The following is a 69303-nucleotide window of genomic DNA, read 5'->3' as shown; positions in this document are numbered from 1 at the left end:
GGCTGGGCTCGGCTCCCTTCGGCTGGGCTCGGCTCCCCTCGGCCGGGCTGGGCTCGGCTCCCCTCGGCCGGGCTGGGCTCGGCTCCCCTCGGCTGGGCTGGGCTCGGCTCCCTTCGGCCGGGCTCGGCTCGGCTCATCTCGGCTGGGCTCGGCTCATCTCGGCTGGGCTCGGCTCGGCTCCCTTCGGCTGGGCTGGGCTCGGCTCATCTCGGCTGGGCTGGGCTGGGCTCGGCTCATCTCGGCTGGGCTCGGCTCCCTTCGGCTGGGGTGGGCTCGGCTCATCTCGGCTGGGCTCGGCTCCCTTCGGCTGGGCTGGGCTGGGCTCGGCTTCCCTCGGCTCGGTTCGTCTCGTGTCGTTGCGGCGGCGCTCGCCTCCCCTCGGCTCCGCTCGGCTCGGTTCGGCTCATCTCGTTTGGGCTCGGCTGCCCTCGGCTCCGCTCCGGCCGCAGCCCCGGCCCGGCCCCGCCTGAGGCAAGGGCGGGCGGCGGGCGCGGCGGGGCCGGTGGCCGTGGCGGGGGCTCCTCCCCGTCCGTGGAGCGGTGGGCTGCCCGGCGGTCGCCAGCGCCGGGGCTGCCCGGGGGCCTCGCAGGCCGGCAGCGGGGCTGAGGCGGCGGCGGCGGTGGCGGCATCTCCCCTCGCGGCAGGCCGGGGCGCCGGGACCCGGCCTTCCCCCCGCAGGCCCGGCCAGCCCCGGCCCCTCCCTGCCGCCCCCGGGGCTGCGGGGGCAGCAGGGGACTGCCTGCCGCTGGTGGCTGTCCGGCGGAGGCCGGCGGGCACCGCGGAGACGTGCGGCTGTGGAGAGAAAGGGGTTTCTGCCGGCTGTCCCCGCGGGGACCCGCAGCCGGCGGGGGTGTCCGTCCCTCCCTCACAGCCTGGCGTCGGTGGCGGGCTGCGACGCAGTCCTGCCCGGGCGTTCTTGGCAGCCCCCGGGGCAAGAGGCCTGTCAAGCTTCAGGGAGGTCGGCAGCGGCGTTTCCAGAGCAGTCGCGTCCCGTTGGCTCTCCTGCTTCCTTCCCTAGGCCGGGAGAAAGGAGGACGTCCTCGAAAGCAGGTACCTGTCGGTCGCCTGAAACCAGGTTTCTTCATGCAGGCAGGCGTGTGTACGGACTTAAAATCGGCAGGTGAGCGTGTTGAAGCTACAGCCTGCGGTTTGGTGCCTGCCGGTAGCAGTGAGTTCCTAGGAGACCCTAAATTCGGACGGGGGGGGCTGCTCTTTTCCTGCCTTCTTTCACTGACCGTGAAAGCGGTCACTTCCGAGGGGCTACTGCGCTTGCACGGGCTGAGCATCGAGTAATGGGAGCTGTAAAAAGCGCTCCTGTTTCACTGCCGCGCGTGGATTTCATGCTTCAGTGGGAAAAGAGGCTGGTTTTACTGACGGTGGTTTGAAATTTTGCTTCAAGCGTTCAGCTGAGAAGCTCTAGAGCCTTTGTGTGTGAAGCCAGGACTGGTTTTCCCCACGTGCGCCACTTTGTACCTCTCTGCCATTTTATTGCTCCACGACCGAGTCTTGTAAGACCTTTCTATGGTTCTTTGCTACCTGCCCTTCTCCCTGTGTCAGTAATCTTGTAGGATTTGCAAGCTTTCTCACCTTGCTGCTCATGCCCCTTTCCCTGTCACGTCACGCTGTTTTTCTCTTTAACTGCTTGTTGGGCTTCCTAGAAAAGCAGAAAGCCTAATACTGGAGTGAGTGCCTATTGTCATTTTTTAGATGAGACTTTGAAACGTGAGTACAAATACAGATTAAGGGTACCTGTCTTGTTGGCTTAGAGGGAGGTACTAAAACCCTGCTTTCTAATGAAATACTTGAGCAGCCATTTACAAGATTGCTTCCTTTTTGTGACTTTTGGTAAACTCAGTTCTTACCCGTTTGACTTATTTTCAGAACTGGAGCCGAGCGCGTTTGCCATACGAGTAAAGCAAAGCATGGATTTGAAACGATAAGCTACAGAATATTCAGAGACAACAGCATCTGTTTAGTCCTAGGTTCTTAAAGTGGCAAGCATAAAAATGCCTTCAGGTAACTTTTTTTCCCTTTTCACCTGCATCACCTGCATGGAGACATTTGTGATTCCTGCTCATCAAACTTAGCCACGGGATGAGTTTTACCGGGAACCAACACAGGCTTTTCTGACTGTGAAGCTACAAGCTCTAGGGGTGAACTTAGCCTCTCGCAGCTGAACCTGAAGGTTGCCCTGCCTTGTCCTCAAGAGACTCCAGTCCTCTTTTACCTCACATGCTCCTTTGTGCAGAACTCCATGAAGGGCCAACAGTGGGTGCTGACAGCTTGACGCTGGCTTCGGTGCGAGTACTTGCCACTCCTCAGCAGTGTCCTTTCTCTGTGCAGATGGCCTTGCAGGCATCTCCCTCTTCTTGAAACAGTGTCATGTTTTTTTCTCGCTATGTCCTCAGAAGGCAGATTTACGACAGGATTGTCCCAGAGGGATTGGCAGTTGCTTTCTAAACCCACTGTTCTCCAGAGACCTTGTCAGGAGGGCAAGATTCTTTCTCTTGTAGCCCACAAGCTAAAAGGCTGCTCTGACAGAGCTGCTGTTAGGCACACCCTTTAGGTAAGAGGGTCTTCCCTCACCCCCCTGTTCTCCTCCTCTTGGCTGTTGCCCATCCTCCCAGTGCATTTCATCCATTTTCTGGATCCTGATAGCCATTCTGCATTTAATTCAAACCCCTGCCACACTATTGCCTTCCTGGCCACCTTACCTCTCCAGCTCTTTGGAGAGAGTCTTCTCAAAGGAGGCAAACTCATTCCTCTTGGGGTTGTCCACAAAGGAAGTTGCCTGGTGGTATAAAAGGAACAGCTTCTTCTCCCACTGTTCCTTGGGAGGGGAAGAGTTGCATCAGATGCCCAGGTTTCTGCGTGTTTCTGCATGATGACGTGCTGCCCCCATTTCAGAAACCTTTTGGACCTCTCCACAACTGGCTGAGCCTTTACGCAAATATCGTCTGTGGGCTTGGTGCCTGCTGGCCAGGGCATGCTGCCTGCTTGCTGCTGTAGGACTAGTTTCAAAGGGCCAATCTTTGGGGCATAATTGCTCTGCAGGGATCCCCTGCATGTACAGTGGCCTGCAATTTCAGGTGCTGCTAGCTGCATGGTTACCTTCAGCCTGCCCAGGTAAACTCCTGTATTGAAAGAGCCCTCACCTTGTTGTAAGCCCAAAACTTTCTTTCAGAAGAGGGGTTTTTGACAGGTTTGTTGGATTTTCAAGATAGGAAGGAGACTGTCTGGTAACTCCTCAGGAGCCTTCAGTACAGAACTTCTCTAAAACAAGTAGGCTGATTTGTCTCCAAAACCTGTATCCCTTTTTTTCCCTTCAGCTTACCTTTGCAGGATTAGCGACAGGTCTCTCTACGCGTGCCCTTTCTGGCTTCTTTCCTCAGGTGCTCCAAACACTCTGTTGGTGGGATAAGGGTCATCCTCTGAAAGATGCTTTTTTTATTCCCCGCTTTGCCATAACTGCTGTCCCCAGAATGCCTCCGCTCCTTGTACAGTGGCTGAATTTCCCAAACATTAGGGTCCTTGGAAGCTGGAGCTCCGGGTTAGCATGTTGGACCCTGAGAAATGATGTGGTAGGTGGCAGACATCACCGTAACCTCCTGTTATGTTAACTGATGTGGGAGGACATGTCCTGAGCTCTTTCCAGGTAATCTGGAACTATGATGAGTGAATCATCAAGTCGGCAAATACCAGTTCAGGTGAGAAGAACCTTCTCCAGAAGAGATGCTTGTGCCACCATGACTCGTACCTGCAATTTGCAGTAGTCAGGGCACTGTTACACTGAGAGGGAGCTCCAGACACAAACTGGTGTCTTTATGAATACCAGACCAGATGTCAGGAGCACCGCATGGAATCCTGAGCAGATGACCTCTCCCTCGTGTGCTTTCTTAGGAGATCAGGGCCAGGTGCTTCTGTGACACGCCTTCCGTTTGGTTTGCTTTCCATTTGTTTTCTTTTGGTATTCAGGATGAGAAGAAAGATCAGGTTTAGGAAAAACCATCTCAGTAGCGCCTGTGCTTTCTCAGGATTCTTCTGGTCATTCCTCCAGGGCTCTTGTTCAGTTTATGAGCAGTGTATGACTTTGGATCCAAATCCAGCTGGTGTTTTAGAGTGCATCTCGAAAAGGGAAGGCTCTCGTTAAAACATGAAGGAAATCTGTCTGCTTAGTACGCGTAGGACTGACTTTACAGCATCGGCAGTCGATTCAGAAGGAGGAGCGTGGGAGTGCTGCAGTTGCATGGCTTTTAAACAGATTGCGTTTTCAGCTCTCATCCCAATGCCTTCCAGGCCTGTGATTTTGACAGGAGGCTGTCTGGTCAGGGTGACTGGAGTTGAGCCTGTGCATCTTTCTGCTTACCAAGAGCACCAGTAGAAGTCCAAGGAAGAAAGAACTGGGAGACGCTCAGCCTGTCACTGCAGATAATTTTCCTACCTTAGTTAATGCTCTGAGACTAAACTGCAAAGATCTCTGGCCATCTAAAGTCTGGAATTTCAGGTGAACCTGAGCTTAGTGCAAGAGAAGCACCATCAGGGAGGGATCTATTCTTTGCTTATCTTATCTCTGTGACAGAGTTGTTTCACTTTCTCCTAAAGAAGCTTACGGGGTGGTTTTGTTGTTTGTGGTCCTTTGTATTGCTGACAGCCTTGTGAATGGGTATTCCTGGCTCACCTCTTGCTTCTGGCACTTTTCACTTTTGTCCCTGCCCTGTTACTCTGCTTCCTATGAGTGTGTCTTAGCAGGGCTGATGTCTAGGGGCCTGTATTGTCCAGCGGCTTTTATTTCCCACAGCACCTCTGTCGATGTTTTTTAAAATGTCTGTCTGTGCCGTAGCTGGTGTCCCGCTTTCACTATCTGCTATATTAAAGTCTAGTCAATGAATTCCAGCTTTATGTTAGGCCTGGGAACGTCCTGAGGAGGGAGGGGCAGAAAGATATTGGTGAAGAAGGTCCTCATAGTAGCAGGAAAGAAAATACAGTCACAGAACAAGAGAGCAGACCCTGCCTTTTAGTTCTTCAAGCAAGCAAGCAAAGAAACAAAGATCTCCTGTAGAATAGAATTTTACATGGTGTGAAAGTTCTTGGGTTCCTTTTCCTTTCAGAATTCCTCCAAAGAAGATGAGCGTGAGTTTAGTCCAGCATCCCTTACTGTGGGCTGTAACCGGGTGAGTTTGTGTAAGTAAGGAATTCCTGGCTTGTTTCATTCGAATTGGTCATATGAAGTCAAAAGCCGCAAGGATGACATTGGTAATAGTTTTCCTTTAAAAGTGGTGTTTGGTATTTTCCAGCACGTGAGACTAGGAATTAGAACCACCAAAGAGCAGTAGGTCAGCAATGATTTTGGCTGTAAGCAATTCCCACCCACAGAGCCAGGCTACGTAGCTCTTTCAGAGCCGGGCTGTGAGATGGGAGCCTACCTCCAACCAGTCTGCACTGTGATTGCTTTGAAAGCTCCCAGGCGTGATGTCAGTCAGAGTCTGGACCGACCTCTCGGTTTCAGGGTCTGCCGTTGGGTGTGCAGGGAGTGTGGAGAGAGCGAGCTTGTGTTTTTGTTCTTGCTGCTGTTTCTGACAGGGGCGCCTGTGGGATCGAACCTTGAACAAAGAACAGGAACCGGTCAGGCTGAGGGTGCGGTGCAGCTACTGCAGCAACTGGACCAAACGGTAAACAAAGGAAACGTGGAGTCAGAAGGAAGGGGTCTGTCCAGGTTCTGGAGAAGGTACGAATACTGCAGCTACGAGCAGATGCAGTCCTGGCTCTGTCCGAGGCTGTGCCTGATTCTGGCAGTTCAGGTGATTCTACGTTCTCTTGAAGAGTGGGTCCCTCTTTTCTGTGGTTAAACAAAAAAGTCTGCCAAGGCAAAGGAGCATTCAGGGGTGTCCTTTTGTCTTGTGGTAAGGTGCAGCATTCCCAGGAAACGTTCCTCTTCTGGGCTGTCTTTGGGGAAAAAACTCCTCATGGGGGGTTGGGGTTGGGGAGATGGGGGGGTGTTACTGACCTCAGTCACAGCCCTCATAGGATGTGGCTTTTATCAGCTGCGGAGTGCCGTCTCCAGCCCGGTTTCTAAAGGACTTTTACACACTGCCCCTTCTCGAGGGGCCTTCCTGGGAGGGACCTTCAGTCCCCTTAAGGCAAGTATGGCCTTTATTTGCCCGCTTAGCAACTGTGGCCTTTGTAACTGACTCCCAAAGACACCATTTTAAACTGAAATGAAAGTAGCCCCGCCAGCAGTTGCTGGGCATTGCTGACTAAAGGAGTGCTCTAAAGCTGTCGAAACAAGAGTGGTCTGTTCACTGCACAGCCCGTGTTGAACGTTGGCAGTAACTGTTTGATAGGTGGGTTGGTTTTGGAAGGAATAAAACTCCTTGTTAATCATAATGTATGCCAGTCCCCTTAACTATTGAGACTAGACCGTTATGGCACAGGTTGTTCTCTATGTTTCCTCTACTTTTTTGGTCTTCCTCTGTATTATTTTGTGCTGGGGATGTGTCTTTCTGGTGGACAGAAATTACCTTGTTGTTACAATTCTCAGAGAAGTATTTTAGGTACAGCGTGGGGGGGGTTTGTTGTTGTTGTTTCCCCAGCATAATCTTCTCGCCACTACAGCATCTCTTTGTTGGAAAGAACTGACCTGGAAGTACTACTGGTTGTGGAAAGGTAAACTTGTAGCATGAATGTCGGGTTGTATTGTTTCTTTTGTAATTCAGCTTTACACATGGCTTGTCTCCGCTATTAAATGCTTTAAAATGAAATTCTACTTTGTTTACGTTTTCAAATTAACATACTGAAGATGTTGGGTTAGAATGTCTTTTTCTTCACAACCTAGAGGTTTTGGAAAAAAGAGCGACAAGCTTTACGATGTTGATCCTTGAGTGTCATAAATGGGGAATTTTACATTTGAAAATCATTGTATGAGACTCTAATAAAACAAGCATCGGCTTGGCACTGTGTGTTACTTTAATCAGTCTTACCCTGGCAGAAAGCACTCCTTCCCTCCAAGAAGAAGAAGTAGAGGTTTCTCGTCTTGGATGGACTGCTGCCCTATGCTTCACAGCATTAAAAAGGTCAAAATTGGTGAAAATGTTTTGGATTAGCTTTTACCACTCTGCTACAAGTTGTGTAATTATTTATGCCTTTGATAGGTAGTGGGATGAGGCTGGGAGTTAAGATTTCAGACGCGCCTAGGGCATGCTGAGGCAGCTTTTTGCCATCACGCTAGCGCATTTGCAATAAACCGTCATTCTTCAGCCCTCTCCCGAGCTGAGGCACCGTCAGCACCTACACGCACAATGCTGGTCTAACACATAACACCGTGTTACTGGTGGTTACTTTAGCAGTAGCGACGTGTGGCCGTCTGATGGGGTAACGTGTCTGGCAGAATGAGGCGATGTTCTAAAAGAGTCAGATGATAACGCAACACAGGGTCTGTTTGGCTTGTTCCCACCATGATGCACGGATTATCCACCCTATATGCCTCTGTATTCATTCCCGGGCTCCCATCAGCAGTGAAAGAATGCTTTCCCTCCAAGAAGAAATGGGGTTGAGAAACTGGTTCCATTTACGGCGTTCTCCTCAGTCCTGTCCCACAAACCGTGGTACAGGCGGAGTGCACCAGGTTTCGGTCCCTTCTGCTGGGGGGCTGTACAATGAGATGGACAGCGGTGAGGACCAGGGAATGGCTAGAGAGTTGACCAGATGGAGAACAAGCCATAAATAAGGGAAGATATCCATGAGTTGATCTTCTTTAGCACTGGTTCTGTCAGGAGCAGGAGGATGTCCCACTTCCCTGATCTTAGATGCAGCTGCATAAGAAAGGGCCTTTACCCTGCAAGAGCTGGGCTGGCTGAGGCTACAACCTACACACAAAGACATTTTGATGTCTCAGTCCGGAAAATGCCATTACAGAATTACGGGCAAGATGCGCATCCCTTTTGGAAAATCATTTTAGACGATAAAGAACATGGGTTAATGAAATCTAAACAAAGATGGTTTTTATTTTAACTGGGATAGGCATTCTTTTAACTTTGAGAAAGCACCTTGTTCTTTAAAGCAGTGGCCGCCTTCTAAAAGGAAAGGGAAAGGTACTTAAAGAAGAACAAGCAGAAACAAGCAAGCTCTTCCCTCTCTTCCCCTTGGCATCCCATAAACCCTGGAAAAAGCCACACGCTTGCTTCTGTTGTCCTAAAAGCGGATTTGGTACACGGTGTGCAAGAGAGCAATCTCACACAGGCGGAAGAGATACTGTTTTATTCTGCGCAGGGTGCTCCGTGGACTTTGCACAAATCAAGCAGGGCGGATTCATCAGTTGTGTCCCTTTTATACGGTAACAATTGCATCTAATTTATTAAACTACTCCTACCTAATACATATTCAAACTATCTGGTGCATGTGCCTAGCATTGTGTAACCCTGACGCATCAGACGCCCTCTCCGCACGCGCGGGGGTCTCGGCTGGCCTTCGGTGGTCTTTTGAGGAGGTGTCCCCTCCTCGCTTTGACCGCTCAGTCGCTCTGTATCGGGTCAGCGGTCCGTTTTCCTGCCAAGAGGGACGCGCCATCCATGAGGAAGAGCAGAAGGGATCGGCACTGGTGCTCCAGGTGAGGCACCGTTAAACAGGAAGACTAGAACCGATCGGACTGGTCTTGGCTAACTGACTGAATTTAAACCAGGACTTTCTCACCTACCACAGGGTTTTCTGTATTTGACATCACTTCCAGCGGTACCTGGGCTGGTGGCACCGGTCCCGTATTGCTGGCACTGGTGACTGTGGACCTTGATGCTCCTAGCTGCTGAAGTCAGCGTGATCAGGCCGGAGAGCTCGTGGGTGAGGAGGGAAGTCGGAACTGGGAAAGGCTTCTCCGTTTTTCCTCCTCCCGCAGGACATTTTTGTGCTACTTACCCGCTCCCTGCCCAAAAGGGGGATCTCCTCTGCCCCGGTGCTGCTTGTCCTGCTGCTGGCTTTGCTTTATTAGCGATTTACTTTCTTGGGGAGGATAAGTTTGTATGAAAATACTACACAGACACCCGGTGCTCCTCCGATTGATGGTTGCTGTTACGGCTTGTTGGCAATTACAGTTGCACTAGAGAGAGGGCGAGAGCCACCTCGCTAGATGCACAGTGTCCGTGTCCCTCCCGGACCCCCCCCAACCCCCCCCTCCCCAGGCAATCCGTGGCAGAGCGGAGCGGTGCAGGGGAGGAAGCCCCCATGGCCGTGTGTCGCAGGGGAGGCGAGGGACCCCCCTTTGTCTGCCGCCTCGCCCCCCCCCCCCGCCGGGGCAGCTCCCCAGGGCTTTGTGCAGCGTGACGCCGCTGTCAGTCAGTCCCCCCCCGCTGTGAGGGCAGCGCTGTCAGTCAGTCCCGGGGCGGACCAAAGGGGGTCCTCCCGTGCCCCCGCCACAGGGGGGTCGCCGCCAGGACAGAGCCGGCCCCGGCCCCGGCCCCGGCCCCGGCCCCGGCCCCGGCCCAGCCCTGGGGCTCTCCCGCTGCCCTTCCCGGGCACCAGCGCAGCCTGCCGGGACAAGGGGACCCGAGGACGGACGGACGGACGGACGGACGGAGCGGCGGGTGGCTCCCGGCGGAGAGAGCTTCCTCCAGAGGAGAGCCCTCGTCTCCGGGAGCTTCCTTGGAGCAGCCTGGGGCCGCTGCCCGGCTGTCACTGCGGCTGGCAGTCGGTCGCCGAGGCGAGCTGCCCCGGAGCCGGCCCGGCCCGCAGCGGAGCGGAGCGGCAGGTCTCGGCCCGGGGGCCGCGCTGTTGCCGAAATCCGGAATAAAACTCCTTGACGGCAATGAGAAGTTAAGAAGCAGGCACTCCTTTATTGCAGCGCTGGGCACACAGGGGATCACTGCACCTCGTGTGTGCACCTGTCTGGTTTGACCATGCAGGTTAAATACACACCTGTTATACATATTCGCTAGATGCCTGGGAAATGTCATACATAATCATCAACTGTCCGACAAATCATTAGCATATGTAAACGTCCTTTTACGCAGGCGTGGTGAAGTCTCTGGTGGTCTTCAGGAGCCCTCTGGTGGTCTTCCGTAGTCGTCTTCACTTTGTCCGAGAGTTGACCTCTCTTATGGGATTCTGCGCAGTACGATTTTCGCCATCATGTATTAGATTGACATAAAAAGGACATTCAATGTTAATTCTTGACTTTAACGTTTCTAGTGATTGGCCCTCAGTCACACCACCTTATCAATATTCTTATACTAAAACATTCATTGGTTAATCTTACTTAATGCCACTAACTGGAACCTTGATCAAAGTGGGGCTTCTAAGCAACAGAACTAAGGTCCACAACGATCTCTCTTAGTTTCTTAGGACAAAACACTACAAACTAACCAATCGGTCGAAGTTTCTATGGTTAACCAATCTTAGACACTACTTATTTCTTATGACTGTATACAGCACATTTTGTACGTTCCTAAGTTTCGACGACTACATTGCGAGCTTCAAACCCCTGTATTCTACAGTCTTCACCTTTTGATCGAACCCACTTTATATAAAATTTTAACTTACCAGATTATTTGTAACAGCGCCACCCCCACCCCTTTCCGAAGCGGCCTGGGGAGCGCCGCGGCCAGAGCGGGCAAAGAGAGCTGGGGGCGGCAGTTGGCGGGGAAGGGCGGCGTGCCCTGCCCGCTCCAGAGGGGAGTTCGGCCGGGGGAAGGAGCCAGGCGACGGTAGCAGAAAGCCACGTCCTCTGCGCTCGCCAGCAGGGATGTGGCGACCCAGAGAGAGCTCCCACGCAGCCTCAGGGTGTGCCAGAGCCTGGCCCTGGGAAGGGCTGGCAGGAGCGGGACCAGCCCTGAGAGGTGGGACCGAGGGGACGACCTGCTCAGCTCAGCTCAGCTCAGCTCAGCCCAGCTCAGCCCAGCTCAGCTCAGCTCAGCTCAGCTCAGCCCAGCTCAGCTCAGCTCAGCCCAGCCCGCCGGCAGAGCTCCGGGAGGCAGCAGGAAGGGGAAGGCGCACCCGGGACTCTGAGAGCCTCTGGCTGCTGGAACCGTGCTCTGCCCTCCCCGAGGCAGAAACGGGCGCCAGAAAGCACCCGAGAGCCGGGGGACCGGGAAAGGGAAAGGGAAAAAAGGGAAAAGGAAAGGGAAAAAAGGGAAAAGGAAAGGAAAGGAAAAAAGAAAAAGGAAAAAGAAAAAGGAGGCCAGGCTGGGGGCAGCAGGCAAACCCCCTCCTCACCTTCCCAGGTGCCTCTCAACAAGAGCTGTGAGGCTCCGGAGGTGGAAGGCCAGTCCAGGGAGGATGTGGAGCTCGGGCCAGCTGCGCCAGAGGTGTTGCCACGGTCAGAAAGGCCTACCCCCGTATCACGACTGCCTCCCCGAGGAAGCCAAGACAGCTTAGGGGTGTGGGTGACTCCCTTCTGAGGGGAACAGAGGGGCCGAGATGCCGGACAGAGCCTCCTCTTAGGGAAGCCTGCTGCCTCCCTGGGGCCCAGGTTCAGGGCAGCACTGGGAAACTTCCCAGCCTGGGACAGCCCACGGGCTATTGCCCACTACTGCTCTTCTGCCTGGGTGGCGACGAAGCTGCAATGCGTGGTCCAAGGGCGATCGAAAGAGACTTCGGGGCCTTGGGATGGTTGGGAGGGGAATCTGGAACACGGCTTATTTTTCCCTCTCTCCTTCCAGCTGCGGGCAGCAACACTGGAAGAAAGAGACCGACCCGGTCTGTTAATACGTGGGTCGCGGCTGGTGTCACTGCCAGAGTTTTGGGTTTTTCAATAATGGGGTGGCCGGCACGGCCCCAGGCCTGCTGGTGTCAGATGGGATTCGCCTTTCTCAAAGGGGGAAGGGGGTCTTGGCTCACGAGCTAACGGGGCTCATTGGCAGAGCTTTAACCTACACTCGAAGGGATGTTATGGAGGCACACACAGTCAAATCCAACAGGTGTTAAAGCTCAGCTTTATTCTTTCGTAAAAAGTTAGTTAGAACTCCAGTAACATTTTGTAAACCACAGGCTCAGTGATGTAAGGGGAATTAATACTACACAGCCGACTTAAGAATTTAAAATGATGACTCAAAATGCGCGTATCACTCACCTAAAAGTTGAGGGCTCTCTACCTTGAGGAGTTACCTCGGGCGGCGTCCCGACCCAAGGGGGAGTCCCTGACTGCAGATCCGCTGCTCTTGGGAGGACTGATTCCAAAATGTCCTCCGGCGGGACCCTCTTTACACCCTTGTTGAATCTGATCTGTGATCTCCGGTACTGAAAGCAGAGGTCAAAAGACTGGGAGATGCCTGGGAGTCACAGGTGGATCCCGGAGGGGAGAGCTTCCTCCAAAAAAGAAAAAAACCTCAAGGGTAGCTTACTTGGAGGATTCTGGGGCTGATACCAGAGATCTTAGGTAGGTAAAGCAGAGGACAAAAGCCTCTGGGAGATGACTGGGAGGAGGCTCAGGCAGCTGCCGGAGTTGATGTGTATCTAAAGGAGAAAAAAAATACCTGGAGTAACGTACTTGGAGGAGTCTGGGGCTGCTACCTGGGATCTCTGGTCCTGAAAGCAGAGGTCAAAAGACTCTGGGAGATACCTGGGAGAAGTCTCAGGTGGCTGGCAGAGTTGAGAGATTTATCTAAAGGAGAAAAAAATATTTCGAGTAACTTACTTGGAGGAGTCTGAGGCAGGTAGCTGCAATCTCCGGTACCGAAAGCAGAGGTCGGAAGACTCTGAGAGATAACTGGGAGGAGTCTTGGGCTGATCCCAGAGGAGACAGTTTCCTGCAAAAGAGAAACATCATCTTGTGTACCTGCCTTGGAGAATCCAGGGCTGCTACCTGGGATCTGAGGTCCCTATAAGAAAAGGCCAAAAGACTCTGGGAGATGCCTCCGGGGAGGCTCAGGTGGACCCTGGAGGAAAGAGCTTCCTCCAAAGGAGAAAAATCATCTTGGGTGGGTGCCTTGGGGAAGTCTGGGGCTGCTACCCGGGATCTCAGGTGCCTAAAAGGGAGGTTAAAAGCCTCTCGTGGTTGCTGGGAGGAGTCACAGGTGGATCCTGGAGGGGAGAGCTTCCTCCGAAAAAGAAAAAAAAATCTCAAGGATATCTTCCTTGGAGGAGGCTGCGGCTGCTACCTAGGATCTGATGTCCCTGTAAGAAAAGGAGACGGGTGAATGTTAAATTTCCCTGAGCAGAACTAGCACAACAGTTTAGGGGGAAAAAAAAAAATATCAAAACTGGGACTATAATGGTGTAGGAGACTGAGCTGTTTGTCAGACAGGGCTCTGAAATTTAATAGAAGCCATTAGGGCATGTGGAGAACTAGGGGTAAATTGGTAAACTGAACTAAAAGTACAAGAATGCAGGCAGAGACCTGATGAGTGTCCCAGTGATTTTGGGGGACTCAGACAAGCTCTGCTAACAAAATTTTAATGATGCACTTGCAATTAGTGTCCTTGTGGGTCAAATGGCCCCTGATAGCAGAAACAAAACAAACAAACAAACAAAAAAAAAAACAAAAAAAAAAGAAAAAGAAAGAGAGAAAAAAGAAGAGGAGCAAAGCAACAAGAGGCTGATTTATTGGCAGTCGCTTTTGCAAAGAGTTTACAAGTGAGATAAGGATTAGGAAGAAAGATGATCAGGTGCAGGGTCTGAACTAAGACCTAGAAAAAGAGAAGGAGAATGTGAAGGAACACTAGAAGAAAATGTTACTCTTGTGGAAATCTGGGATATGTGCACCAATAAAAATATTTTTCTAAACATGTCCCTGAATGACCAGGGAAGTTAATGGATGAGGTAGTGTGTTTGGCTACAGTGGTCAAGAAGAGGAAAGGGTTAAGGAAGAGGGATGTTAAAGGAAAGAGGAATCAAGTGTATTTGTGGCTGTGCTGAGAGAAGCCTTTGGAGTAAGCAGGGGGAGAGGACTGATGGGGACCAGAGCAACCTCTCCCAGCAGAACCTCTGGTTAAAGCAAAGCTGGGAGATGAGGAAACAGAATTTTTAGTCAACACTGGGGCTACGTATTCAGTCTTAAATACACTAGAAGGAAATTTAAGTAACAAAAGCATAAATGTCATTGGTGCGACAGGGACTCGTGAGACCTGGCCATTTTTCAAATCCCTGAAATTTAAACTTGGAAAACAACGGGTTACTCACCGGTTTTATATTTGCCAAATTCTCTGAAAACTTTACTGGGTAGAGATTTACTTGAAAAGGTAGAAGCTGAAATCAGATTCAAGGATGGGGAAGTTGAAATTTTAATCCCAGAATCTAAATATGTCGAAGCCATAGCCTTGTTGTTACAGGATACAAACCCCAAAAGGGACAAGATACCTTGAGAAATAGAAGATGCAGCGATCCCCATCGTTTGGGCAGGAGAAGTTCCAAGAAGGTCTAAGAGAGCATAACCAGTAAAAATTGATCTAAATCTAGGATCGTCACCTAAGAAGAATTAAACAATACCCTTTAAAATTAGAAGCGAGAACTGGCTTGGTACCAATAGTTCAAAAATTCTGAAAATATAAGTTGCTAACAGAATGTGAGTCAAAATATAATACACCTATCTCACCAGTAAAGAAAGCTAACGGAAAAGATTACCGTTTAGTCCAGGATCTTAGAGCAATAAATCAGAGAGTACAAGATATACATCCAGTTGTTGCAAACCTGTGTACGTTACTAACTACCCTCACCAGTGAACAAAACTTTTTGCTTTTGAGTGGGAAAATCCTGAACCAGGGCAAAAGACACAATATACTTGGACAGTTCTACCACAAGGCTTCAAGAATAGCCCAACTATTTTTGGAAATCAGCTGGTGAATGAATTAGAGATTTGGAGAAAAGAAAATGGACAGGGAACTGTATTACAATATGTAGATGACATCTTAATTGCAGCGGAATCTCGGGAAATTACTGTGTGTGTACCACATACGGTAGTCACAGTTTCGGAACAAAAAGGGGGGCATTGGTTGTCCCTCAGCCGTACACTGAAATACCAAGTAGTACTACTAGAACAAGATGACATCGATCTGAAGACCACTTCAGTTACAAATCCTGCAGTGTTCCTCTCCACTGATTGAGCGGAGAGTTCACCAGAACACAATTGCTTACAAACTGTAGAGGAAATATATGCTAGCCGTCCGGATCTTAAAGACGTTCTGTTAGAAAATCCAGACTGGGAGTTATATACTGATGGCGGTGGTTTAGTTCGCGATGGGAAGAGACTGTCAGGATACGCTGTGATGACCTTAGATGGCATAGTAGAGGCACGAGCCTTACCTCCCAAAACATCAGCCCGAAAGGCAGAACTAATAGCCTTAACTCGAGCATTGGAACTGAGTGAAGGGAGAAAGGTTAATATCTGGACAGAGTCTAAGTATGCTTTTGGAGTTGTACATGCCCATGGAGCCATCTGGAAAGAGAGAGGACTACTATCAGCACAAGGAACTGAAATCAAGCATGCTGCACAAATTCAAGAACTATTACAGAGCATTCAAAAGCCGATGGCGGTAGCAATAATGCATTGCAAAGCCCACCAAACAGGAAAAAAACCACCAGAAATAGGTAACCAATTGGCACATGAAGCTGCCAAAGAGGCTGCAGAAACAGGCATCATGGCATTATTACTAGAAAAAGAAATAACTTTACCGGAAACACCACCTAAATATGATAGTAAAGATGCTAACTTAATAAAGGCCTTACAGGCACAAGAACAAACAGATGGGTGGGCTGTCACACCCACAGGGCAAATAATAATCCCACCCTCATTAATGAGAGAAATTGCTAAACGAGAACATTGCTAAATAAAGAACATTGGGGAACTGAAAATTTAGTAAAACATCTTCAAAAGATAGTTATAAGCCTAGCAATGACAGAAATTATCCAATCTATCATGGAAAAATGTGAAATTTGTTGTAAAAATAACCCAAATACCAGTAATAAATTAATATTGGGGGTTACAAAAGGAGGAAATTCCCCAGGAGACTATTGGCAAATGGATTTTACAGAACTGCCTAGAAAAGGGGATATAGATACATGCTTCTTCTAGTTGATACTTTTACTGGATGGCCAGAAGCTTTTCCCTGTCACACCAATTAAGCTAGAGAAGTAACTAAAATCTTGTTGAAAGAAATTATCCTGAGGTTCAGTATCCCTTTAGGAATGTCCTCAGGCAGAGGACCACATTTTGTTGCTGAAGTTATAAAACAGTTGAGTAAAAACTTAGCCATAACATGAGATCTCCATACCCCTTATAGGCCACAATGAAGTGGAAAAGTAGAAAGAATGAACCATACACTTACATTGCAGATCGGGAAAATATGTCAGGAAGCATCAATGACTTGGATACAAGCGCTACCTTGAGCGCTGTTAAGAATTGGAATACAACCTCGTGGTAAAACCAGCTTGAGCCCTTGCAACTTACTTTCTGGAAGGCCTTACCAGGCCCCACATATACCAGGAACAATTCACATTAAAGGGGAAATGGACTTTAATTACTTAATGTCCTTGGGAAAGACTGTACAGGAATTGCACAAGTACGTGACGACAAGCAGGCCCTTGGAACTGGATACACCAGCCCATCCATTTCAACCTGGAAACTTGGTCTACATCAAGTCGTGGAATTTGGAGCAGCTAACTGAGAAGTGGAAGGGGCCATTCCAGGTGTTCCTGACTACTCATACAGCTGTCAAGGTCCAAGGGAAAGGCCCGTGGATTCATTATTCCAAGATTAAAAGGGCTCCAACCTCATGGACAGTTGAACAAGAGTCTCCCCTTAAACTGAAATTGATAAAGTTACGACTGATTTTTATGATTTGTTTGTAACAATTACGGTAGCAATGAGTCAAGTGTGCCAGATACCATCTTGGGATCGGAACCTCCATTTAATCTTAACACAGAATATAGCTCAAATATTCCGCAAAAGTGATTGTTGGATTTCTACCCAAATGCCAGCCTCTGGACAAAGCTAAGTCCTACCCTTGATAGGGGTGCCACTGCCAATAAATGTATCATTATTTAACAATCCACAATATGGTAAAGGACATCCAGACAATGCATGGTGGCCAGGTCTCTCTGGGAAAAGACAAGAAGGAAGGTTACAAGTTACCATCACAAAAGATAACCTATAAAAGATAAGCCCTTCCCTGCAGCCCAGGCACCCCAGGCCCCACCAGCAGGTATGGCACCCCAGTCTGCTCTGGCACCTTCGCCATCCCCATCACACCCGTTCCCCCGGCACTTTTCGCATGGGGGTTCAGCAAGCCCGCGGGAGCATCCCCCCAGGGCCGAGTCACCACCAGCGGGGCAGGCAACGGTGGGCGGGACGCGGACTACTCCCCTCTCCCCTTCCCCAGGGGGAGCAGCCCTTTGGTGGGGAAGCCAGGACAGACAGGTCCCTGCAGGACTCACGGGCACGGCCCCACGCAGAAAGCAGCACAGAGCCCCTGCGACAACGACAGACCTTGGGGGCCGGGGGGGACGCGGGCACACACGACAGCAAGGGCTGCAAGGCCTTCGTCTTGAACACCACCAGCGTCCCCTCCAGCGGGGCCGGGGCTCGGTGCAAAGCCCTTCAAAGCCTCAAGACCATCACGGCCTTCCTCGGGTCCCACTGACCTCAGCCCCGGAGAGCCCAGCTTTGCCTCACTGACACAGCAAAATAACCCCAAATCACCCCAAGAATGGCGAGGGAGGGAGCTGCAGGCCAGGCAGGGACCCTCCTCCCCTTCTCTGGCTGCACCTTGGGCAGCCACAAGACCGGGAAGTGGCGGGGGGAGCGGAAATCAGAAGGAAAAAAACCCCACCCAACCCCCCAAAAAACCCCAAATCACTGCACCGGCCAGAAAGTGCCTGGAAACTTCATCCCTCTTTATTGCCCATTTCCCAAGCGAGCTCCACGACCTGGGAGCAACGCAGCCAACGGCATCTTTGAGAACCAGACTCACAACCTGCTGCAGCTGACCCTGCTTGAGCAGCCGAGGTGGGCTGGATGATCTCTAGAGGTCCCTTTCAGCATCCATTCTGTGCTGCTGTGACTCTGTCTCCGTCGTGGTTTAACCCCAGCCAGCAACTAAGCACCACGCAGCCGCTCACTCACTCCCCCCCCTCCAGTGGGATGGGGGAGAAAATCGGGAAAAAGAAGTAAAACTCCTGGGTTGAGATAAGAACGGTTTAATAGAACAGAAAAGGAGAAACTAATAATGATAATGATAACACTACTAAAATGACAACAGCAATAATAAAAGGATTGGAATGTACAAATGATGCGCAGGGCAATTGCTCACCACCCGCCCATCGACACCCAGCTAGTCCCCAAGCAGCGATTTCCCGCCCCCCACTCCCCAGTTCCTATAGTAGATGGGACGTCGCATGGTATGGAATACCCTGTTGGCCAGTTTGGGTCAGCTGCCCTGGCTGTGTCCTGTGCCTACTTCTTGTGCCCTGGCTGGGCAGGAGAAGCTGAAAAATCCTTGACTTTAGTCTAAACGCTACTTAGCAACAACTGCAAACATCAGTGTTATCAAGGTTCTTTGCAAACTGAACTCAAAACATAGCACTGTACCAGCTACTAGGAAGACAGTGAACTCTATCCCAGCTGAAACCAGGACACTTTTAACCACTTAACATTCCCTGAGAAATTCCCCAAGAGCTCAAGAAGAAAGAGCAGAAAGACAGGAGACAGGTGAAAGCCTAGAGCGCCAGCTAGACGGAATGAAAGACCCTCTTCCTTCTCTGAAGCTTCAGCAAGGCTTCCTTCACCTGCTTGTTCCTCCGACTGTAAATGACGGGCTTCAAACTGGGGCTGACGAGAGTGTAGAAAAGGGAAAGAACTGTCTCCCTCCCAGAGGACTTACCGCTCCCGGGCCCCGCGTACAGGAAGATGGCGTTTCCATAAAAGACACCCACCACGGTCGGGTGAGAGCCACATGTGGACAAGGTTTCGTGCCATCCTGGCACAGAGCGGATGCGCAGATCGGTGGCCGGGATGTCCAGGGAGGAAATCAGGATTAAGGCTAAAGGGAAGAGGAAGAAGCACACACAAACAGCAAAGATCAGGACTTTATTGGCAGGAGCGGCAGTGCAGGCCAGCTTTAAGACAGCAAGAATTTCACAGGAGAAGTGGACAGCCTCGCAGGGGCCACAGAAAGGCAGGTGTAAAGCCAGAGAGGCTTGCAGTGTACCAAATACGAACGCCAAAGCCCACAAAACTGTGGCAAGGGTGAGGCGCAGCCTCCAGATCATGATGAGGGCACAGCAGAGGGGACGGCAGATTGCCACGTAGCGAACATGAGACATCACGGCCAGCAGCACGCACGCTGTAAGTGCAAAGATTAAATAAAGATGGATCTGTGCCCCACACCCAGCAACGGAGAGGGTTCTGCCTTGTCCAAGGAGGCTCCTTAGCATACGGGGACATTGCTGCAGGCGTAGCAGATGTCCGCGATGGAGAGGTGGCAGAGGAAGAAGTACCTGGGGCTGTGGAGGCAGTAGTCCAGGCAGATACGCAGAAAGACAAGTGTGTTTCCCATCCGAGTGGCAGAGCAGAGGGCAGAGAAAAGGCCAAAGAGGCAGCGCTGCAGGGCTGGGGTGCTGCAGAACCCCAGGAAGACGAATTCTGTGACAGTCTTTTCATTCTGCACGCTGTGCTGGAGGTGAGGCAGCACAAACTGCGACCACGGAGATCTGGAAGCGAAGGAGCAAGGAAAAGGAAAGAAAAAGGAGAGTTTTCCTAAGAATGTTGTGTCCTTTACTCTTTACGCTGCAGCTCCCTTCTCCCTGTTTTTCCCTCTGACTCCAGTGAAAGGTGCGTACTACCCTCCCCACGCTGAGCGACGTACATCTGAATTGCAAGCTCCAATCTCCCTGCAAACTTTGAGCAGTTTGACCAATCTCGCACAACTTTGCTGCCTAGCTTGCCCTTGAAGTCTTTCTTTTCCTGGGTTGGTTTTGGTTTTTTTTTGCAGGGGGTGGGGAGGGGCAGGGTGTGGTGTCGCTGTTGGAGAAGATAAGATGATGAAGATTGCAGGTGTCGATTAAGGTGAAGCCAGAACAACTTCAAAGCAGCCGTTTTAAATTAAGTCCATATTAAAAGGAATGCACAGTTCACAGAATAATTCCAGTTTTACCATTAAACCAACCAGCATTTCCAAGCCACTGCTGTGTCCTCTTTACCTTGGTGAAATGCATTCCTATTGAATCCTGCAGTTGCTTGAGCCAACTCCCCTATCCCAGCAGGGAGGCTACTGCAGGTCCAGGAAGGTCAGGCAGAACATCACCTTGGTTCCTGCTGTGCAGCTGCTCGCTGTTACCAGTTTCGCAGGGTGCTGGTCAAGGTCCCTGGGCATCCCCTGGCACTTGTCTCCACGCAGCTCTCTGGTCTCCAAGATCTTCCGCCACTTCCAGGATACTTCCTCCAGCCAGGATCTTCACCTTTTCCTTCCTGGGTCCCCTCCTTCTCTTCAAGATCCCTTCTTCTTTCTGGGAACCCTTCTTTTTGCCACCACCTCTTCTTTCTGGAACCCCACGCCCCCAGTGTTCCCAATCTAAGTTGTCTATGGGAGCAGTACAATGCCTGATCAGCCTCCGAATTAAGGCTTCTCTCTCCTAGCTCGTTATTAACTGTAGGATTCGGGACATGCCACTTTTGCTTATTCCAGGTGTTACCCAAATTTACAACCAGCCCACGCTGGCTGCGTGTAGCGAGAAGCAGGCTTCTGCTTGACAGCTCAGAATCCAGTTTCAGACATTCACATGCACAGACCTTGCCACACACGTGCACCCAGTCACGTCTCGCCTGGTAACCTTCACAGTTTGAGCCAGTTTTTTGTCTACGGCCGGGCTTCAGAGGCAGGGCATGGCCACAGAAGCGCATTCCCCCCGTCAGTCTGTGAGGTGAGCAAGGGAGAGTCAATACTTGTCTGGTGAGCCTCATACCCAGACAAGCTGGGCGATCCCTCTCCTGCGACAGCCCTGGGAAAAGCCACAGCAGGGTGCTCCCTTGCCTCTGCCTAGGTCCCTGGGGTTCCCCTGCCTGCCATTGCTCCTTTGTCCTCCTCTGTGTTTGTGGAGATGAACCTTTAACCACACAACCTAACACCTACAACATCGGGAAAAAGAGAGGCTGCAGAGGGTCCAGCGGGGAAGGTCGCCGATGTCAAATGCTCTTTGTGAGAGGCAGCACACCCAGCTCACCTCCTTGCTCCTGAGCTGCTCTATCGGAAGCACTGCGTGCAGGACGCTCTGTTCAACAGGCTGTGTCTGTATCTGACTGCCTTGTCCTCGCTACAGCACCGTGTGCTGGGGGAATGCCACGGAGAGCAAGGAGGACGCTCTTTCCCCAGGAGCAACGGAGGGTGCTCAGCTGAGTGCTGCTGCAGGGGCCACAGTGGGGCAGGCAGGCAGGGAGGGGAAGGCAGGAACGAGGGAGCTGGGAGTCACCGGCCAGTCTGGGAGATGCCCCCCGAGAGGCTCGAGAACCCTGGAAGCACAGGACGAGCTTAGAGGAGGTTCAACGTGAGGCCCTGTGGTTAACCATCCCCTCCAGATCTGGATCTTCTCTGGTTCCCAAGTTACCGTGCAGTTTAACAGCCTGCTGCAGAGATCCTGACTGGGAGATCACTGTACCTCCAGGAGTTGGGGATCCACCTAACAGTTCACCGGAGCGGGTGCAGGTCTGTGCTGCACCGTACGTACGGCGTGGCCTTCAGGCTGTGTCCCTACACATGGCCCTTGGCCGCAGGATAAACGGAGCTGGTTGACTGTGACAGAGGAGCCTCCAGGCAGCTCCTGCTTGGTACCAGCGATTACGCCACCTGCGCGGCCCTGCCGTTATCTAAAGTGCAGCAAGAAGTCCGCGCGAGAACATCCTTTACGCATAGAGTTGTTTTCTTCTAAGAAAAGTTGTATAACACCGTGAATGACCAAAAGGAGGAACTTCTCCACAGGCAGGATCTGTACAGTGTGCCAAGGGAAAATCCATCTGGGGTCTGCCCAATGCTGCATGAACGCAGGGTCCCCAGCATCTGAAGGGACCTAAGATTTACTTGCTACCGAGATGCCTCTTCTCGCTGCCTGTATGCCTTCTTCCTGGCTACGTTGCCTCCCAAGATCTTGCCCACCCCCAGCCTACTGGGGAGGGGGGGAATGTTAGAGAGACAGCCTTGATGCTGTGCCAGCACTGCTCAGCCATGGCCAAAACACTGCTGTGTTATCAACAGCTTTCTAGCTACCAGTACAGAGCACAGCACTACGAGGGCTGCTATGGGGTAAAAGAACTCCAACTCAGCCAGACCCAATACAGAAGGAAAGTGGAGGAACAACAGAGGGGGCAGCCCAGGGACACAGAGCCCCCCCCAGGTCTCATCTGGCCGCTCCTGTGACCATACGGTGTACTCAAAATCAAATACCTGAAGTGCTCCCTTAGATGCAGTGTACAGCCAGGGGACAAGAAGGTGGCAGTTCTGCATTTTGCAGCTCCCAGGCTGATGGCAGAGCCAAAGCAAAAAAACCAAAACCAAAACCAAACCAACCAAGAGAGGTAAAACTGAAGCGCAGGGAGCAAATGCTTCTCTTTCACCTTAGGCCAACTGCTCGGACGCTCTCTATGCTGCCCTGCCACAGAGGGCATCCCTCTCGTACCAGTAAGAGACAGAAGAGTGAATTAAAGCCAGGACCCCAAACCAGACCAAAAACCCGGTTGTGATGAAGAAGAAAGTGGAGAATGCATCAAATATAACAGAAAATTATTTTGGACATTCCCAGTTTACATTTGGAAAAAAGAGGAAAAAAAAAAAAGCGGAGGAATTAGGTATTAAAAGAAGAGCACTGAATGATAAAGCAGTAGCAGTCCCTCTACCACTACAAACCCACACCCCCACACGCACACGTACGCACACAGACTTAACACCACCAAACTCCCATTGACTGTGACGTTCACCTCAGCTTGCTGGTCTAGAGACACTGAATGCCTGAAGCACACCAAGGATAACTGAAAACATCTGCATGGCTTTAATGGGAATCCTCCAACTGAAACAAAGCGCTTTCTCCCTCTGTCTGCGTTGGCACATCCCCGAGTCACGCTCTCGCTCCTCTCCTTCCAAGTCAAGATTCCTAAACGTGAAAAGCGGGAGTGGGGAAAGGCAAAGGGAAGAGAAAAAGAGGGAGAGCATCATCAGTGGAAGACCTGCCAGCTGCTGCTGATTCAGCCCTGTTTGGGGGACCACCCCAGCAGAGAGGAGCTGGTTTGCATGCCACGGTCCTCACTGCCTGTTCCCAGGGACAGGCTGTTTGCTCAGCCTTGCCGGCCAAAGCGTGGGAAAAGCGTAGGCGTGCACCGTCGCTTGCAGAGGAGCACGGACACGTTCGTGTGCAATCCTTTACCTTTTTCCTCCCTGGATTCAAAGGGTTTCTGTCTTCAAAGTGAGAGCCTTCCATACAGTCGTTTGTGACATTTCATCCAGGATAATAATCTCAGAAGGATCAGTCCTGCAATAAATATTTTACACAGCAATCCGTGATTATGGGAACTGATGCCACCAAGGGCATTAGCATCAGCAAGAGGAACAGCGGAGCCCTGAGAATCAAAGCTGCGCATAAGCATGGGAGGTTTTGCTGGATGAGGAGTTTTGGGAGGCAAGCTGGGGAGCTGCAGAGCAACAGCTCTGTGCAAAGGCTCTTGCTGGGGTTTAGCCCTGGTCCGGGTTCCTAAGCCACTGCTGGTACAGATCACGCCTGCAACTCCTCATGTGTAAGTATGAGGAACTCCAGCTACCGTAAAGGCGCTGATGATGCAAGGTTTGGGGGTCAAACGCGAGTGCTGCAGCCACTCTGCTTGGGGTCAGAGCCCTGCGATCACCTCCTGCAGCCCTGCCCCCGAATTTGATTTTCCCACCAAGCTGCCTGCTGGTTTCTGTGGGATGCCCCACAAAGAGGCAAGTGGAGAAAACTCTGCCAAACCCCTTCAAGCTAATCTTGCCGGGGGTCCTGGCGCTTGGTGGGGCTTTACCTGTCACTGCCTTGCTTTGGGATATCCATGTCACTGGTCTTCCCCACGTTCAGCTGAACTGAACTTGCAGCAGCAGCAGCTTCCATCGCCCTCCTGGACTCCTGAGGTAAAAAAGGGACAAATCACGTTCTCTGTCTTTGGTCAAAGTGGAGATAAGCTGAATGCCCAGCACAAACTTAGCAGTCTGCCCTCCCCTTCTGCCCCTTGGCAGCTATAGGTATTAGTGCAGCAGGGTAGAAACCGTTCACTCCAAAGGTTTTGGGGCAGGGGGACTGGGTGTTCAAAACACGATTATGAGCAAATCTTGCCAGCAGCAGCAGCAGCACCTTCTAATAATAATCATCGTAATGATAATGACCTTGGTGAAAAACGACTCGTTTTAAAAATTACACCTGTATTCAAGCGTTCAGCTCACTGCTACTTGAGGAAACAAAGGTTACAACGTGGGATCCAGGCTATTGGGATCTATTTCGATTGAGTGCTGATCTTCCCCCAACGTTTCCAGACAAGCTGTAAGAGAAACAGGCAACCTCACAGCCCGACGGAGATGTCCAGCCCCGAGGACCCAGCAAGCCTTACCTCTTCTTCTTCTCTGGCTTCATTTCTGGCATCGTCCAACTTCTTCTTCCTTTCTGGCATAAGGTCATCCAGAAAGCTGAGCTCGCGCTTTGAGAAGCAGAAATCCATCGCTTTCCGGACAAAGACGAGAGCCAAAACCTTCACGAATAAGAGGGAAGATGCGGTGAGCTCAGAGACGATGCCACCTCTCACTCCAACGCTGCAAACACCCCGCTGCTGAGCGGCGGCAGCTCTTACCATCATGGGAAAGATGATGGCGGCACGGGACACCTTGATGGTCCAGAGCAGGACGAGGCAGGTCAGCTGGATCACCGTGAACAAATGCACCTTTTGCAAGGGCACGTGCCGCAGGTAGATGAAATCCGGCTGGTGTTTCGCTGGCATCCAAAACAGCTTCAAGCGATCAAAGAACTGCAAAATAAAAGGGAAAGGTTGCCGCCTTGGGACTGCGGCAAGTTTCTGGCCCTCTCGAGACGTGGAGGCGGTTTGCAGCATCTCGCTTGCCGTCAGAAATCCTGGATCCCACCGCGTTCCTCCTGGGAGCAGCACCCATTTTCCCTTCGCTCCATCTATCAACTGGCTTGCCCCTGAGAGCTGCCCACCAAACGGCAACTATTCCGTGCCATTCCATTATTAGCATTTCTCGGCCCACTGAATCCCCCAGCGAGGATTTCCACCAGTGGCAGAAACTGCCTTCCCTTTGCACTGAATTCCCCCGCTTTCACGTAACCAAACACTGACCTGCCCTAAACCCTGAAACAGAGAGCGCTGAACTTGCCTGGTCCTCCCAGCCCTATATACCTCCTGTGCCTCCACCAATCTTTTTCTTACACAAAAGAGTTTCATTGCTTGCTCTGCAAGAAGTTTTTCCCATGCCACTGCTTTTTTCCCTGCTGCTACGGAGACAAAATACCAGGGAAACGACATGCCGCACGCTGTAAAAGAGTCCGTACCTGAATTCCTCTGAGCGACGACACACCCATGTAGAGAAAGACGCCATAAAGCACAGGCATTGGTATAAACTGGGGGGGAAAAGAGAAAAAAAAAAAAGAATGCAATCGTTTCTTTCTCCATATTGCATTTTCAGTATTACCACCCTCTTCCACAGGCACTGCCTAAAATTGCTTGAAGCCTTCCAGCTTCCATTCAGGCTTACAGATGGGTCAGGTTTTAACCATTAAAGATTTTGTGCGCACGAGTGAGCTAAGGCTCTGCTTTAGGCTGAACTTTGGAGTTACCTCTCCTCAGAATACTCCTATTTTCCAGAAAGGTTGGAGGAAAATAGGCGATTTCACCCGTGCTACCCTATGCCGCATTCTGTGGCGGTAGAAAAACACTTCTGCCTAATCTTGGGGCAACAGGCAAAGGCCACAGGCCTCCTTTTAGCCTAGAGACGAGATTACTTTGTGGGAGGAACGTGCAAGGAAGCCCACGGGGATGACCTCAGTGTGTTTAGCTCCTGGGAACAGCTGCTCCGGGGCATTTGGGGAGCAAATTGCAGCCAGTAAAGGGCTGCCTGTTTGAAAGAGAGCAGACGTGCTGGTCTGAATATGCTCAGCTGTAACCCATAAACATGGGCGGGCCTGAAAGACACCCGAAAATTCAAGCAGTTGCGTTGCTCGCTTGCCTCGAGCACACCAAACGGGGGCCCGAAGGGCTGCAAAGCCTAACCGAGGCTGGTTCCCACCGTGGGTCAAGCCCCAAGGGTTGGGATCACCCCCTCCTCCTCCGCTCCACAACTAACTACTCAGGCCTGCAGAGAGGGGACTGTTTTTCTGTAACCTCCAACAAGCTCGCGGTTGTCGGGTGGTTTGCATTTTCCTCTCACCTTTAACACGGAAGTGAAGAAGACGGAGCAGCCCATGAGCCCAAAGATCAGCAAGCCAGTGACTCTCTGCTCTCGTATCCCCAGAAACTTGGGTTGTTCTCCTGGAGCTGAGCAGTCAGACTCTACTTTGAGGCTATTCACGTGGGTGATGGACAGGACGGTCGCAGCCACAAACCAGGGCAGCCCCATCACCGAGCACACCCCCAGCATCACGGCCACCACGAAAAGGTCCAGGTGGTACCCGCATCCTTTCTGCAGGCAGGAAAACAAGAAACAGAGCATCCCATAGCACAAGAGCAAGGATAACGTCGCAAGTCAGACTCAAACCCTGCTCGAGCACAGGTCAACTTCTTCAGAATTTAAAACAAGAAATGGAAGCAAGTAAGGGTGTACGCAGGCTTTGCACAAGCACCTGGCATGAAAATCTGGCAGGAGTTCAGACACAAGGGATATGGGGAGCTTGTGCGATACATACTTCTCCAAAAAAAACCCACCCACAACCCAAAACCACCAAACCGTTTTTTTCACTCACAAAGAAAATTCTACCACTTGCGAGGAATGTGTGACTCTGAGTTATCCCTGGCAGCGCATCAAAACAATGCATTCCCCGCACCTGCTGCCGCTGCCGTTTCAAAACAAAAACGCGCTTCCATATTGCTCCAAGATTAATTTGCTCCTCCAAAAGGTTGCTCATCTGAACTGCCCTGTCACTTGCTCCCTGCATCATCGTTAATCCAGGAGAGCATCCTGCCACGCAGCCTGACCTTGTCCCAAACCAATGCCTTCAGAAAGCATCGGCAATAAGAGCTTCTCCCCAGACCTGCAGCCCAGAAGGGGCTGGGGCCGGGGTCATCTCTCGCAGGCCCTTACCTTCAGCTTGTGCTCCTTCCTGTTCACAATAACGGCACTGATCTGCTGGTCCATGAATATCAAGATGGTGCAGAGCAGAGCTGGGACGAGCGCAGCCAACACCGTCCACCAAGGGTTGGGTCCTATGGGGTTGATGAACCACCCGCGGTCGTCTCTGGTAGGCTGCAACAAAGCCCACACATCAGCATCGTCTCCCAGCCCAGGCACTCCACTGGCTTTCCTTTTCCCCTCCCTCCCTGTGTCAGAGCACCTCCCAGCCCTGGCTTCATGTCCCCCTCTCCCGTGGGCTTCAGCAGTGCCAGTCTCCTCTTTGCAAGCACCTCTAGGTACTTCTCCTGTAGGTATCTAGTTTTGGGGCCATCTTCTCGTTGCCAGGAGGAAGCAAGGCACTTGGAGGTGGAAGAGGAGATGGTCACACCACCAGCATCTCCTCCAGACTCAGCCCTGCCCTGCCCCGGCATCACCTTGTGGCACCCCCACGTGCCAAAACACCCCATTACCTTGAACGTGTGGGGGACCTGGAGCTTTGGCGATGGGATCCCAACCACAAAGTCAAGGAGCACCATGATGGCGATGGTGAGGAAAACAGCAAAGTCGCTCACCGTGGACCGTACCTGGGGCGAGAAACCAGAGGTGAAAGGGGCATGGCAAACAGGGCCGTAACGTGAGATGCAAGAGTTGCGGACATCCACAACATTCAGGCTGGTTAACCAAATCCCACCACCCCTCTGAGCACATGCAGCCTGATCCCTTGCTTAGATACTGTTGCTGTGTTTGTCCCCGTGAGATCTGGTGTCAGATAATAAAAAAAGCTTAATTAGGCGGACAAGGGTTGGTTTAAGTCAAAACCTAAAAATAATAATAATAATATTAAAAATAAGAAAAGAGATGTCTGCCACTACAGCTACACTCACAGCTACAACGGCAACAAGGCACTGAGGCATCCTTTAGTCCTCAAAAGGAACCTCCTCATTCGAATCTACTTTCCGCTCGAGCACATAATGCGCAGAAGGTAGGGAAAAAAAACCACAACCCCAACCCCCAAAACTTTGGGAAACCTGACTTCCTACTACCTGAGGAGGGGGAAAAAAAAAAAAATTAAAAAAAATCAAACCCCAAAAATCTTCAATCTGGGGCAGATCGCGAGGCAGGTGGGAAATGCTACGATGATTTTGCACTCACGGAAATGAGTGCGGGACATCCAAGCTCTTGGAGAGCTTGGCCTGCAAGGCCAACGTTTCCCAGCTTGACCATGGCGGGGCTAATACTGCTTAGTGCTCCAGGAAAGCCATTTTGGGAAACGAGTGTGGAGATGGACGCTGGCCACCATCTTCTACTTACTCTGGTTGGAAAGTAGCGGCTGGTTTTAAACTTCTTCAAGAAGCTTGACAGGGCAAAGGTGGCGAAGAAGAGGATGCAGCACCAGAGGAACACATCAGGCGTGTAGGGGCCGTCGCGTCCACAGGCAGGTCCTTGAAACTCCCCACGCAAATGCCGACATTCCTGGAGAAACAGAGCGTCAGGACACAAAGGCAGTGCACGTGCGGCAGGGAAACCTCGCGTAGCTAGGGGGTTTTGAGGATCTTGGTCCAAGATCCACGACCCTCTAACTGCTCCTGCCAATGGAGATTTATATGTAATGAGCAGCAGCAGCTGAACAAGTGACACATCGAACTATAGAGCGGAGAAACGAGATGTGAGGGGACACCATACCACGCACCCTCGGCACATCCTCTGCCTGCCATTCGAGCAATCGTGGCTAAAGAAGACACCAGAGGGGAAGGAAACACTGGAAACTCTTGGGGAGAGAGAGAGAGGGAAGAGGGAAGGAGGGCTAAAGACAACCATGGTAGGAAAGGAGGAGAAGAGACAAATCGTCCCTTCCCAGGGGAGGGCTCGCAGAACCTGGCCAAGAGGGGATGAAGGCCACCATAAGAGCCTGCCGCCCTAGGCCCGGGCTCTGCTTCCAGCCACAACAGCCTGAGAGGCTGCTCAGACATGCAAATTTATGCATGTACCTACAGACAGCACTGAACGAGAAAGCAAGGCCCAGAGTTACTAGGAACCCATTAAGGAGGCCAATTACTACCTTTCAAGCATGAACTTAAGTCCTACCTACAACTTCTACAATAATCAAACCACCCACTACTTAACCTTCCTCCCAGTCAGAAATACTGTCCGGCAACAGGCTTGAGGGGGACACTTGCTACCTACCCACAACGCTGGGGACCAGGTAGACTGGGACAAGGTGGACTCTCCTCCCGAGGACCAAGCGGTTTTAACAAACCACACGCTAGATTTAAGCAAGGACTTTTCCGAGCAGCACTAGCACAGTTTGAAGCCCATCATTCCCTGAAGGGCTCTGACTTTTGCACCATGCAAATGCCCCTGGACCCCGTGGCCGCGGCGCGAGGAAGCAGTGGCTCGGGGCACTTACGGTCACCGTGAGGTTTTCCCAGGCGATGCCAGACACGTTGATCCCGTTGCTCGCCCAGAAACGCAGCGTTTCGTTGCTGGGATGGGTCGGTGCCTCACACTTACAGCTGGGAGGAGAGAAGCCAAGACAGGGGTAAGGGAAAGGCGATGGAGGTGCAGCCCGCAGATCCTGCCAAGGGGCAGCAGCTTTCTCAGGGGGAAAAAAACCCACTAGTAGCTGGTGAGGAAGTCCAGCTTGCTGTGCATGTGCACAGGGTAGGTGTCTCGCAGGTGACTCAGCTTCTCCAGAGCCTCGTAGATGAAGATGATGCAGATGAGGGAGGCAAAGGCTTCTTCCGTGAAGCGGGTGACGTAGCACACCAAACAGCTGGCATCGGTGGCCACCAGCACTATGCACAAGAAGGCGGTCCACAGCCCAATGCACGCCCGCAGAGACAGATAGGAGAGCGTGTACTCCCTGGGAAAGCAAAATGAAACAAAGGCTGCAAAGGCCAGCAAGAGGCCCTGAGACATGCCTGCCTTCGGGGAAAACAGGGAGCAATTCTGGAGCGTGTCAAGGCTGCGGATGGGAAATGCAGTTTCCAGGTACTACTACAGAGAGCCTCGGGGCTGTGGTGCAGGGTGTAGACCCACAGGAGGAGAGGCCAATTATTTAGTTACCACTGTTGAACAAGGATCTTGTGTTAACACCTTGGAGGCTGCTTGAGGTCAGGTCCCTCTTGGGCCAGGTGGTGTTCTCCCACATCACCCTGATGCCCTGACACTGAAACCAGCTGGGTTTGCACCCAGTCACCTGCTGCCAGCAAGCTGGGGCTTAATGATAAACCTTATGGCAATAAGGGTGGTTTATCTCCCATCAAAGCCATAGCAACAAAAGGACTGTCACTAAAATCTAGCAACTACCCCTAAGAAACAGAAAAGCAAAGCAAAGCATCTTTTCTCCATCACTGCCCCCTTCTGAAGGCTCTCGCAGCACCCAGCTGCGGCAGCCAGCCTTACTTGCAGAATTTGTAGAGGATCTTCTCAAACACGAGGACGGGTCCGGTGCTGCCGAGGATGGTGAGAGGTTGGCCGGCAAAGAGGCAATACACCACGCCGGCCATGGACGCGCCCAGCAGCGACTCCATGGCACTCTGTCCGGGGAAGAGAGGCAGCCGTGAGTAAATAAATCGTTAGGGAGAAACAAAAACCAAAGCCGATTCACTGCAGCGAGGACTTTGGCCTGACTTTTATCCTCCCCCATGCCCCCCAACAGAGAGACGTGCTCACTATCTGGCCATTGGTCGCCTCCCCCAGCAGTCCCCCAAAGGTGATGACAGGGGACATGCAGGCACAGTAGAGGAAGAGGAAGGACGCCAGGCACTGCAGGCTCAGACCATCCCGGAAGTCGCTCCAGAACCACGGGGCTTTCCGCTTCACGTCCAGGGTCAAACCTCCAAAGAGCCTGCAGGAAGGAAAAAGAAGAGAGTCTGTTCTCTTGGAGGAACACGGTGACTTTGCTTTGCTGCAGAAGGGCAATCAGAAGCACGGAGTCACTTTCGTGGCTAAAAAGAAGCACTCTCCTTCCTCCCAAATCAAGGAAACCTGCGTGCAATGGTGATGGCTGGGGCTGAGCCCAGCTGCCCAGATCTCCCCCCTGCCCAGCCCAGGGGACCAAGCTGGCAATGCGGAGCCCCTTCGTTGAACCAGCTAACCCCAAAGACCTGCTAGAAGGGAGGGTGCATGCTCAGATTTGAGAAGCAAACAGAAAAAAAACCCAAACTATTAAAGCTCCCACCTTCCCGTCCGCTGCAGTTCAGGGCCACTGTGTTTCTCCAGCGTGCTGTCAGAAGCACTGTCGTCAAGAGCTCCTGGCATCTTCCTTTTTTCCTGTTAAAATGGAAGTAAGATAAAGCTATGGACTTGTAACCGCTGGCTTGTTTTGCTTCTGGTCTGGCTCTGTGACTGTGTCAGAGTGGGACCTTGTGAATTTGGGCCCCTGAACAGCATCCCCAGCCGTCCCGCCCGTCCCCCTCGCGCCTCCCACCTGCGAAGGGACGTTTTTCGGGGGCTCGATTCGGATCGATGGATCCCACTCTCCTGGCGGCAAGACCGTGACCTGATCCAGAAACTCGTCGATGCCAGCCACGAGGTCAGCCCCGTTCTTGGCTTTATAGGCAACGTCACGGAAAACCTGCCAAGAGAAGACAACCTGGTGAGAGGACAACCCAGCTCGGAGGTCCTAACCAGTGCAATAAGCTCTTGGCTAAACGCAAGGCTTTTTCCCCAAAATTTCCTGCTGGAAAGGGCAGGAAATACTCCCCCAAAAGGAAAAATCTGTGCGTCAGGGCATTTGTAATCATCTCCCCCACGAGGCCCCCGTCCCCCATGGCACACCATACCCTTCTGCTTAAAGAGCAAGAGAAGTTTGACTGGCCCTGGCAATGCCACCACTGGGGACAGCGTGCTGGGGACCCCGGCAAGAAGGATGAGATGCAGGATGCACCCCGGGTGGGATTTCAGCCTCCAGGATGTGGGGTGATGCAAATCTGCGTGTTCGCTTCGGGGTGAGAAAGAGGGCTGGGCTATTTGGAGAGCTGCGGGCAGCTGGGACAGCAAATCCTCTTCCTCACTACTTCAGAGACAGGGAGAGCTGAAGAAAGGCAAAAATGACCCGGAGCTATCTCATCTTGTCGCACCTCATCTGTCATGATAGTGGCCATGGACCTGCCGATCTCATGGTACTGATGGGCTTTTCCTTCTGGTCCAAGCAAAACAAACAGGAACCTGGGCAAGAAAAACAAAATGAGAGAGAGAAGAAGGTGTCCTTGCTCCAAGAGCACCCAAGGAAAGCCCTGGCAGCTCCCAGCCCGGAGCGTGGCTCAAGACGGGACACGTAGGCTCAGCGACGCCACGATGAATTTGAAATTCTTCAAAACCGACGGCAAATTTCATTTGGGGGCCAACTTTCATTACAATTGGCCGATGGGTTTAAAAGCTACAGCAGGGAATGGAGAAACGAAGGCGAGGAGATGTGGGTGGGGGAAACGTGCTTGCTCCCCCTCCCACTCGCCTTGTTCCCTTGGGACACCAAACTGATGCCTGCAACTCGATCTTTGGTTGGGTGTCTTTTTTACGGAAAAAATTTGCGCTTCTCATTCGCACCTTGTTGGGATGGGAACTTCCGTCATGCCCGAGAGGAGGACAGCCGGGCTCAGGCGGACAAATGCCACGATGGGCTGGTGAAGGAAATCCAGCTCTCCTACGAGCACGTTGGATGCTTCAGCCCCGGTGGGAATTTTCTTCATGAAGTGCAGCTCCGCCTGGGCACGACAAGCGATTTTCAGGCAATTACCCCAAAAGCAAAGCCCACAGCGCTCTGCAGCACACTCTCCAGCCAAGTTTGCAAGAGCAAATCTGGCCCTAAAGGCGTGAGAAAGCTACGAGTGTCTCACCTTGCTTAAATCCGTTGCTCTGCTCTCAGGGTTCACCCCATCTTTAGCTTCTGCAGCGGTGGGAGAAGGACAAGAGGTGATTGTTTGGGCTGGTAGGAAAAAGAAAGACACTCAGAAAGATGGACGAGGAGCAACTGGGACGCTTCTCCTTTGCCCGGACAAGTCTAATGGGGCCACAGCCCTGCAGAAAGCCTCACCTGGCTTGTAGAGGAGGTGCAGGTCTGACTGCCTCTTGCTCACATCAGCAAACGAGCAGACAGCGGGCAGAAGGTTGGTTGTCTTCTCGTTCTGATGGTGGTGCTTCCTCAAAAGGACTTCTCGAACTTGCGCCCGCACGTGCTCGTCAAACTCCGTGGACTGTTCTTGCTGGGCCAGGATCGTATCTGAGGATGGCAAAGGGAAACAAAGCCATCAGAGCAGAAACCCCAACAAGTCCCGACCCCCAAAGCCCCCAGGGAAGGCTGTGCCACACAGGCTGCACACTAATGCCGGCTCAGCCTTGCATAGCAAGGCCTTTTAATAATGTTCAGCCTTTGCAGCCAAAACGAGAATTTTCTTCTGCTAAGAAACATGGCATCCAAGTGCTTATTCATCATTCCGCTAAGATAAATATTTCCCATTCTAAATGACACAATTTTCTTGCCCGACCTGGCCTTTCTGACTCTACACGTTCACCCAAATTATAAGCGATCTATAGCACAGACGTTCCCAGAGCTTCCCGTGCTGATCGAGTGCAGTTTGCCGAGCCCAGGGAGAAACGTGCTAAGAACGGCTCCGACTTCTCCAGCCCTTGAAAGGGCTGAATGGAGACCTGCCGCCAGTCAAAGATAACTTCTCCAAAGCGGCTTTTGCAATTAACTTCAAGTATCTTCCCCACAGAAATACACTGCTTGGTCATCGCCAGATAAACTCTGCCTTAAAACTCTTACATGCTGGATCTTAAGGCAAAAGCAAAAAAAAGAATGCGAGGAAACAGCTTGTAAGAAATAGTTCCTTTAAGGAGGTTCAGCTCTTACGCAGACTCTGTATTTCTAAGAGCAGCCTGCTAAGCCCTGACACACGCTCCTTTTTGGCTGCAGAATATTCTCTAGTGGCTTCTCCAACCCCACAAACTGCTTTCAAAAGGACCCCGCATTGGAATAAAAAAACGGTGCGACTGTTGCATGCCCAGTCTACATCCAAAAACAGCTCATGAGAAAAACACAGTGGCACTTCTGGAAAAGGACGTGCCATTGGGGCAGGGTTTGATTTGGGAGTGAAGAGCACCGTGGCGAGCTGAGCTCGGCCGTTCCCGGAGGGATGCAGCGCCCATGGTACCTGCAATCTCTTCGATGCTGTTGGCACAAATGTCCAGCAGCACCGACCCGTTGCTGATGCAGCTCCTCAGCTCGGAGAGGCTGTGCAAGGACAGCGTGCCAACGTAGGGCTTGCTCCAGCGCTCGCCGCCATCTTCCACGTCCTCCTCAAACTTCAGCCACCTGCGGACATCGGGTGCGATCAGCCCCATTGCAAGAAAACAGCCCCAGCTCTGCAACCCCTTTGACAGAGCCACGGGGTGGCAAGAGGAGAAGGCTCCTCGTGCCGCCACCTGCAGCTGCAAAAGCTTCGCATCCTGGAGAGGAGAAAGCAGAGCCCACGGGCGCTGCCGGTGCAGGGACTCCTCTCCCACCGCAGCCAAGCAGCAGGGATTTACCTTGCCGTTTCCTTCCACTCGCCATCTCGGCCCTCTTTTACACAGATCTCATCCAGCTCGGAGAACAAGTGGTGAGAGAGGTGCTGCTCGTCCTCCTTGCTCCTGAGAATGAACTGCACCCGCTGGGACGGGGAGCCTGGGGGCAGAAGGCAAAGACCCATCCCGTTACTGCGCCTGAACACAGCTCGTCACGCTCACGTGCAAAGTGGCCATCAGCACCAGTGCAGCCATAAACACTGGGCTGGCCCCTCTCCTCTGCATCTGTCTGGGCTTGCACAGAGCCGTGGAGAAGGAGAAGCATCTAGTCCACCTCTGCATGAGGATGGGCTGCTTTCCTTCCCCACATTGCCATTTTTAAAGCCAGGATCCCTCTAAGGAAGACGAGCCTAAACCCATTATGCATTTAACTGCATTAAAAAAAACACAAACAAAAAAAAACAACAAAAAAAAAGAAAACTTGGGAAAAAGAGGGTGTTGCTCAATACGGCCACTTTCCCTCGGAAGAACAGCAACTCACTCAAACTAGCCACGGGGACCTGCTTGCAGAAGGCCCCAGCGCCCACGTTGCCCCCAGGAGTTTAGCAAATGCCGCGGTGGGACTTACAGTGGTAGCCCTGCTCCATCGGGGCAGAGTCCTTCTCCCGTTCCCCTTCCCGATGCTTCTGGCTGTGGCGTCGGTGATGCCGGTGGCTCTGCCTAACCAGTGGCATCCGCGCGCCCACGTACAGGGTCCGGTGGCCTGCGAAAAAGCAGCGGTTTTTGCAGCACTCTCGGCATTGCGGCAATGGTTGAGGTGGCCGGTGCCTTGCTAAGCCACGGTTATATATCCCAGGAGCAACGCCAGCTTCCCTGAATGTTATTTTCACTGGACCTCCTTTTTTCCAAGCCTATTTTACTCGAGCTTTGCAACAACACAGCAACAACAAGTGTTGGCTCTGGGTCATCTAAAAGTGCCCCCAAAGTATTGGACCTCTTCTCAAATTCCAGCTTCGGCTGGACAACACTCAGACTTGCTCATTAAGCAGCAACACAAGCTAATTATTTTCAAAATCTCTGTATGGCACGAGGCGACAAGAGACGATCAAATCAGTCCCATCGTAATGAACTCCAGAACAAAAAAAGAAAATCACAGCCCCGCGTCTGCAGCCCTGAAATGATTCTCCTGACCTCTCCAAGCCAGGAGCAGCCTCTGCGAGAAAAAAAGCCGTGAATTATCGAGCCCTGTGGCTACAACTCACACCGTGGCCTCCCGGGGGGCTTTTTCCCTCCGTTTAAAAAGCCGTAATAGTAAAAAACGTGACAATAACTGTGCTGCTTCATTGAGAAGCGCGGCACGTTTTGCTGCACATGATGTGACACCCGACAAGGCACACAGGAGAGACTTTGTGCAATGGGAAAACGCGCTGGGCTGGTGGCTCCTCTACCAGGATCTCAGCAGAGACTCACCTTCCAACTCCTCCTCCTCATAGCGAACACTGACAGTGTTGCTCCTTCTTCCCCGGTCAATCACTGCCTCCTCGTCATGTCTCTGTTTAGCAACGACAAGAAGGGAAAAGTTGGGGCTGGGGGTGGAGAGCTCCCTTACGTCCTCCCAGCCATCACCCACCCCTGCGTCCACGCGAGTCCACGAGCCATCACGCCTCTACGTGCCGCCTCCTCCTCCTTCAGGCACAGCCCTAAAACCACGGACTTGTAGGAGGTTTTCCTTCCCATACGCAAATAAAACAGCCCATAACATCACCTCTACTGTATACCACGAGAGTCTGGACGTCTTTAATACAGCAGGAGAGGGATGAGTGTTTCAGACCAAAAAAACCCACCTCCTGCTTTGTTCTTGAGGTTCCTGTCTAAAAAAGTGATTTCCAAACTGGAAAAAAACCAACCCCAACCCACAAAACTGCACTTTTGAGCCCCGGCCGTGCTACCTGTAACTCTTCCAGAAGTGTCATTTTGTAACCCCCGTTTGGGTTCATCCTCACGTCAGTCACTGGGTTTCGGGGACAACTGAACCTCCAGGTCAGTCAGGGGGCCCGATTCCCCAGGGACTGATGGAGTAGCCCTCACGGGAGGAGCTAAGTGGCACCCAGTGTGCACCAACTCCAGAGACACAATAGGGACCATTGTGAAATCACAAGCTATGATGCGGATCCAGGCAGCTACTTAAAGCCATGCACCCCTAGAGCCTTCCCGCTTGGAAAACTTAGTGCCTGGGGAGAAGCCAGCTCTGCTTGGAGCAAAAACTCTCCAGAACAGAGAAACTTCCTGCATGAGAGGTGTCAGGCTCAAAAGTGTGCAGAAGGAAAACCCTTCACAGGCTCGTTCACCCTCCTGAGAAGCAAAGCCCACTAGCAGCATCATGTTTTCTCTCTTTTTCTTTCTAACAGTAGAGCTGAAGCTCTAGCATCCTGAGGATAACAGGAGGCACAAATACGGTAGGGAAAAAGAATATCTTATTGGATCAATGGGTAGATTCAGAAAAAAACCCTGCTACACAGTAGTTTATCCTGGCTGCTAGCTAGAACCGAGAAGACTGTTTTTTCCACCTGGGTCAACAGTTCCGGTGAAACATACTACCCGCCTAGGACAGCTGCATCTGAGGAACAAGAATTAGTTATCTGCAATACAAGGAATAACAATGAGTCATTTAGTGCCATGATATTCATCAGGCTGCACAGAGAAACAAGAGACAAATGCATTTGAATAACCATGTCTTGTGTTACGTTTTAACCACTTAACATTCCGTGAGAAATACCCCAAGAGCTCAAGAAGAAAGAGCAGCAAGGCAGGAGACAGGTGAAAGCCTAGAGCGCCAGCTAGACGGAATGAAAGACCCTTCCAGCAACAACAGCCTGAGAGGCTGCTCAGACATGCAAATTTATGCATGTACCTACAGACAGCACTGAATGAGAAAGCAAGGCCTGGGGGGATCATTTCCCCTCTGCTCAGGGCTGCTGGGGCCAGTCTGTGTGCTCTGTCCAGACTGGGCTCCCCAGGACAAGACTGGGACTCACTGGGGCGAGCCCAGCAAAGGGCCACAAAGGTGACGAAGGGACTGGAGCACTTTTCATATGCGGAGAGGCTGGGAGAGCTGAGACCCTTCAGCCTGGAGAAGGCTCAGGGAGCTCTTATCCATGTACATCTGATGGGAGGGAATGAAGAAGAGGGAACCGGGCTCTTCTCAGCAGCGCCTTCTGGCAGGACAAGAGGCAAAGGGCACAAACTGCAAAACATGAAATTAAAGCTGAACACAAGAAAAACTTTCTGACTGCAACTGTGGTCGAGCACTGCAACCGGTTGCCCACAGAAGTTGTGGTGTCTCCACCCTTGGAGTCCACTCAAAACCTGAGGGGACACGTCCTGGGCAACCTGCTCTGGGTGACCCTGCTTGAGCAGGAGGGCTTGGACTCAATGATATCAAAGGTCCCGAAAACCTCAACGGTTCTGTGAAAGCCACAGACAGAGATCTCTGCCTCAAGCCGAGAGGCAGCAGTCATCAGCCGACTCAGAGGAGCAGGCTGGGAGGCAGCTAGGAAACTCTTCCCAGTTCCTCCCTTGTCATCCCTGCCTCAGGTGTGCAAGCCAGTGCACCGCTTTGTTGAGCCGCCCAGTTCTCATCCCGCTGTGATTCTGCAGGTAACGTTAACACAAAGGAGTGAGAGGGGAAGAGCTTTAGTTAACGGCATGGGAACCTGAAAGCACAGGACAACTTTTCCCCAAACGTGGGCAATGCTGCTTAGATTCTGTCACCTAGGGAAGAGAAGGAAGACGACAAATGGGCCAAAGGGTTACACAGGAATGAAATACAAGGAAGGTGCAAGAGACATCAAAAACATCGATATGTGCCCCAGAAGACTATTTTGTAGTCAACTGACCTGCCCACACCCGACTGTGGGCATGAGGCCTCCGCTCCGACTTCCACTCTTCTCCTCTTCACCATTTCTTCCACTGCAGCACTATCTGACACTTCTTTTCTTCTCTTGACCTTCAAAACATTGCAAACTTGGTATTGATAAAATTTGATTTTGACTTTTCTATTTTAGAACAAAAGTCAGACTTAATATACATCTGTGTTTCGCAACATTGTCCAGGCTTATACAACCAAAACCAAAAAATGACTCAGGAATAAAAGATTAGCTGCCTTATTCAAACAGAAGGTAAGCACTGAGAGGCCATCCAGAGAATTATGCTCAACAGTTTTAAAGAAGAACTACTGCTTCCCAGGACATCCTATTGGCTCCATTTTTAGAGGAGGGCCTAGGAACATCATTAGCAGGAACGTAATGCTAGCAGAGAGAGCGGGATTTCCTCGGGGGGAATTTGGACAGGACACCTTCACTAATTCACTCCATCTTCAGACACTTACCTGTATTGAAAACAAACCCACCCTGAGATCTCACTAAACAATTACTTTCCAAAGAAGCTTAACTTGGTTGTTTTCGACACATGCAGCACTTAGGAAACTACTTCATTATTCAGCACTATTGACCTCATACAGACTCTCACAGCGAAGAAACCATTTGACAGCTCAGCTCAGACTTGGCGAAAACACATTTAACTGAAGCCAGCACGGCTCTCACGTCCTCAGGCAGGACTTCATTCAAAGTCCGCTGGAATTGACAGGAAGGTTTCCCTCAACTTGGATGGTTCTAGGTGAGAATTCACTCCCACCTTACACTGCCTGACTGACACCCAGAAACAGGACAACTACAGCATTGCCTAGATATATCTTCTGCTTCTCCAGACTACTTGGAATATCACTTTTTTTTAAAAAAAAAAACAACACACAAAAGAGAACCACACACGCAACTTAAAAGCTCATCACTGCCCTTGTTTACTTCTTTACCTGTAACAGAGGTATTGTAAAATCTGGTGAATATTTGGTGACTGGACTTTCTTTAACCAACTTTATAGTACTTTTTTGCATTGCACCACACGTCCTGAGAACAAGATAAATGACTTAGAAACAATGCTGGACTTGCATATGATATCTTGAAACCGAAGAACTGCAAATACAGCTCTTTCAGAATTCCTGGCTGTGAATAACACAAGCCAGTGGGATGGGGACAATTGCTTTGGACTACTTGTCCATTTGATAAGGGAGACCAGAATATCTACTAAGTGCTCACAAGACAGACCAGCAGCAGCCTTTCCCAGGGACCAATCATCAGAACAGGAAACAGTAAGAAAAAAACCTCAGTTTTCACAACAGAGGAGGTTCAATGCAGAGTCCCACAGAGGTCTCAGCTGGGGCCTGAGGCTCTTCAGGGAATTCATAGAAAACCTGGAAAATGAGACACTAGGGAGGTGACAACATTTGCTAATTATACAAAAGACATTATTACCATTATTACTATCATTATTTAGAAAAACAAATGCATTCTTTCTTTAGGAAAACAGAAACAAAGAGCGTGAAATTCAACGTCAACAAATGTAGTCAAGCATAAGGAAGAAAAACACATGTTCCATATATATATGTGCTGGCTCCAGCCTAGTTACCGACATTCAAGAATGAAGGCTGGGAGCCACTGGGCATTGCTTCATAAAAATACTAGCTGAAGAGTCAGCAGTGGGTGAAAAGGCAAAGAGAAATTCCAGACATTTTCAAAAAAAGCAATACAGGACAAAAGAGAACACATTGCTATGCTCTATTTCAAATCCATGGTACAGCCATACCGCACGCAGTTTTGCTCCCTCTCATTCAAAGACACAGTGGAGGAAGGGAAAGGGAAAAGCAAGACATAGATCATAGATGTTTCCAGACATTATCCAAACATAACCATAGTGAATTACCACAAGATACGCCGTGCTGAAATAGAGCCGAGTTCTAGATACATCGTGCAAATGTAGGGATAAGGCACGAGGTGGACATTCTCATGTTTGAATCTCATCTTCGATACTCTCTCCCATTTACTGACATCTGAGAACAACAATAAGACTTAAGAACATAGCACTAACATTTCAAAGGAGCAGGAGTCCTCTTGTAAAGCTTCAAAAGTCATACCACACTGAACGTATATGCAGAAGGGAGCACCTACAATCTGTCCGTATGAACTTGGTGAAAAAGCGCTAGTAACACATTACAAGAAACACACCCAGGTGACACTCTCCCATCAGTTGCTTGCATTAATAGCATTGTCTTTCCTTAACTGTATCTGGCTTCAGTCCTGACATCTTCCCGCAAGAAACAACATGCCAGGCGCTCCCAACCCTGTGAATAAAACCTCATCAGCTTTCCTAACTAAAAAGTAATTTTTTTAAAAACTGAAAAGGACTAGGATTCACAGGAGTAGCGTCATTACATTCACTTCACAGTTCAAAATGGGAGGACAAAAGATAATTGACATGACAAACGCCACAGTTACAGACGTTCCTTCCTGGGGGTGCAGTTCGCACACCTAGGAGCTCATGCGTGCAAGAATGGGTGACGCCAGGCAGCAGTCTCCTTACGTGCCTCTGATCTCAGGAAGAAACAGGTAACATGAATACTTTTACTCCATTTGCTAGCAGAAACTAACATCCTGAGGACCAGAGATGGAGCCCAAGATTTGCCTAGATGAAACGCTGACGCAATCAGTTCCTTTAAGGGATGAAATTGTTCGTTTGAGTTTGGCTTCAAGGACTCCCACAGCTGGTGATTAACTAAGAGGTATGCTACAGCGAGGAGCCCGACACACAGATTGCAGGACAACTCATCACGTCAGGCCTCTGAGCTTGCAGTTCTCCGCAGGGCCCGGTGCTGGCTGAGCAGGTGGATGGACTTCCCAGTTCTAGAAATACAAGCTCGGGAATCAAACCCTCCTCAAGCACGCAGGCAAAACTGGCTGCGCTTTAGCGAAGCAAACCAACAACGAGGCTTCGTTTGTTTGGGTGCCTCCTCTCTGACAATGCTCTGGGCTACTTTCTCTTCCTGGCAGTAAGAGGAATAAGTTGCTCTCATACATACCAGCTTCTGACAGGGAAAGAGGATGATCTCGTTCTTGCCTGCTAGGACCAGGGGTGGCAATAACGCAGTCTGCCGAGACTGGAAGGGAATGCCTTGGAGGCGGAAACACGTGGGTGTTCATTACTCCTGGGCACTCGGAATCACGGGAGGTGATGATGCCAAAGGGCCTGATCCGATTCACAAACTGACACACCTTAGGACTGAAAAGGCTTCTCCTTCAACTAACTTACTTTTCTCTGCAACAACAGCCTCAGGAGAGTAACTTCTTCTTAACCCTTTACACTACAGCAACTACAATGTTTAATCCTAATGTACCTTACAAGAAAACTACTGCGGTCTTCTCTACTAGTGGGCCAACACTGCTGCGCCTGTAAGGAGCGCTTTACGTTTTATTAACCTTTTGAAACAACGCACTAGCTTTCCTTGCAATCGCATTACGTGGGCTTCCTGGGACTTTACATATACACGTTTGTTTTCTCTGGCTAAATCAGATTTGGAACGCAGGGGTGGCCATCTGAAAACACTGCAAAACATTCTTTTTACGTACATCAGTTCTCTGGTGAAGGCAACAACTGAGGAGGATCTTCAGCTAGTGTAAAACTGCAAAGCTCAAAGGACTCGTACTCCAGCTAAAGATCTGCGCACTACTAGGCAGGAATGTCAAATTAAGCAATGCCCAACAGATACAAGTCATTGGATCTTTTCTTTTACAAGTAGGAAAGAAAGGGTACACAGAAAGATAGTGAAGTGGTCTGTAGAAAATGGATGTAAATCATCAAGATTTCCGAGGATTACTCGAATTGCTTCCTGGAGAGGCCAAAATAAGAAAGGAAGGAAGAATATTAACAAGATAGCCACAATTCCACTGTCAAGTACAGTTTTCAGGCTTGGGAAAAAAATAACATTGCAGTTTGCAGGAGTCATGGAAGAGCAGGTTCCAGATATTTTGCTTTTCCTCTTCCCCTTCTTCCCCCTGCTCCCTCCCATCACCTCAGAGCATGCTGCCCTAACAGATTCACAGAAACTGAAGTGAATGAATATCTTAACCCTGAATTAACATGGAAGCATTACTATGGAGAGTGGAGGTGTGCTTTTAAATTTAAGAAGTTCTACATTTAAGAAGCCTCCTCCTTGCCAGCACAACACATGCACTATTGACCTGTTTCAAAAATAAACATATTCCCCTTTTTCAGAATATTGACCCAATTCAGTTACAAAGGAACTGTAATTCAGCTCCAACAAACTCCTGCTTTATAAAGGGGAAACTTTTTCTAGGAATACCTTTCAGTATTTTCAAAAGTGAAAAAGAAAAAAAAAAAAGAACCAATAATTTTCTGTATCAGTTAAGATCAGCACACTTTCTTCAATACTATTTACAATGCTACTACTGTACTCTGAAGATTTGTTTAAACTTAACTAACAGGAGCATTTTTAAGCAGGCAGTATATTGGTCTCATTTCCTCGGGAATGGCAGGGGCTTTCTTCTGTCTCAGGAAGAAGATGACAACAACAGAACTCATCAGCTGTCACCGAGCTTGGCCACAAAGTAATGGCGTCATTAAAAGAACGTCCCCTGGCTCCCACAGCTATGAGGAAAGCACATGCAATTGAGCATTAGATTAGCTGCTATCAAGCTAGCTCACCAGTACTGCCACAGCTCCTGAAAAACTAGGAGGGTCTGACAGCTAGTCAAGCCTGAGAAGTTCAAAGCAGTGGTCAGGTCTGGGGCTGAGAGCGAAACCACGGGAAAGTGCTACTGCAGAACGAATCTGAACAGGAACCAGCAAGGCACGGAGTGCAACGAGCTCCACAAATAGGAGTTTTCATTTGTCCAATTTCAACAGGCAGTAGCTTCTTTGAAGTATTTCTGATAAAAGCATTACTCGCGCTAATGCTGCCTGTTGATGACACTTTTCATTTACGTCATTTTTTTCACCCTCGTACTCTCTAGAGAAGTTCCCCATTACTCGCACTTGAAATGCTGCATTTGACAAAACGTCCTCCGTCCCATAACAAACAAAAGATTTGCTCAGCCTAACATTCAGCTAAGCTCCCGTGGACCTGCTTCATCTCCTACCTCTAACTCCTTGACAGCACTTTCAGTGGTGTCGAGATCCAGACCGCTGTGAAACAAACAGAGAGTTAGTCCCACCCCAGCCAAAAAGCAACAGAGCTACGTTCCTTGTAAGAGTTTAAACAACAACAAAACATCATTCCCATTGCACAGAGAAAATACTTAGCAGGCAGATGAATTCCCAGTTTATTGTTCTTAAAAAACATCCAGTCTTCCACAAGGACTGTTCCTTTTCAATTTTCTGCCCATTTGTATTTTGTGCATCTGAGGATACAAAGGATGAGAGATCAGATCTTTTCAGTCAGTCCTCACTAACCTTTAGGACTGGGGTTTTTGACAAGGTGCCCTCAAACCAGCACCTCTCTCTTCCAGCCTATCGCAATGCCATTCTGCTCAAGGGACTAAAAGAAGGAACCGGCAGGACGTGTCTCTCAATCCCCTCCACAGTGCAAACCTGCAGAGGAACGGGCCTTCACAGCATTGGAGCTAGGCCCTGTGATGCTGGGAGTTGGGTACTGCCTGCATCAAACTGTGTTCGCACCTATTAACGACATCTTTTGTAAGCCAGCTTCTCAAAAGTTGTTCATTGCCAGGTATCGGCCCACAATACAATGCACAGGGAGAGAGAAGGTCTCAAAGAAAAGCTGAACCCATTAAGAAGTAAACAAATGTCGCACAAGTGTCACTTGGAAATAAGGAAATAGGGTGGAGTGTAAGGAATTACGGCATGCAAGTATTCGCTGGTATATGGTCTGGCAGGCAGCCACTCTCATATCCTCCACATTCAGGGGCCCCAGCCAGAACTCGGTCAGAGATGAGAACTTTCCTTCCTCTTCAGAAAGGCCCTCTCCTTGCTTAATATGGAAGAAGTTAATGAAAGGAGTTACACAGCGCGCCACAGCAGAAGGACAGATATCACCCACCCAAGACTTACGCTGTGGTCATGAAGTCTTCAGGAATCAGCAGGGACACAAAAGTATGATTCAGGAAGGGACGCTGAAGCGGCGATGAGGGGAAGAGGGTGGAAAGAATGGAAGAAAGCAAGGCGCGATGACAGGCTGCCAAACTCAAACAAATGCAGTGCTCTCTCTACCATCGGGAGATCAAACACCTGCAGGCTGCTCAGAAACGTACGCACACTACTGGCAGTGCTGTCCAAAGGGATTACGCTGAGGGAAAGAGCTCGGTCACAGACAAGAGCAACGTTTCAAGCATCTTCTGAACACCACACGACACCACAAGACAGACAACACGCCTTCCTCTCCAAAATCAACTCAGAGAACAAAACAAGGAGGAAGGTTAATCCTCCTGGATCTGACACTATTCCAGCAGAATGCTAATAAGCAAAGCTAAAGAAACAACTGCATTTCAATTCATCCCAAAATAAAGTCATGTGGCAGAATTTCAAAGACTCGGCCTACTTCTCCAAAGGAAAAAGGAGACTAGTGTGGCACGAGATTTAATGCAGCTTCAGGTCTGGAGACAGCCTAATTGGCGTGGTGTTCATAGCACAGTCTCTTCAATTCTGCAGCAGCTAACAACAGTCACTTCCAGAGTAAAGCCAGGCCCTGGCAATGCCTGTACACATCTCATTGCAAAAGCAAATTCACTCACACTCATAAAACCACTCTCTAGGTCCCTGGCTGCCGACCCCAAACGCGCTCCCCCGCAGGAGCTCCCCGGACCCTGCTCGGGGCACCAGGGCTGGGCTCAGGAAGGAGTTTTTCCCCCGGGCAGATTGGCACAGGTCCCGGGGGGGTTCGCCTTCCTCTGCAGCACTGAGCACAGCCCCTTGCCGGGGTCCTCGGGGCCATTTCTGGCCAGCGAGTCCCTGCTGTTGCAGGAGCAGGAGTCCAGCTGTGCCCTCCAGCCCTCCGCCTCTCTTCCCTGGGCCAGCTTGGCAGGGGAACCTCACGTCTCCAGGTCACCTGCAAAACAAGGAGCCTCAAGGAAGCCGACTTTTCCCTGCTGCTTTTAAGCTGGCACACTTCCGTGGGGAGAAGAGAAAGCCTGGGGGTGTGTGGGGGGGTGTCTTAGCTATCTATCTATCTCTCTAAATCTGCTGGGAGGGAATGAAGACGAGGGAGCCAGGCTCTTCTCAAGAGTGCCCACTGAGAGCACCAGAGGCAACAGGCACAAATGAAAACACATGATATGCTCCAGCTGCACATGAGAAAACAACTTTTTCCTGTCTGGGTGGTCAAACACTGGCACAGGTTGCCCAGGGAGTTTGCGGAGTCTCCGTCCTTGGCGATGTTCAAAACCCAAGGGCACGTTGTCCAGGGCAAGCTGCTCTAGGTGAGCCTGCTTGAGCAGGCGGGTTGGACCAGAGGAACTCTACAGGTCCCTTCCAACCTCCACCCTCCTGTGTGAGTCTGTGCTTTGGTTTCACTCCTAAAGCACCTGAACTCAACCCTGATGCCTGCGGGAAAGGATGCTGGGACAAGGCAAGATCCCAGACTCCTCCCCGAGGACTCACCACAAAACCCCATCTACCTAGTCCAGAATATCGTATGGCAGACACACTCAGAAGAGAGAAAAGATCCTTTTATTGCAAACATCAACTGCGGCGGGGGGCGGGCCCGGGAGTCACAGGGCTTCAGCCCGTAACAGGGAAACGGCACCTACAACGACAGAGTCAGAGAGCACTGATAAACCCATGAAGGCAGGAATAGGCATGACTTGGTTCCCCTTTCTTTGGGGAACACCGTTGACGAGGAATTGTTCATAGCCCAGAAGAGAGAGCTATGGCTGGCATCAACCAGGGGATGGCTCTGGCACCTTATCCCCACGGGTAATGCACTTGGAGACCTGCATGCGTGCACAGATGCACAGGGCCCCTGTGCCACGCAGCAGGGCTCGATGGGGAGCCCCTGGGGAGTGGCCATGGAGTTATTTCCAAGCCCCGCGCAGCACCGTCCCTTGCCAGCGGGTCGGACTGACTTGGAGCAGCGCTGAGAGTTGGGAAAGATGGGCAGCAGAGCCTGGTACACACCTGGGCTTCCTGACCTGCTGGACCTTCCTGCTTCTTTTAAGTCCCCATCTCCTTCTCTCTTCCTTCTTTTCTTTTCTCGTTGGCATTCCTTCTCCTCTGCCCAGGCCTGTTTTCTCTTTCTTTTCTTTCCGTTTTCCTTCTCCTGGGGGGAGCCTGCAAACCTTTCCATCCCACAGTATGATTAGGTAGGTAAAGCCAGGATCAACTAGAATCAGTTCTTGATTTACCCAAAGCTGACTCATTTCACCTTCTTTCCTCTGAAACGCTCTTTAGTCCTTCTGTGCATCCCAGGGAGTCTACTGTGCTCCCTGGGGTGGCTGGAGCCAAAGCAACGGGTGCCTACAACAGAAATGTCAGAGTCAGCAGGTGGCAAGGGACACCCTGGAGTAGCAGGCGACTGTTTGGCAAAATGCTGCCTTAGCCCTACAGAGAAGATCCCTCTGGCTGGTTTGCATTAGCCCGTTCTTCCAAGGGCCTCACTTTGGAACACAGGGTTCACACGGGTGTGTGACACTCAGTTCGTTTCTGGCAGCTCAGCAAACACGGGGATACCGTGTCTCGGGTAGGAGGGTAGCCCCTGATGGAGCTGCCATACCTCTGACATTTCGGACTCCACCACCGCGTCTCCCCCAGCTTCTTTGAGGACATCCAGCAGAGAAGCGGGTGGTGTGTGCAGCAAGGCTTCTGCCTGGTGGTCCTTGTCTGCTCTGCCTGCAGGGCCACTTTGCTCTTCCAAATGCAGGTCTAGAAAGGAAAAGCACGTGCAGCAAAGTGACTCCTTGGAAGTAAAGCACACCTAAAGCAAAACCCACCCAAAGCCCTACACCAGCTGTCTTCTCGACATTGAGGTTTCTGGTAGCCCAAGCCCCAGCCTGGGACAGCCCTCAGTTCCTCCTCATACCTGTGGCTCTGTCCATGGGGGCTGCCGACTCCCCGGCTGATGGACAGGAGCGGCCAGCCATCTCCTCCACAAAGATGTCACCGCAGTTTTCAATGAGAAACGCCACCAGCACGTTCACCTGCACACATCAAACCCTCAGTCTCAACCCAGGTGCCTGAAAATGTATCACACAGCCCTTCCCACTCCCGACCCTTGCCTCTGCGCAGGAGGCTGTGGTTGTGGGGCTGCTCTTGCAGGCAGCCACCCCACCAGCATTCGCTCAAGAGAGGAGGCAGCCAGGGACCTCTGAGCAGCCAAGCTCGGATGGGCCGGCAAGGCTGCAGCCGGCTGCTCAGTACAGCGCACCTTCTCAGTCACCGCCAGCATGGCCTCAAGGGGGAGCACGTCCTCGTTAGGTGGGCTCAGCAGATTTGGCCCAAGGCAGATGGCCAGGTTGCTGGCGGTCATTCTGCTGCTGGAGGCGTTGTGGCCGATGTGCTGGAGGAGGGCCAGCAGCCGCTTGAGGAGGACGAGATTGGCTCCAGGCAACTTCTCGGCCACCCTGAGGGAACAGGAACTCAACGTTAATAGAGCAGATGTTGCCCACAGCTGTCCCCAAAGCTTGCCCAACACAGGTGGGTTGCGCAGCTTTCCGGGTGCTCTCAGCCAGCGGCCAGTGCTCCTGCGCTTCAGGAAGGAAGCACGGCGTTGCTTCCCAGCTCCTCATTTCACCCAAGCCCAGGCAAGGGAAGGCTCCCTCTCCGTGCCCTTTCCCCCGAAATCTAAGCCCACCGCAGCAAAAGCAAGCTGTCAGAAGACACAGCTTTTTAAGGAGACCGTCCCTTTTCAGGCAAGTCCCAGGCCTCTACCAGTCCCTCCTCAACAGGCAGGCTGCTGCCCACACTTACGCTTTCAGCTCTTCAACCTTCTCCTCCTTGCCGCTCTTCTGCATCGCTGCCATCCAGTCCTCGTAGAGGTCTGTCACGAGGAGCTTGGCGGGGATGCTTCGGAGGAAGTCCTGCAATGCCAGGGGCTCCAGGTGAGCCTCTAAACACTCCAGGCCAGCCAGGAGCTCTTCCAGCTGCAGGTCAGAAGCGCTCACCTTCAAGATGACGGCCAGCAGCAGCGCAGGCTGGCTGCCCAGGTCGACATCCGCACCGTGGTCCAGGGCCTCCCGCAGCTCACGAAACTCTGTCCTGCCGGCAGCTCTTCGGAATATCCCTTCTGTCGACGGTCCTTCCTTGTGCAGGACAGCCAGCATCTCCTGCAGGAGGGGCAGGAGGACAGTTGCTTGGCTGAGAAGCTGCCTTCCAACAGCAGTGACCAAAGCACTGCCCCAGATCCTGCTCCTTGCCCCCCGCAAAGGGGGCTGGCACCAGAAGCGTCTTCTGGGGGTGAAGGGCCCAATCCCCCATCCCCGGAGCTCCTGGGGACACCCACCTCCCCTCTGGAGCAGCGGGAGGGAGGGCTGGGGACCCCCTGCCCAGGCTGGCTTACCTGGATGGGCCGGGGCAGGGAGCCGTCCTCCCCGCAGAGGGCTGCCAGGGGCTGGCCAAAGAGCGCCCTGCTGCAGCCGGAGCCCACCTGCCCTGGCGCCTGGGCAGCGGCCAGGGTCCTCCGATGAGCAAAGGGCCAGGGCAGCCCCATCCTCTTCCTCCTCCTGATGGTGTTCCCTCCTTCCGAAAAGGAAAATGGAGCAAGAGCGTGTCAATGGAGACAGCCGGGCCAGCACTCCCGGAGCCTGCCCTGCCTGCAGCACGGTGCTGAGGGCTGAGGCAGGATGGGCAGGGAGCCAGCAGCTGGAACCACAGCTCCAGCTCAGCGGCTCCAGCTCGGAAGCTCTTGAGAGCCGGCATGCCACCGGGACAACCTGTCCCAGCCCTCGCCCTGCCCTCCTCCAAACTGTGGGCAGCAGGAGAGGCTCTGGGTCCCCGCAGAACCACATCCAGCGGCTGCTGCCCAGCAGGTGTCCTTGCTCGTCCAGGTGACGTCCTCCCTTGGGGTGCCGCACCTGCATGGAGACACTCAAAGGACAAGTGAGCACAGCTCAACCATTTGCAGGACAATGTGCTTCTTTCCAGAACTCACCTGGTGAGCCGCAAAGTCCCCCAGCTTTGATAGATGGGGCTGTCGGTGGCCTTTGCCCTTGCTTGGGACGATCCTGCAAGAAGCAGGCTGCGCTTAGAGAGCAGCCCCGCAGCAGAAAGGGCCACCGGTGAGCTGCCACCCGGCACCAGCAGCCTGAGCGCGGCAGAGCTGGGACCCTCTGCCCTCCTGGGCTCTCTGCCCCACACAGCAGGCTTCCCCCCAGCGCCGCCAGCGAGGATGTGCTGGCATGCCTGGTGGCTCCCCAACCCTCTACGCTCCCCGAGTGGCACCGCGGGACGCTCCCTCCCTCCATCTCTGCCTTACAAGCTCACCCCGCTGGCCGCAGACGCCGGCACAGCCAGAGACGGGTGAAAGGCAGCCATTCTCACCTCTGCCTGGCCCTCCATCAGCCTCTCCAGGCTCCTGGTGCTGAATGTCCTCCACTGGGCAAGAGAGAAGGAGCGGAGGAAGGTGAGCAGCAATGCCTCAGGACCAGGGCTCGGGGACAGAGCCCAGACCGGGGAGACACTCACGGTGTGGCGGCAGCTCAGCTCCTTCTCCAGGGGTCTGAGGGAGGGGAGACGGGTCACGCGGGCTCTCTTGGCTCCTCCTGGTGTCCTGTGCACCGGCAAGGGACAGGGAGAGAGCAGGCTGAGCCCCAAGCTGCCCCTTCTCTCCTGTGAGGCAGCTCTGCCCGAGAGCTGCCCGCAGCCGCAAGGGCACCTCTCCCCAGCTGGGGAGCTGTGTTCCCCCGTCCGGCTGTGCCTGCAGCATCCCCTTTGGCTTACCCCAGCAGCGTGCCCACCCACAGCTCCTTCAGCGCCCAGGAGCTGCAGAAAGAGAGGAGAACCAGCGTCAGGACCCGCTGCCCCCCAGCCCGTGGGCAGAGGCGGGCGCCTGTGCAGCCCTGCCCCGTGGGGAAGGACGCCGGAGTGGGACAAAGCCCCGTGGGGCAGGACAGAGACGCTGCCCAAGCCCTGGCTCCCCGTGTCCTGCCAGAGCAGCTGCTTTTGCCCTTCTCTTCTGGGGACCCAAAGGGCACCAAGGGATGCAGGACCTGGCAATGCCCCCATCCCTCCCTGCCAGCGTGCTTCCTGCTCCCTGCCCAGGCTCTGCACGCAGGGCAGAGGCCATTCACAGGATGGCGTGGGCACGGTTGTGAACCTCTCCTGCCCGACCATGGGACGTGGCACCACGACTCACCCAAAAGCGGCAACACAGGAGCCGGTGGACCAGACGAGGATGACGGAGGTCCTGTCCTCATCGCCGCCTTCCTCCTCTTCCTCGTCCCCCGCTGCCTCCTTTCCGCCGCTCAGCACCCACAGCTGGTCCAGGGCCAGGCGGAGCTGTGGGCGCACGCTGGTGCCGCGTCTGCAGAGAGCAGACAGGAGAGGCAGGCGGTGAGCTGGAGGTGACCTCCTGGGGATCCCCCCGGGCAGAGCCCCGTCCCCCACTTGCCCTTGGGACAGACGGACGGACAGCGATGGGCGCCTCCAGCACCCACCAAGGTGCCGGGGCCTGGGGCTGGTGCCGGGGTGTCCCTGCCCCGGGGCCAGGGCCAGGGCTGGGGGAAAGGCGGCTGGGGGAAAGGCAGCTGGGCTCTGAGGGTCTTACTGCAACTTGGCGATCACCAGTTCCTCCTGGAGGAGGAGAAGGCGTCTCTCGCTCCTCTTGCGGCCCCGGGTCAGCCGCACGTCCGCGCTCAGCACCGCCTCGGCGTCGGCGAGAGCCTCCCTGCAGAGCAGAGAGCGGCGGGCATGAGAAAGGCCGCTGCCACCGCGGGTCCCGGCCGTGCCCCCGAGGCACAGGGAGAGCTCACCTGGAGCCGCAGCAGCAGTTGGCCTGGCCCATCCTGCCCGGGAGAGGAGGACCCTCGCCGTGGACCAAGGACGCGGGCCACTCGGCGACAGCGGGGATGGGAGGCGAGGTGCCGGTGCCGGCGAGGTGCTGCTCGGCCGGATCCTGCCTCCTCCCAGCGCTCCTGTGTGCCAGCACAGCTCCGTGCTGCTGTCTCTGGTGGCTGTGGGCTCCAACTGACCAACATTCTGAGCCCAACGACCAACATTCTAAGCCCAACGACCAACATTCTGAGCCCAACGGAAAGTGGGAGGGGCACCCACCCAGTGGGTGAGAGTTCTCTCCAGTATGGCCGTCTCTGCCTGGCACTGGGGAGCCCCGGGCGGGCTGGACGGACCCAGCAGAGGGGAAGGACCGTCTCCCTCCACCTCTTGCCAACGCTTTGCCTCCTGCAGCCCAGGAGGCAGGGAGCCGCCTTTGCCCCAGGGGCACTTTTCTGGCTCGAAATCGCTCCACTTGGCGTCCACCATCACCCCAGGTGTCTGCACAGCTGCTTTCCAGCTGGGTGTCCCCCAGCATTTACTGGCGCAAGGGCTTCTTCGTCCCCAGGTCTCCAGGACTTTGCTCTTCCCCTTGGGGAACTACAGGAGGTTCCTGTCAGCCCCTTTCTCCAGCCTGTCAAGATCCTCCAGGTTGACAGCAGGACCCTCCGGCGCATGAGCCTCTCCTCCCGCTTCTGTGCCACAAGCTGCAAGCTGCCGGAGGGTCCGCTCTGCCCCATCTCCCAGACCAGGGAATGTGAACAGATCCCACGTGGTGCAGCGCAGGGGGGGGCAGACATGCACTTTGATAGGCCATCACTTGTCACAGGAGGTTCAGAAATTTAGGGGAAAAATCCATATTGGTTTGGGTATTATTTACACAGTGCTTCCCCTTTGTATTCCTGCAAGCTATTACAAGGTGTTCAAAATGTCTCCTTTTTCATTTGAATGTCACAGCTCTTCACAGTGCTGATGTTGCGTGTAACACTGGATCAGGTTGTACTCTCGCATAGATTGTTAGGTAGTATGTAGCCTAGATTATTAGGGAGAAGATAGCAGATTATCTGCATTAATTGTGCTAACACCAACGACAGAAGGTTGTGTCTAGCTCTTGAGCCGAAGGATAGAAATCCAAGGCGTCTATTGAACGCAGTGGGCTATTGATCAGCAGATTGAACTCACCGTGTTCAAAAAAGAAAAGGTACGTGAGAAAGGCGTATTCCATCTTGACTGCTACAATGCGTGGTTTTGTAGGTATGAAGATAAATTATCCATGCCCCTCCCGCCACCCCCTTCCAAAAAAAAAAAGGACTAGAGAAAAAAGATTCAACTTCTGGAGCAATGGGGCTTTTAATAGCCAAGTAAATTTCCCTAGATCATTCCCATTTGATGAGCCACTTTGCCTTACATTCTGCCTCTACTTGGTACCAACAGAAGACTCGGTACCTGTGCCATGCTACAGGAGACGTAGAATTTCGTGCTGATCCAGAGCTTTCCACCTACAGCCAAAACCGGGGCGAAGCTTTCCTCCACCTCAGCCACTCCCTGGTGCCTCTTCCCCAGGGAAAGTCTTTCCTCTGTCACTCTGTGCTCATAGCTGGTCACAGGCAATGCAAGCCCCAAGCCTCAGCCACCGTCCCAGGTCACCAACCCCCTTTAGCCATAAGCAAGCTCTCAAACTCCTTTGCGGCTGCAGGAGAAGGGTTGTTAATAGAAATGGATGCACACGGCACAGTCTATTCCAGAATAGCCACAGCGGTTAAAAGCTTTCCGTGTCCTGGATTGGTGGTTTTCAGGACCAGCTCCTGGGTGCCGTTGCACGAGGCTAGCGATAGCTCTATTTCATGCAGGTAATTCAGGCTTAATCCTTTGTCCCCACAGGCCCAGCGGCACAGAAAGTCACCGTGGGCTGTGTTTGAGCAGCCTGCTCCACTGGACTTGTGGCAAACGGCCGCATCCTTGCTCTTCTGTTGTCCGCGTAGGGTCCTGGTCAATACCACAAGCTGTTTTCCCTGGAAATGACCATCGTGGCTAAAGACAGACTCCTCCTTGTGGACGCCAGCCAAGCTGTGGGAACGTCTCTGGCACCCATGCTGTGCCAGCTTTCAACCCCCAAGAGACTGGAACTGAGGCGGGTCCAACAGGAAGAAAATCTGCAATTTTCACTGAAAGAGGGGAGCGACCACCGGCACTGAAGAGCCATTCATATCCTGCCGAAAGCCACAGGGAAATGCAATGTGTGGTGAGCTTAGGCAGGAATACTCCTGTCCGAGGAGCAGCACGCTTGGTTATTAAGGCTTTATCACACTTGGGTGATAAGGCTTTATCCTTGGCTTTCCCGCCGTGCTGACCGCTGTGGCTGCTGCCTGTTCTTTCCTGCCATGCTGGCTGCACCCACCTGTGGGGCTGTCCTTGGGAAGGGCACCAGAACCAAGAAAGCCCCTGGGAGAGGGGCGGGAAGAAGCTTTTCTCCAGAGATTTGCCAGAAACTCTCCAGAGCATCCCTTTTCCAGCCCATGAGATGCTCTGTGTGACAAGGGAAGGTGCCCGTCGGTCCAATGGATGAGGCCCTGCAGGGCTCCCATCAGGGTCCTTTGACCTACCCATCTTCCAGCCACCACTCCAGGGGCTGGGGGTCTCACGAAGGGCAGAGCCCTGTCCCCCACCTGCCGTTGGGACAGACATTGGTGCATCCAGCCATTAAAACCTGCCGAGGTCAGCTAACTAGGAAAAAGAGATGAGCCACACTGCGCATGCCCAAAGGGCGGACACTATGTCAAGGATAACATAAATAAGTATACGATTAGAACAATATAAGCTTGCCTTGCTGTAGGTAACGGTATGCACGATAGGCAGAACGATCTCCCATGCATCCAGCGCTGCAATAAAGAATGCCTGCTTTCTAAAACTCCAAAATTGAGCCTCAGAGAGTTTCTTCGACTGGCTTTTTCGGTTACACACCCCTACCTCTGACTGGCAGGACAGAAGAGAAGATCACTCGGGCACCTGTCCCTTTCACTCGTGCCACTCGAGTCCTGCTTGACCTTGCCTGGGTTTTGCTTTACCGTGTCCTGGTGCCCGCGTGGAAAAGGAGCAGGGGAAAGCGGTCTGTGCTTCGAACCAGCGTGCCAGCCTCCCCGTGACATCCCGGAGCACTCCTGGGCGGTCAGCACCACAGGGGCCTCCTATTTCTTCTGGCAAAGTCTCAGCTCCTCCTCTCTTGCTTGCTCCTCCTCCCCCATCCAGATGCTCCTTCTCTAGGTGGTGGAAAGCATATTCTGCTTTCCTTGACTTCCACATGGCCCCTCGGTTTCCAGCAGGCTTCCCACCAGTGCCTCTGCAAGCCTGTTCTTAAGTGCAACCGAAAGGAGAATTTTCTCTTTATTATTCCCACACCTCAGAGGCAATTCTGCTTTCACTGATCTGAATGGAAATTTGTGAGTAAAGATGATGTTTAGATTTGTCTGCAGTGCCACAGTAGACTTCACAGGGCCCTGCCCACCTTCAATAAATGTCAGCTTTGCGTTGCGGTTTTCACTGGAGTGACAGCTACTGAATTGGAGAAGACCCATGGGAGAAAATAAACTGATGACAGAAGTTTTGAACGATGGGCTTGGGAACCACAGATGCGCGTGTTTATGGAGTACCTCTCTTTCAATCTCCTGAGAGGATTTTTTCCTCTCATCACCTGAGTAGGATGGAAATCTTTTCGGTCTGGTGGATTTGGTATTTTTAACTTCACTTTTTACTGTGTTGCGAAAAAAATGCACGCAGCCTTACCGTTTACATCCCACAGTGTTACCCGCTGGGCAGAAACGTCTGAGGCTTTCACATCTGTTCCATACCTCTGCTAACACTCTGCCAGTCTTGATCCGGTCAAATGAGAGCAGCTACTGCGAATAACGTTCTCGACTTCCCCATCTCCTCACTCTGGTTTTCCTCTGTTTCTCAGGCATATGCTTTCTCGAGACTGCATATGAGGGTGAGAGATTACTAAAGTCCTTCCTTATTCCTAAAGGCATCTGAAAACTCTGTTAGGAGTCACTTGCTGTAAGATTATCTCCTGAAGTCATCGCAGAAATATCTAAGATTTCGCAGAAATTCTTTTGAGGCTCAGGAAGGTATGATTCTTTTCTTATGCTCAGTTTCACAAAAGTCTCTGTAGCCTTGGTCTCATCTTCTTTAATGCTACGTTTGAGGATTAGTGGTTCTCCCAAACAGGGTGCCCTGCTGTTGAATTAGCCAGGCACAGCACAGAACCCTTGGTCTGGCCACGGTGAATACTTTTTTGGATAGGCTCAGATGAGCACAGTGAGTTTATGTTGTTTCAAGGATTTGCTGCAACATCTGTGCCTTTTTTGACCCAATACTGCAAGCTGTTTAAAGCCATACACTTCCCCCCCGCCCCGCTCCAATGAACCAGTCTGAGACTCTGTAGAGCACAGGATTATTGCACTATAATATAAGGTATTAATATAGCAGCAAAGCAGTCTTCCTTGCTGGAATACCTACCTAGCCTTCCTACCACGATAATATTGTTTCATAATGGGTGTACTGGAATGAAGATGCTCATAAATGCAACGTGAATATTTGCTGACTGCAGGTATTTTTACAGTGCTGATCCCTCTAATATGGAGGCAGATGTAACAATAGTCACCCGTGTACTTCTACGAGCCTGTGCAATGTTTAGTTTGTTAATGGGCTGGAGAGTGATTTCTGATGATGATTCATGCCTTATCAGAAAGGGAAGAAGTGGATGTGGAAAGGGCAGGAGAGACTGGGAGCTTAAGCTTATAAATCTTGGTAGCATCTGACAGTTCATCCAGTCTCAGTGGAAACTGTTTGGGAACAGCGCTAAGCACTGGATCTCGGTGAATGGTCAGAGTCGGGTGGGAGAAGGCACCGTGGCTTTATTCAGATCTTCCCTTCAGTTGACTTCAGTAAGAGTGGACAAAAACCCTCTTGCAAAGAAGCACTTTTGCATCTTCCTCCAGACTTTGAGGGGTTTTGCCTTTTGATTTCTACTAATGGACAGTCTTTAAAATATTTTCCCCTGGAAAAGTATATTGATCTATGTGTTCCTTACTTATCGATGGGTGTTGCCATTAACTGTTTAGATAAAGAAGCTCTGTTGTATCAGAACCACTAGAGGAATATTGTTACAGAACTGTATGGAAGTGGTGGTATAATTTAACTATGATTGCTCAGACAATCGTAGCAGGTTATTTTTATCAAAAGAATTGGTGCTGACTTGGAGTTGCTAACACTTATGGAAGGTCATTTTATGAAGCATAAATCATGGGTAAAACAAGTGTGTTAAAGGTGATGGTAGGATGGGATTCAATGTGAGCCTTACAGGCCAGGGGAGATTTCATAAATCAGACAACCAAGTAGATGGCTTCCTTGTGAACTGGTATGCATCTGGGATTAATTTAGGGACTAATGCCATTGCACAGTTGTGGCCTGATAGTACATTTCCCTTAAAGACATTTTTAAATAGGAAGCTGAGGATTCGACTCAATTTGTACAAGTTCCTGTTTCCTCTGAGAAATACTAAGGTTTTGCTCTAAAACTAAAAGATGCCCAAGCTGAAAGAGCCTTAGCTTTCAAACAAAATCAGTGCTTTCCATGGGAAACACCCACAGACTCTTTAAAGATATTTTTCTAGAGCCCTTCACACATCCTCCGCAAAACTACTCCTTTTTCTTCCTAAACAGCTCTATTGGCAGTGTAATTTCTTCAACTACCAAAACACGGGTTTGAAATGCAATTGCTAAACTGCTGTGCAACTTTGGACAAGGCATCTTTAATTTACTTTCTGTCAAATTCCAACACAGTGGGAAAAACCTGTTTCTTTTTCTCTTTTCACATTCTGAGTGAGAGTAACATAGTTCAGCTGGAAGGGACCTACAAGTCCCTACTAGTCCTCCTGCCTGACCGCTTCATGGCTGACCAAAAGTTCAAGCATGGTATTAAGGGCATTGTCCAAAAGCCTCTTCAACACTGACAGGCATGGGGCACCCACCACCTCTCCAGGAAGCCTGTTTCAGGGTGTGACCACCCTCTTGGGAAAGAAATGTCTCCTCACGTCAAGTCCAAACCTCCCCTGACAGTGTGGTAGCAAATGTCCCTTGGTGCCTTGGTAAGGAACGGTGAGGAAACCGTGCATGCTCTCTACATCTCTGCAGAGTTCCTGCAGAGGGAACCAAACCCCTGTCTTTCACCTCTGGCAGCACCACAACCAAAGGAACGTCTGTGGCCTAGATGCCCTCATTTACAGAGTCTGAAGGTACAGATCCATTTTGGCACCAACGCACAAAATGGCAAGGAGAGTACCTCTCTCAATCTCTCAGTACTCAAAATACTAAATCCTAAAGGAAAAGGAGACTTGCCAGGGTTTCAGATAAGATCTGAACATCTTCCCACAAACCGAGGTAGGCAAAGAACTCTCGGAAAGGTTCAAGTCACAGGTGAGCTGTGGAAGTTTCACCCATGGCTGAAGCGCCTTTGGTATCCCCTATAAACACGGCCAACGGGTGTGTTTAATAGAAAGGCTGCACAGCTGGGTTTCAGTGGGACAAGGGGTTGTGATGGCAATAGCAGCAATGGGCTATTTTGACAGTTTGGAAGAGCTGTCTGTCCTTTGCCTGGCTGGCCTTTGGTCACGGATCCAAATGGTCCACGTCTGAATACCACCAACCTTTCCTTCCACCACACCGGGGTCACCTCCGCGCACTTGTTTCTCAAAGCCTGACTTACTTCCGTGGCGGGCTGTTGGCACCCACCATCCCAACCTATGGCTCTGGTTACGCTTTGGCTTGCCACCAGGCTGCGGCTGCCGAAATCACCCCCCTTACGCCCCACGAAAAGGGGTTGTGTCCAGCCACATCAAGTCCCTGCTCCTCCTGGCTGCGGGGCCACATAGGCTGTAGCTCTGGCGCAGAGAGGGGACAGCGAATAAGGGCGGTCTCTGCGCTGCACGCTTGGTTCCTGCCATGACCCGACAGAAGAGGAACAGCACCAGGCGTCTCCTTGCGAGCCAAGTGGCAGAGGAGGCGCCAGGGACACCCAGCAGCTGGGCCCAGGGCATGGCCGCCAAGGGCAGGGAGAGACCCCCGGGCCTCCTGGGCACAGCGACAGCCCGTGCAATGATTGCTGGAGGTGACTTGTCGGTACGACGCACGCCCCCCGCCGCCCCTCAAGGGAAGGTGAACCTCCGGGGAGGAACGCAGTGCACACGTAAAGGATCGGTTCCATGGTGGCTCCCTAAGCAACGTGACCTGCAACTTTGGACGTCAGCAACACCGGGGAAGCTTGGTACGCTGACTCTGAAAAGTAACACGGAGGGTGGAGCGGAGCCGAGACCCCGCGGCCAGGCTCTGTGATCGCAGGGGTAGGCAACCGGAACGATCGGAATGAGAGCGCTTGGTCCCTGCATTGAATCCACTGAAGCAAGGAGGTAAAATAACGGCGGTTCTGTCGAGCTAACGCCCTACACTTCTGGTTTCTATCACACGTGCCCACTTCTGGGGTACTCACACACAACAGCAGGTCTTTTGGGTGAACTCTGCTCATTATAATACCAAAACACACCTCCACCCCCAAAGGTACCCACCTCCAAGGTGCGACCACCCCCCCACTGAGCACATGCTCTGAATTTTCTCCAGCGTATACCTTTAAAAGCAAACCGAGAGAACTTTATACCAATCAAAGGAAAGGTATGTATGACTAGAGTCACTCAAGCTCCACCGAAAAACTCAGAAAACATAAAAGGGCTTAAGAGAGGAGAAATGTCAGGGAAGACACCATCACAGACAAGTCGGGAGGACATCGCTGACTTCTGGGATCAGTCGATGAGCTGAGCCTCTCTCCCCCCCCGCCACACGGATGCCTATTGCATGAGATTCAAACACTCGGCTGTACCGAGTGCTTCCCCGGGAAACTTAGAATTCTTTAGAGCTCTTTTCTTTCATCATTTCATGCGCTTGTAGGCAACTGTATTGCCACCTGCACGTGCTTTGCAGACAGTCTATTTATCACGGGCAATCCAAAAGCACCTGTACCGTTGCTTTAATAAACTGCGCTGCTCATTCATCTAGTCGTGATGAAAAACAAAAGAAAAGAGAAAGCCCCAAACCCAAACGTAAAGGAGCCTCACCGCCGGAGGACGAGCTCTCCTCTCTCACAGCAGCCTGGGGGAACCACGGGCAGAAGAGGTGAAGCCAGCCCTGGGCTTGGGGTTTGAGGACTGCTCACCGCTTCCCCAGCCACCCTCCCTGGGTGGCAAACTGCTGCAGCACGTTGAAGGCAGAGAGCAGGGCCCAGCTCTGCACCACCAGCGCTTTGCCGGGACACAGGCAGCCTGAGCAGAGCCTGGACCTCCCCGTCCACCTCACCGCAGACAGCCAGAGCACACCCAGACACCCAGGCATCCTCCACGTGGAGGCCACTTCCCACCCCGGCTGGCCAACGCGACGGGCTGCCTACCTTCTTCAAGGACGTCAGCAGTTTGATGCTGACGAAGCCCATCTTGTTCTTCTGGACATGTTTCAGGAGGAAAGCATCCTTGGCCAGGTTCTCGTCAGAGAGCTGGAATTCCACCTGGGACACAACCCTCCTGACCAGCTGCCCGTCAGGGATGGCGTAGCTGCAGTCCAAGAGATCAGCCCCCAGAACATCGCTCGCATCGCAGAAGCTCCCGGCAAAGCAGCAGGGACGCGGGTGTGACTTGGTGGCCTTTGGGATGTGCAGCACCGCCCGGTCCCAGCCACAGCGGTGCAGATGGCAGAGTGTTGAGGAGCGGGGCGGCTCAGCTGCGCTCTGAAATGAAACGGAGTTTTATGGTTTTAGAAGCGCGCTTGCCTTCACACCCCCAGCATCGGTCCCTGCCACAAGTTACGCAGCAGATGGCCTTGCACAATCTTGCAGCCAGAGGTGCCTCACAAACAGAGTGCAATCTCTTTGATTAACAGGATACAGGCCAGGAGAGATCTTTGGCCTCCGGTTCACGGCAGTTGTCCCGACTCCCCAGGCCACACACTGTTCGCACAGCGGGAGCGAGAGGCCTGTGTCCTTGGTACCAGGGTGTCCTTGCTAGTGCCGAATCCTCCAAGCACGAGGAGGGGATGTACTAGCCCCATCCCTGGGGTCCCGTAGAGCGCAAACAGCCCCAGCACCCCGACACCGGACGTTGGGCAGAATCCAGTGCTTTTCTGGGAGCACGCGGCGGTGGGTACCGTCTCCTCCTGGGTGTCACGCACCCAGGGAAAGCGCCGCCCCCTCCGAGGGGGATCCAGAGCTGCTGCTTTTCCCATCAGGAGACTAAAAGACCTGACAGCACTACTGGAGCAAGGGCTGGGGGAAAGCGTGCCACCGAGCGACACCGCGTGACCTTCCTTTGCGCCCTCGAGGTCCTTTTTCCTATTTCTGCCTCGCTCCGGTCAACGCAGCGAACAGAAGCACGGGCAACAGTCACAAATGCATTTGCCATCTGGCGCAAGGAGGCTGCGGCTGCAGCTTGGTCCCCGCTCGGCTCGGCTGCATCAACTTGCTCTTCTTCCCCCACCGGAAAAATACTGTTGAAAGCAAAGAGGATTTGCACCCGCAGACCCCGGGAGCCGCCTGTAGGCCCCAGGGGCACCCCAGCCTCCCTTAACCCTTTCCCTCCCCAGGACGAGCTGGGGAGGCTCTTGGGGGTGGGGCGGAACACAGGGAGCCCCCGCATTCCTTCCGGGGAGACGCCAAAGAGTCCTTGGCAGCCAACGGCCAGAAGGGACCATGGCGCGGCCACCAGTGCAGCTCCCACCGCGTGGGCCCTGGGGCCCCCCGGCGCCCCAGCTTTTCCAGCCCTTCGTGCTCCCCAAAACCTTCTACCCTCAAGGTAGGGACCGACCACAACCCCTGCAGGCCAGGGATGCTTTTGGGGACCAAGAGCGGAGGTGACCGCCGGCCATCGCTCCTGTCTCTCTCTTTTAGGCTCAGCCAACCTGTGCCGCCTGCCCGCGTGGGAGCAGCCCTTCCCTGCAGCCCAGGCACCCCAGGCCCCCCAGGCACCACCAGCAGGTATGGCACCCCAGTCTGTTCTGGCACCTTCGCCATCCCCATCACACCCGTTCCCCCGGCACTTTTCGCATGGGGGTTCAGCAAGCCCCGGTGAGCATCCTTGCCCTCGCCTGGGCGGTGCGTGCCCAGGAAAGCTCATCTGCAGAGAATTCCCCAAATATTTGGGGCCACCTCTCCCATTTCACCTCCTAGACGCGAGCCTCCTCCCTGATTTGCAACCCCGTCCCACCGGCACAGCAGCTCACCCCATGGGGATCGCCCCAGCCACAAGCTCCCCACGCCCCTGGCCCAGAGCTGGGGGATGTCGGCCATCGGGGGCCGGCTCGGCGGGTGCCCCTGGAGAGTCCCCCCGGCCCAGCACGGCTCCCCCTCACCCACACAGGTCTGCAGAGGGCTCCATGTGGCTGCCTCTTCGATCCCCGGGTCTTTGGCATCCAGTGGACAACCACCCACCTGCCTCCACCGGCCACCGCCACGCTCGGCCAAGGCGCCGCTTCTCTGCCGGGTGCTGCCCTGTGGGGTCCCGGGGGCTGCGGGGCCCCCCTGGCCTGGACAGCCCCAGGGACCCCCCAGGGCCAACCACAATACCTCGCACCCTACAAAAATCAGAGGAGTGGGGTGGCCCCAGCCCCTCTGGAGCTGCCAGTGTCCATCCCCGGCTACCAGCACATCGAGGGGCAGTTGGCACAGATCAACATCCCCAGCACGGCCACCCCTGTGGGGGCACCCCTGGGCAGCGATGTCTCCCCCAGCCCCTGCGCTGCCACCCACAATCAAGCCACTGGGGACACCGCAGGCGACCTTGCAGTGTCCGAGGAGATGCTCCTGGAAGAGGCCCTAAGGCTCTTCGATTGCTCCCTGGATGGAGTGGGGGTCAGCCAGGATGGTCCCAGCAGCGGCCCCATGCCTGGGGACCCTGCTGGCACCAGCGGAGAGGGGAGAGGGATGGCCCCAGCCCCCCCAGCGATGCCAACACCCATCCCCGGCCACAAGGACATCGAGGGGCCGTTGGCCAAGATCAACACCTGTGGCATGGCCACCCATGTGGGGGCACCCCCAGGCAGTGACGTCCCCCCCAGCCCCTGCGCTGACCCCCACAATCAAGCCCTTGGGGAGCCTGTAGGTGAACTTGCAGCGTCTGAGAAAGTGCCTCTCCAAGAGGCCCTAGTGCTCTTTGGTTGCTCCCCGGATGGAGTGGGGGTCAACCAGGATGCTCCCAGCAGGAGCTCTATGCCCGGGGACACTGGTGGCACCGGAGCAGCCACCCCCAACCGCGACTTCAGCTCGCTCTCGCTGCCTGAGGAGCTGCTCACCCCTGACTACTGCATCCCCGAGCTCAGCAACATCATGCTGAGCCTAGAAATATTCAACATCATCAGGATGGAGCCCCAGGAGCTGTGAGAGGATGCCGGGATGGACCTGCCACCATCCCCACCTGCCACGGCAGGCAAGCGGAGGAAGAGGCAGGCGCAGAGCTCCTTGCCAACGCCACCCAGCAAGCGCAGGGCTCTTGCAGCCAACGTGGGTGTGTGTGTGGGGGGTGGGGATTAGACAGGGGTGAGAGGGATGGAGATGGGGGGAGTGGGGGGTGGGAGAGGAGGCGTGGGTATTTGTTGAAGGGGAGGTCGGGGAGGGGGGTAGGGAGGGGTTAGACCAGCTTGGATGGGACCTTTTCTCTTGTCTTTTCAACTAAAAGCTCATTCTCCAGAACCGCTCCCTGCCTGTGTGGGAGGGGGAGGGAGAGCAGGGGGCACCAAAAAACAGCACCCGAGAGGTGCAAAAGCCCTGCTGAGCCCCAGATCCGAGCCGGGGAAAGCCCCGAGGGGAACCGAGCCACCCCCAGGGCCGAGTCACCACCAGCGGGGCAGGCAACGGTGGGGCGGCACACGGACGACTCCCCTCTCCCCTTCCCCAGGGGGAGCAGCCCTTTGGTGGGGAAGCCAGGACAGACAGGTCCCTGCAGGACTCACGGGCACGGCCCCACACAGAAAGCAGCACAGAGCCCCTGCGACAACGACAGACCTTGGGGGCCGGGGGGGACACAGGCACACACGACAGCAAGGGCTCCAACGCCTTCATCTTGAACCCCACCAGCGTCCCCTCCAGTGGGGACGGGGCTCGCTGCAGAGCCCTTCAAAGCCTCAAGACCATCACAGCCTTCCTCAGGTCCCACTGACCTCAGCCCCAGAGAGCCCAGCTTTGCCTCACTGACACAGCAAAATAACCCCAAATCACCCCAAGAATGGCGAGGGAGGGAGCTGCGGGCCAGGCAGGGACCCTCCTCCCCTTGTCTGCCTGCACCCATTTACACCCATTTACCAGCAAAACTCTCCCTGCAGGATGCAATTTGGTGGGAGCAAGATTTGTGGGTATGTCTGCACCCAAAACACAGCAGTACGTGGCACCCTTTAACTGGTGTTCTTCCCAAGCCCATTCACCTTTGCAGAAAAAGGGATTGTCATCCTGCACATGGCACAAAGCAGGACACACACAGCCCATGGTGGCTGAGAGGGTTATAAGGGAATAAAGGCACTGAGCTGGTAAATTCAGCCACCAGCACTTGAAATCAGACAGTGAGTCCCAACTCAAGAAGCGCTCGCTCTCCTCCCTGCCATCACGCCTCACCATCGAGCTATTCAAGCCGTGCCATTGTACCAGCTGTCCCAAGGGTGGCCCACAGCATCTGCCCAGCTTCAGCAGGCACCAAGGCCAACCCTTACGCTTCCCCTGCCTGACCCTCCGACTCAGCTCCAGCCCTTCTGGGGCAGCCCGTGCAATTTGCCATGAGCTGCTGTTAACACTCACGGGCCCACTGACAGTACTGGATTTACTCCAGTTTATGTCAGGAACAGTGAGCTCACCCAGGACATTCGGATTCTTCCCATCCTCCCACCAACCTTATTCATAAACAGCGGTTGGTTTGGTTTTTTTTAAACAGAGTATTTTAGGTAGATGTAATTACCGTGAAATGTAGCAAGAGGTCAGCAGACTGCATCATCACACAGACGGTCCAGGAGATGAGACGCGGTGAGCCGGGAGGACAGAGTCAGCCCCTTCCACCGTTCAGCCCCTGGAAACACTTTGAGACAACCAGAGGGTCGGGCTGCTCCAGTACAGCTCTCTCACTCCTGGCTCTGGAGCCTTCTTCTCACATTCCCCACATCCCTTCGGCCTTTCTAATCACAGGCTTTAGGGTCCCTACATACGTCCGTGAGCAAATATGGATTTGCCTGCACTGCCTACAGATCATAATCTAACTCCACACACCTTAAAGAAGCTCAGCGCACACTCCACGTTCTTACAGCTGCTTTGATTGCAATTCAGTCTCTAGTACATTACCCTTATTTATAATGCCAGGGCTTCAGCATGGTGCCTCAGGCACTCTAAAATTATTACAGGGCCCTTTTGACTTGCAATTCCCTTCCATTCAATTCCATTTTTAGTTGTCAGCAGAGACTCCCATTGACCAGCGGTGGAAGACAACCGTGCGCAGGCAGACAGCACTACTGCATGTTAAGCCAATCCTATAGAAATTACTTGCACGCGGCTCAACGCGACGGGTCATCTCAGTTTGAATGAGAAACACCGGGTCTGGAAGAGCAGGTGGCAGAGTGCTCCTGGGTGCAGCTTCCTTGGAGAGGTGAGACATCCAGGCTTGGAGCAGCACCAGGGGTGCTCAGCTGCAGCCCCTCGACAGTGCCATCCGTCCGGCTGATGCAGCCATCATTTAAAAAAACGGCGAAGGAAAGCGACTTTAACAATCAGAGCTCCGGTGAAATCAAACTTCAATTATTTACCAAATCTCACTTTTACAGTCACCTAGCAGCAAACCAGTTTCCACGGCTGGTACAAAATATTCAAACCATCAAAATATTTAGACATACCATACAGAATGTATGGAAATATGCTATCAGTTCCCCCCTTTCTGTTTGAGGCTACTAATTCTTTTAGTAGTCTCACTTGAACATAGCTTGTGTCACAGTTGCGCACAGCGTTCTTTATCTCCTTCCTTCCGTTCATTTATGCTAACATTAACAGGCTGTATTTAAGAGAAATGCTACTAACTTAGACAAATCTTTAAGTTGACAGCTTACTTAGCTGTATTTAGGAATACATGAACTAATCTACAACCATGCTGTTTTAGAAGAAGGTACCTTTCATATTCCTGGGTAAAAAAAACATTATATACAAAGACATTCTATGTAAATTTTATTTAATGGATATATCCTTTCAGCATTTTTTTTTTCAATATAATGACACCATTTCTTCAGCTAGAGAAAACAGTGAATTGCAGAACTACAAGAAATGGATTCCTGAGGATGACAGGGAGGTAAGTATTTTGTTGGCGAGTTATCGATGGGTTTATTTGCTTTTTTCTTATTTAATCTAGTGATGACTTTCCCCTTTGCCTGTTCTCAGCCAGGATTCACTCTAACAGCTGGTGACCAGGCAATCACACTCACTCAGTAAGTTATCAAACACCAGAGGCCTTCATTTGCATAGCCATGTTAATCTGCTGTTCACAGCACATCCTTCGGTTCACTTTTAATAAATAAATCCCACAAAGAAAATAGCAGAGGGGAAGGAAGGTTGCTGTGCTGCTTTCCAAAGCAAGCAGTAGCTCAGGCAGCCTCAGAAGGGATGGTTCTGCCCACTCTACTGAACAGAACAGCATCCTCCTCTGTGAGCACTACTGCTGCTTTCACGAATAGGCCCTCTGAAATAAGGTGCTCAGCATAAGGGTGAAGAATCAAGCCCCAAATCAGTTAACTGCTGGGCCAGTTCCTGGCTTTGCATTTCCCATGACAGTCAAAAGGAAAACGCATTCCTGCACTCTAGAGACAACATTTTTGATTTTCAGGCAAACTTTTTTCTCCTGTACCACCAGACCCTGGAGCCTGATGCATAGTTAGATGTTGAGGATTTCTTGGCTGGGCAAAGGCATGTGAGCAATCCAGCCGCTATGTGGGAACGAAGCATAAGTTTACAAAATACTGTGTCCTTGTGCGCTGGGAAAAAAGAAGATAAGAAGAGCCTGTCCTGACAAGCAACACCTGGATGCTGAAGAATGAGATAAGTAACTGCATCCACTGTGACCTTGGCAAGGTTTCATAGACAACTTTGAGAAAGTTCCCATGAGAAAATTGCGGAACCTACATAGCTGCAAACCACAAGTAGGTGTGTTTTAGTAACGAATAAACATTAGCAATGTACCAATCATATTAGGACTAGTAGGCATAATTATCGTAAGCTGTATAAATATGACCTATCTGTGCAAATAAAGTGAATCACTTCTATCACTCATATTGAGTCGTCTTCAGTGCATTCCTCTGCCGCTCGCAGTTAGACTTTTTCTAACCTTGACACATCACTGCTATTGCAAAAGCTCCAACAAATTCCTTTTGCTTTCTGTTCAAGGAAAGTTTCACCAATCTCCAGGAGAAAACAGCAGCCCCAGTTTAAATCCAGCCTGTGCCTTCTCTGCGCAGATAGTATGAAAGAAAAAACAAGAGGTGAAGTGTAAGCCAAAGTACCGCTGCTTTCCTAACCGACTAAAAGCACGAAGACCTCATCCTTGAAACAACACAGTAAATGACCCTGTGACAACAAGCACAATCCCACAGAGGTCACCAGATGCAGAAACACATCCTTCTTTCTCCAACACCTTTTCCCTTGGCCCCCCCTCCAAACAGCGCTCGTGCGGGCTCCAGATGTCTCCTACCTCGGAAGCACCTTCTGCCACAGCAGCAATGTTCTTCTGCAGAGTTCGACACCTCTGTCACCCCAACCTTAATCACAGGATGAATAAAGGGCCTGACAAAGTCTACAAGGGGTCCATCTTTCTCAGCCTTGTCCTCTTTTTTTAAGCTGCGGGGCTCTTGTCTGAATGACATTTTTCTAAGTACAGCTGGTAGATGAGTGTTGGAAATCGGTGCCAGGAGCTGAGGCTGGAAGAGAAGACAGGATTTTTGAGCTGGAAGGCGCGGGAGCCTGGGAGGGGGCAGAAGAGGGGCTCTGCAGCAGAGCGAGGGGCTCTGCAGTGAGGGGCTGCCAAACAGGGCGAGGCGCAAAGACGCCTGCGATGACGACTCGCTGGGCAAGTCTGTATTAGCGACTATAGTCTCCGAAATCACTCCCCTTCCACCTTCTGGAAGGAGCGGGGCGGGAAGATTCTCCCTGTGGGAAGCAGTCTGGGACAGGACGTGGGGGACACGTGGGGTTTGCGGAAGGGCTCTGAGCGAGCAGCAGAGGCTGCCGAGGCAGTGGTGCATCAGGAGCTCGGGGCAACAGGGGCAAGGCCTTTCCCTCCGTGCTGTGCCCCCACACTTACATCTGGACACCTGTGGCCAGGGCTACACTTGGGGCTGGAGTACGCAGGCAGGAGCCCTGCTGCCAGCTCACCCCCTGCTTACACACCTACCCCACGCACAGCACTGCTGCCTCCTTCTCCTGACCAAGGAAGCAACAGCCATAAGCTACCTCTCCAGCACGTGCAAGCAGGCCAGTACACTTTCAAACGCGTTTCCTCTAAAAACATCCCAGACAAAACAGATGCCAAGAGCGACAGTGTCATTCTCTGCCTCCAAAGAAGCGGGCTACTGCTGAGACTGTCCACTGCACACAGAGAGAGCGCTTTCCACCAGCCGTACCAACACACCCTCACCAGGTATTGCCTGTTGATTAATTACTTGCACTAGCTGATCTTCCCCACGTCGACTTTCGGAATGTTGGGCCATTATGGGACTTGGATTCCTCCCAGTACGAGGCAACAGCATCTTTTTAAAGAAATAAAAATAGCACTGCTAAATGGGTACAACTACCTCTCATATTACTAGAGTTACCACAGAACGCATCGTTGGTAGAATTCCACTCCGTCTGGGTGACTCACTCTCTCGATGATTTTTTGAGCCCTTACATCTTACCAGTTTACTGAAAAGGCAGGGGTTTTTTGGACAAAAGCCCAAATAAAATACTTCGCAGTCCATGTAATTCTCGGCCTTCCTATGTTCCTATAGGTCTGCTTCTCTAAAGCGGATAAATAAATCATGCATTTGGTTTTCAAGTAATGCTATCAAATGCCAGACAGACATCATCTAACCCAAGAACCCATTAACTGACCCAAGCTTTGCTCCCCACGAGACCAAAGTTTTAACACACTCAAGATTTAAATGCATTTTATCAAAACTGGAACATACATACCTATGTATATATCTCATCCCTTCTGCTCTGAACAGCACCAGGGAAAAACTGAAAAAAATTAATTCCAATAATTTACTCCAGAGCTGTCTTGTGGCTCAACAGGCTGATTCACAGGTCAAAGAAACTCGCAACGAAATAGCAGCAGAGCTACTTTCATTCTCCGTTTCCCAAGAAAGAGTATTGCAGTTATGTTTGCCAATATTCACCGTTTACACCCATTAACCAAACTTCCCTATTATTTATAACTTCTTGGGGTATGATTTCATCGCTTTTACACATATGCCCCTCTGCCTCGCACTACAACCATGGATCCTACTTGAGGTTGCTCACCGAGTACAGTACGATTTCACCTTAGTACACTTAGAAATATCTTTGTGAATGATATTTCACAGCATGCTCTTGCATGTCCCCTTCAGTTAGTAAACCATCATTGATACGC

At 52.1% G+C, this 69303-nt stretch overlaps 3 protein-coding genes across 3 annotated transcripts; 1 reads left to right on the top strand and 2 right to left on the bottom strand.

The window, feature by feature from the left end:
- Nucleotides 1-24394: 24394 nt before the first annotated feature.
- Nucleotides 24395-36497, bottom strand: LOC142027654 (electroneutral sodium bicarbonate exchanger 1-like). The gene is made up of 21 exons (XM_075021946.1): nt 36431-36497; nt 35389-35523; nt 34785-34920; nt 34409-34569; nt 33289-33474; nt 33092-33180; nt 32802-32959; nt 32039-32042; nt 31684-31830; nt 31435-31526; nt 30927-31101; nt 30657-30790; nt 29910-30114; nt 29659-29826; nt 28563-28595; nt 27722-27835; nt 27222-27383; nt 26352-26603; nt 25477-25545; nt 24761-24934; nt 24395-24661 (listed from the first exon to the last, which is right to left on the bottom strand). The coding sequence occupies exons 1-21, from the start codon at nt 36495-36497 to the stop codon at nt 24476-24478; spliced, it is 2847 nt and encodes a 948-aa protein (XP_074878047.1). The 3' UTR covers nt 24395-24475.
- A 10813-nt stretch (nt 36498-47310) lies between these two features.
- Nucleotides 47311-49405, bottom strand: LOC142027653 (T-cell activation Rho GTPase-activating protein-like). The gene is made up of 6 exons (XM_075021945.1): nt 49174-49405; nt 48779-48940; nt 48585-48694; nt 47947-48238; nt 47698-47815; nt 47311-47432 (listed from the first exon to the last, which is right to left on the bottom strand). The coding sequence occupies exons 1-6, from the start codon at nt 49321-49323 to the stop codon at nt 47311-47313; spliced, it is 954 nt and encodes a 317-aa protein (XP_074878046.1). The 5' UTR covers nt 49324-49405.
- Nucleotides 49406-61379: 11974 nt separating this feature from the next.
- Nucleotides 61380-63065, top strand: LOC142027652 (proline-rich protein 22-like). Its single transcript, XM_075021944.1, has 2 exons — nt 61380-61482; nt 61957-63065. The coding sequence occupies exons 1-2, from the start codon at nt 61380-61382 to the stop codon at nt 63063-63065; spliced, it is 1212 nt and encodes a 403-aa protein (XP_074878045.1).
- The last annotated feature ends 6238 nt before the right edge of the window (nt 63066-69303 follow it).

Source organism: Buteo buteo, unplaced genomic scaffold, assembly GCF_964188355.1.
Source record: "Buteo buteo unplaced genomic scaffold, bButBut1.hap1.1 HAP1_SCAFFOLD_50, whole genome shotgun sequence".
NCBI classification, from domain to species: Eukaryota; Metazoa; Chordata; class Aves; order Accipitriformes; family Accipitridae; genus Buteo; species Buteo buteo.
Note: the sequence above shows the minus strand (reverse complement) of the source record. Positions and strands in the feature narration are given on the sequence as shown.

What these genes read in the sequence shown, in the direction of transcription:
- LOC142027654 (XM_075021946.1), bottom strand. Translation starts at nt 36,497, where the DNA reads ATGGGAAGGAAAACCTCCTACAAGTCCGTGGTTTTAGGGCTGTGCCTG. An exon ending in CAGCATCGAAGAGATTGCAG is followed by an intron (nt 33,475 to 34,408) that starts GTACCATGGGCG and finishes TGCCATCCTCAG; the next exon opens with ATACGATCCTGGCCCAGCAA. An exon ending in GAACTGCAGCGGACGGGAAG is followed by an intron (nt 31,102 to 31,434) that starts GTGGGAGCTTTA and finishes TCCTTCCTGCAG; the next exon opens with GCTCTTTGGAGGTTTGACCC.
- LOC142027653 (XM_075021945.1), bottom strand. Translation starts at nt 49,323, where the DNA reads ATGGGGCTGCCCTGGCCCTTTGCTCATCGGAGGACCCTGGCCGCTGCC. An exon ending in TGCTGGCCGTCATCTTGAAG is followed by an intron (nt 48,695 to 48,778) that starts GTGAGCGCTTCT and finishes CTGGCATTGCAG; the next exon opens with GACTTCCTCCGAAGCATCCC. An exon ending in CCTCTCTTGAGCGAATGCTG is followed by an intron (nt 47,816 to 47,946) that starts GTGGGGTGGCTG and finishes TGATGTGTGCAG; the next exon opens with GTGAACGTGCTGGTGGCGTT.
- LOC142027652 (XM_075021944.1), top strand. Translation starts at nt 61,380, where the DNA reads ATGGCGCGGCCACCAGTGCAGCTCCCACCGCGTGGGCCCTGGGGCCCC. An exon ending in CAAAACCTTCTACCCTCAAG is followed by an intron (nt 61,483 to 61,956) that starts GTAGGGACCGAC and finishes CCCCTGGCCCAG; the next exon opens with AGCTGGGGGATGTCGGCCAT.